The 72,089-nt window shown below is 38.3% G+C and overlaps 2 protein-coding genes across 3 annotated transcripts; both read right to left on the bottom strand.

Annotated features, from left to right (window-relative positions):
* Positions 1 to 29,095: 29,095 nt before the first annotated feature.
* On the bottom strand, positions 29,096 to 32,432 carry LOC110897734 (putative wall-associated receptor kinase-like 16). Its single transcript, XM_022144469.2, has 3 exons — positions 30,841 to 32,432; positions 30,592 to 30,753; positions 29,096 to 30,490 (listed from the first exon to the last, which is right to left on the bottom strand). The coding sequence occupies exons 1-3, from the start codon at positions 31,742 to 31,744 to the stop codon at positions 29,277 to 29,279; spliced, it is 2,280 nt and encodes a 759-aa protein (XP_022000161.1). The 5' UTR covers positions 31,745 to 32,432; the 3' UTR covers positions 29,096 to 29,276.
* A 3,847-nt stretch (positions 32,433 to 36,279) lies between these two features.
* Positions 36,280 to 38,992, bottom strand: LOC110897735 (wall-associated receptor kinase 2). 2 transcript variants are annotated; one of them, XM_022144470.2, is made up of 3 exons: positions 38,053 to 38,992; positions 37,800 to 37,967; positions 36,280 to 37,700 (listed from the first exon to the last, which is right to left on the bottom strand). In XM_022144470.2, the coding sequence occupies exons 1-3, from the start codon at positions 38,975 to 38,977 to the stop codon at positions 36,475 to 36,477; spliced, it is 2,319 nt and encodes a 772-aa protein (XP_022000162.2). In that variant the 5' UTR covers positions 38,978 to 38,992; the 3' UTR covers positions 36,280 to 36,474. The 2 variants fall into 2 exon arrangements, with proteins under 2 accessions (XP_022000162.2, XP_035837317.1); XM_035981424.1 differs by having other exon boundaries at positions 37,800 to 37,901.
* Positions 38,993 to 72,089: the final 33,097 nt, after the last annotated feature.

Below are 72,089 nucleotides of genomic sequence, written 5' to 3'. Positions count from 1 at the left end.
GTTAAAACACAACTGTATGAATCTGAATGCTAAAACACAACTGTATGAATCTGCTTGCTGTTAAAACACATCTGTATGAATCTGGATGCTAAAACACAACTGTATGAATCTGAATGCTAAAACACAACTGTATAATTTTGCTTGCTGTTAAAACACATCTGTATGAATCTGCTTGCTGTTAAAACACAACTGTATGAATCTGTTTGCTGTTAAAACACATCTATATGAATCTGAATGCTAAAACACAACTGTATGAATCTGCTTGCTGTTAAAACACATCTGTATGAATCTGAATGCTAAAACACAATTGTATGAATCTGCTTGATGTTAAAACACATCGGTATGAATCTGGATGCTAAACCACAAATTGTATGAATCTGAATGCTAAAACACAACTGTATGAATCTGCTTGCTGTTAAAACACATCTGTATGAATCTGAATGCTAAAACACAATTGTATGAATCTGCTTGATGTTAAAACACATCGGTATGAATCTGGATGCTAAACCACAAATGTATGAATCTGCTTGCTGCTAAAACACAACTGTATTAATTTGCTTGCTGTTAAAACACATCGTCAAGAAAACGGAGATGATAAGAACAATATTTGAATGGTGATGATGAACTCGGAGATGGAGAAGTGTTTTAATTTGATCCGGTTCTCTCCATCGTTTCTAAAGTTATCTTCTTCCATGATTGTAGTTATTTTTGGTAGGGATTGGGGTTTCCAAGATGGGTTTGGAGAGATAGAAAGGGAAAATCACTTGAAATTAGGAACTGGGCGGTTATCTAATTGATTTAAAACACGACCATTGACAAAATTGCCCCTACTCATTTAAAAAAAATCAATTAATTAAACTCAAATATTACAAGATTGCCATTGATTTAATCTCAACCCTTAAACACACCAATCGGATGGACCAGATCGCTTCCTAGACTTTCTAGGAAAAACACACTTTCCGTGCGAACCCTACTCCCTCTCTCTCCCTCTATATATATATATATATATATATTACACAACCAATGTTGTTTTGAACTAAAACATAAATAATTCAACTGCTTATTATTAGATGATACTAAATAGGTGAAATGTGTGGCACTAAATAGGCCTTTTTCTTTAAAAATCACCTTTAAAACTAAATTTAATAAAACTAACGATTGTGAATTATTTTGGAAAGAAAATGCAGAATTACAAACTTGTCCGGTGTGTAGCACTAGTCATTATGAAGAAAATAGTAAGGGGAGGAAGAAACCGGTAAAAGTCTTGCGTTATTTTCCCATCACAAGTAAACTTGAGCGTTTATATGCCTCGAGACACACTACTAAGGAAATGTTATGGCACGATCAATACAGAACCAAAGAGGATGGGGTTCTTAGGCATCCGAGAGATGGAAAGGCATGGAAACACTTTGATACAATGTTTCCTGATTTTGAAATGATCCTAGAAATGTTCGCCTAGGGCTTGCAAATGATTGTTTCAATCCTTCCGGTGCAAAGAGTCTTTCCTATAGTATGTGGCCTGTTGTGCTCATACCATACAATATGCCTCCTTGGAAGTCTATGGTCAATGCTTCATTTATGTTGGCATTGCTGATTCCTGGAAAAGATTCACTTGGAAAGGATATTGATGTATTTTTGCGTCCGCTTATAGATGAGTTGAAACTTCTATGGGACACGTGTGTTAAAACATATGATTGTGAATCAAAACAGACATTCAACATGCGAGCTGCACTTTTGTGGACAATTACTGATTTTCCTGCGTATAGTTACCTGTCTGGATGGAGCACGAATGGATACAAGGCATGTCCAATATGTAATGAAGATGCAAGTAGTATATATATATATATATATATATATATATATATATATATATATATATATATATATGAGATAAAATACAGGTGCCCAATATGCTCTGATACCACTTGTAGGATCGTTTGATGACCCGAACGAGTCGTTCAGAGGTGTTTTCGTCAAGTACAGGTGCGGAATAACAAGTAAATGACGTAGGAATAGCTTGTATAACACTTTAAACTCCTTTTCTATTTCTTTCACAACCTCACCAATCTTCTCAGCCACATTTTCAGCAATTTGAAAATCATCTTCAGATTCAGTTTGTTGTTCTTGAGCAGCTCGTTTTTCCTTCAGTTTCTCCATCCTTTCTGCAAAATATAAATGAAAACTATCAGGAGAAAGATGAGACTTATCAACATTCATATGTTTTTTCTCGTCATCACGACTGCTGTGATCAGGTGACTGATCAAACTGAACAGATTTTTCAGAATCACCATCAGAAACACCAGAATCAGATGGTGTTTTATCAAATACAACTAGTTTTTCTGAAACAATTTCATTCTGTACACTCTCATCAGAACCGTCTGAAATTTCTCCAGATCTTTCTGAAAGTTCATCGGTACTTTCTGAATTTTCATCAGATGACACCGATTTTTCATTCTCACTAGGCACATTCACACCAATCGATTTCATCCAAGTAGCAAACAAATCTGGCTCTCGGACAATCTTGGCAATGAAAGCTTTGTATTCTCCCTTCTCATCTACAAACATATCCCAACTGAAACCTTCTGGTAGTTTCTCGTCATCTTGATCGATAACTCGTGCTGCAGTGTCTTTGGATGATATATAATCACTCCAGCTGAAATCCACCAAGCATGCTCTTTTCGGATCTTCAATCCTTCTTCCGTGAGCTGTCTGAGGTTCCTGGGATTGACCAACTTGCTGATAAATAGCTTTGCGGTAGTAATCATCTTTCCCGAATGGATTTTGTGCTCCGCTAGCTTCACTTCCTTTGCACTCCCGTTTGAAATGGCCCTTCTCCCTGCATCGAAAACAAGTAACTTTAGATTTATCAAAACCTAAAGTAGAAACATGTGCATCAAGAAAGTCATTTCTCCCGGTAATGGTTTTGAATTTCTCAGCCCGACGAAGAACACTAGCAAGACACCATTTTATATCCATAAGTTCCATTTCCTCGGCATCTATTTGGTCGTAATCCTCTTTAGTGAGCATAGGATTTCCGATCCAACCAGCAACTAGACCTTCAAAAGATAACAGAACTGAACCCAGAAGTGCCATGTGGTCTTTAGCAGTGTCTTCAGAGAAGCTTTTACCTTCTGGAAGGTTGAGAGCTATGTTGCACTGAATTATGTATCCATTTCCGGTTTTTGTACTCTGAGACTGAAAGCTTGTGTTAGTCTCTTTTGGATTCACACTCGGAAACGATGAAAACCCGCTGCTAATCTTGTTTGAACTCTGATCAGCTTTTTCTGATGAATCTCCTGCACTAAAGGCGGTTTGAATCTTTGGACTTCTTTCAGCTTCAGAAACTGGAACACTACCTTTATAGTACATTTTAACATCCTGTTGACCACTAGGACTGTTCATTCTAGCGATCTTTTGCTGTTCAAGATTCCGAGCCTCTAATTTTTCAATAAATTGCCCAATTGTCAGTCCATCATAAACACCCGTGTTTTTCAATATCATCAAATACGTTCCCCACTCTTTCTGAGGTAACGCGTCAGCCAATTTATCCACATACTCTTCAGATTTTTTATCAACACCAATCATTGTTAATGATCTCACTAAGTGACAGTATCTCTCAATCAGCTTCTTAGTATCTTCTCCTGGTAGACTGCTAAAAAGATCAAACTCTTTATTAAGCAATGCCTTTTTGCTTTTAACCATACTCGTACTTCCCTCGAATTTGGTTTTAAGAGCTTCCCATATTGACTTAGCAGTTTTGTCGTGTTCCAACAGAATGAATATATCTTCTTTAATCGCTTGTTGCAATAAACTAATCATCATTTTCTCTGCTCTGTACATTGCACGTTCTTGATCTGTGAATTCAGATATCTCTTTGATAACATTCATCTCTGTTCTCGGTAACACATACTTCTTCAAGATACATTCCCATGATCTAAGATGATTTGCTTGAACCCAGTTTTCAAATCTATCCTGCCACCCGTAGTATTCTTCAATACTCATCAGTTTCGGGGGTTTCTGGGTGGTTCCCGTCTCATTTTCAAGATTCATGGCTTGAGCAATCGCGACTGGAGTACTTGGTGTAGCAAAGGCGTTGAAGAATTCAGAACTCATGTTGACTTAACACAAAATTCAATGCAGCTGACAGAAAAGCGGTTCAACAACAATCACAAAAGCGATCCAATCAAAAATCAACCTAATGAGCGGTTCAAACTAATGATGTTCGAGCGGTTCAAGTGTTGTTGTTCGAGCGGTTCACAAGTGTTGTTCGAGCGGTTCACAAGTGTTGTTCAAACGAAAGAGCGGTCCTAAACACGTACGAAAAAGCGGTTCAGGGTAGGTCCAATGAGCAATCCAGAGTTATTCCCGAAAAGCGATCCAACTTCGGACAAAGATTTGACCCACTAATTCTTTGAATTTCAACCCCAAACTTTCAAGGGTTTGTTTCTACACCATTGCGCACAATCTCTGAGATTTTGAGCAAGTTTCGACCGTGAAAAATATCTGAAACTGAAAAGAATGAGTAGAAAACAGAATTTTCGGCAATTTCCAGCTAATTCCTGTAGAACTCCTCCTCCTGAAGCTCTGATACCACTTGTAGGATCGTTTGATGACCCGAACGAGTCGTTCAGAGGTGTTTTCGTCAAGTACAGGTGCGGAATAACAAGTAAATGACGTAGGAATAGCTTGTATAACACTTTAAACTCCTTTTCTATTGATTTGACGATGAGTACAACCTGTTTTCGATCCGGCAGCACCTCGGTACGAAAATCATGAACCGTTACAAATGAGATCGCTCCTATGGTATTTATAGAGATCTGGAACCGCTTATTGGACAGGCCCAATAAGCGGTCCATACATATGTCACATTAGCGGCCCAACCGGTTGACACAAAAGCGATCCAACCAGTTGTCACATGAGCGGCCCACATACCTAATGGACTAATAAGCGGCCCAATAACTATAAACCTATACAATCTCACTATTTCTCGTATATTGTGCCCAGATCTAACATTTAAGACTAATGACTCGATACAGGACGTAATCAGCAGATGTAGTGCACCAACAGCATATGTAGGCCACATGCGATTTCTCCCACTTGATCACTCTTAGAGGAAAGCACGAGATTTCAATGGACAAAAAGAGACTAGGCTTGCACCTAAACGTGTTAACGGAGATGATTGCTTACGTCAGTTGGAACATCTCACTATACATCATCATGGAAAACAAAAGGCTCATGGAGATAAAAAAAAGAAAACGAAACCCACCCGATTTAAACTGGTCAAAGAAAAGCATCTTATTCGAACTCCCATATTGACCTAAGTTGTTGACTCGTCACAACATTGACGTGATGCATGTTGAAAAAAATGTGTGTGAGAACATGTTTGAAACCATGTTAAACATAGAAGGAAAGACCAAAGTCACTGACAAAGCTCGACTAGATTTGGAAGATATGAACATACGTAAAGAGCTTCACTTGGTGAGGAAGAATGATCATTGGGTTAAACTACATGCTTCGTACGTCTTAACTCGCGATGAGAGAAAACAATTTTGCAATTTACTTAGCTTGGTGCGTTTTCCAGATGGGTATGTTGGAAATTTAGCTAAAAATGTAAGTGTTGAGGAAGGTAAGGTATATAGGCTTAAATCACATGATTATCACGTCTTAATACAACACATAATTCCTATTGCAATCCGTCCCTTTATGACAAAACAAATCCGCGATGCATTAGTGGAGTTGTCTCATTTTTTCAAGAAACTTACTGGAGTCACATTACACATCACAGAGTTGGAAGCATTGCAAAAAGACATAGTCAGGATTCTGTGCAAGCTTGAACATATATTTCCCCTCTCATTTTTTACAGTTATGATGCAGTTGTGTATGCATCTTTCTCAAGAGGCAATTTTGGGAGTCCTGTGCAATCAAGGTGGACGTATCCAATCGAATGATACCTTGGCCATTTAAAGAAATATGTTTGAAACAAAGCTAAACCCGAAGGCTCACTAGCAGAAGGTGATGCTGTTGAAGAAGCTATAACATTTTGTTCACACTATTTACGAGGTGTTGAATCAAAGTTGGATAAACGTGATAGAAATGATGTCAAAACCTCTAGTGATGCTTGAAGCTTTGCGTTGGATATTTTTAGATTGAATAGCCGAGGTATTTGGAAGAAAGAAGCTCATATGCTTCCTACTAATGTTATGAAGAAAGCAATATAGTTTATCTTCAATAATTGTCAAGAGGTTCAACCGTACTTAGAGTAAGTTTTTCAATATTAGGTTGTAAATTAGTATTAAGTGTCACGTGTCAGTAAATTTATAGTTTATCTACACATGGCAGGGGACACTTACAATATTTACAAAATCAACATCCGGAATCATCAGATTTTTCCGAGATGCAACAGTCTACATTCTAAGATTGGTTTGCAAAACGGGTAACAATCACACTCTATTTTACTGACTTTACTTTGTGATATTGTACCGCACTCTAAGTGCATGATTACTATGTTGAAAATTGAGAACAGATTCGAGAGATGTATGTGCTAAACCCGTCTCAAATTAATGAGGAGTTATATGCACTATCTTGCCTTCCTGATAATTGAGTTTCATCACAAAGGGGATACATAGTGAATGGAGTAAAATTTTTAGTTAAGTCAAGGGATGACTTCAGACAAACACAAAATTATGGAGTTACGGTACTGGGCGTTCATAATGATATTGAAGACGATTACTATGGATACCTTGATGAAGTCATTGAACTGTGATTCATAAGAGGTTACCGTATTATTTTATTCAAATGCACATGGTTTGATATTGATCGTTGAAGAAAGCACGTGATATTTGAACCTCCTTTCATAAGCATAGACACGTCCCTGCATGCTTATAAGGATGATCCTTTCATTTTAACAAACCAGGCTAAACAAGTGTTTTATATAAATGATATACTTAAACTAATTCACAATGGAAAATCATTGACAGAATTACCCACAGGCACTTGTGGGATATTCCAGAAAACAAGAATGCAAAAGATATGTTAGAAGATGTCAACCTTCATCAAGAAGATGTAGAAGATGAAATTGTTGAAACTGTTGATGTTCAACATCATTCTGATGGCACCATAGATGGTTTGCTTAGTGATGAGATAGATGATTCTGATCATAGCATGGAAGATTTTGGTTCAGAGTCAAATTTGGATGAATCAGACGCTGATAAACCCAATAATGAAATTGAAAATGATAAGTCAGACAATAATGATTGATAACGTTCATTCTATAAATTTTGTAAGAGTTTTGATTATTTAAATTTCACTAAGTACTAGTCTTATTCTTACTAATATATATGTAATATTATAATTGTTTTACATTATCTAATCATTTACTATAAATATTATGTTTGTAGGTAAAAGTATAATTATTAAGGAAGGAATCATATGTAGTATTTAACAAAGTTTGGCAAAGTTGGCCATACAACATTCGATTTTGGTTTAGATTGGACTCAATGATGTGTTTTAGAGGGTTGTGTTACTTGGACATATGAAGGTTGTTAATGTGCTTCAATCGGTTGATTTGGATGGTAATCATTTTATTATGTATTTTCTTGAACTTTGCACTTATTTTATGTTCATTTAAACTAGATTTGGATATATAATGTATTATGTTAAACGTATAATGCAAATGCTTTTTTAAAATAGCGTTACGATTATCCATGATCTTATATCTACAAATAAGCTTTGTGCACTAACTAATTGTGTCCAATAGGGTTTTTACAAGTACTTTAGAGACTGATTTCCAGTCTTTAGTTCTTCATTTATAATAGTTGATCAAATTAACTGGGGTGTAAACAAGTCGAGCTGAGCCCAAACTTAACTGTGCTCGAGCTTGATAAGTGAAGCTCGGGTTAGGCTGGTTTATAAAAAAAATCTTCTTTTTCTTAAACTAAATACTAGTCCCCAATATGGTATGTTACAATAAATATGAGGACTAATTTTGAATCTTTAATTTCTTCTTTAAAATAAAATAATTTGTATTGATTATTAGAGACTAATTATCAGTTACTATTTCTTATGTCTGCATAAATCTTTGGAGACTGAATATGAGTTCCTAATAAGTTTTTGAAAAGATTTAATATATTTGGACATTGAAACATAGTCACCAATCATTTCCTATATAAAAATGTATTCAAAACTGGATATCAGTCCCTAATTATGGTTGTCTTGAAAATATTAATAAGTTATATTCAGTCCCTAATATGTTCCATCTATATTGGAGACAGAATATTAGTCACCAACACAGATGTGTCATTTTTCATTATAGAGGGAACACATTTGAGACTAAAATTTAGTAGCCAATAATCGTCCTTCTAAAATGCTATATGACGCAAACATATTTGTGACTGAAATTCAGTCTCAAAAAAGGTGTTAAGATATTAGAGACTGATTTCCAGTAACTAATATATGGTGCATAGAAACCAGTCCCTAATATTATTAGTGACTGATAAATCAGTCCCTAATATTATTAGTGACTGATAAATCAGTCCCTAATAATTTAGTATCTAATGGTCCTGGGGCGGATCTAGTGTATAACAAGGGGTAATGCCCGCTACCCCTTGGCGCTCCGGTGGTAGTGTAAAATTAGTGTAAATTTTGAAAAAAATTGTCGTTTTTTCTATTTCATTACCGCTTATTTATAAAACGTTACCGCTTGGCGCGAATCCTAGATCCGCCACTGTAATGGTCACTTTTCTTGTATATGAGCAATTTTTCTCTAACTGCATAATCAAAGTGAATGCATAGATCAAAATCACTAATGGCTTTCTGCCACTCTTAGTGATGTTGTCCATTGCCCTTCTAACAAATATGTTGTTTCATAAGTTTTCTCAGTTTTATCAGATCAGTTGGGTGAATCAGAGTAGCCAGATCAACATTAATGAAGACTTGTTCTTCACCTTGGTCTCTTATCACTGTATACCTGTCCTGGTCTTGAAATCCCAATATGCTATCAGGAGTTGAGTAAATGTCTACTTTTCTTACTTTTTTAATGGATTTATCAAAGGTTTGTGAAGACTGTATGTTCCTGTATCATTTCTTTCTATGAGGAGATTTCTTCTTATAGGACTCAGTGGTCTATCCAACTCATCATTTTCTACTCAGCAGAAATGTTTAAGGTGATATTATGGAAATAACATATCTTTTTTGCAACCTTTTATATTTATCTTGTGACATTCACTGGAAATCTATTTTAGGAACTATTTTTGGCCTTTTTGAACAAGTAGCCGATTCTTCCCACCTTCTGTTGGCACCTTGAACCAAAGACAAACTGAAAGTTGTATCACCAGAGGTTATTCTTTTGGGTAAAGCATTGCGTTATGGAGGATTTGTCTCAGGAAGAGAAATTAGTCATTCTCTAGACTAATACCCGGGATATTACTACTCCTGAAGTATATCTCATTATTATATTCAGTAACCTAATTTTGTACCCTATAAATACTTCTTATTCTTGTACCTGTACATTTTTGAGCACCTAATACAGAAGGAAGAACTAGTTGTGGAGTGGATGTAGGTCAGACTAGACCAAACCACTATAAATCTTGTGCTCTTGTTCTTAAGATTAGAGTGTGTGAGTGTGTGAGCTTGCTGCATATTGTTCTAGTGTTCGTGTGAATCGTGTTATGGACCTAACAACTGGTATCAAAGCTCAGGATCTTGATCGATTTACACAAACTAGTAGCAAAAGAGGTGAAGAAGAAGATACCTGTCGGGACTAGGGTTCCGATTGAAGACGTGTTCATCGTCGCTGTTGCAGATCGCAACTAGGGTTTCAAAAACCCAGTAGCCGCCGCCGCCGTTCATCTTCCCACTGCTAGCATATCCGTCGCCTAGGGTTTTAAATTAGAGACCATTGTTGCTGAATATTGCATCTAGGGTTCCAAAATCGAAGACCTAGGGTTTCAATTCTGCATTTGAGTTGCCTGAAATTTTTGTGAAGTTTGTGGGAGCAGGTCGCAGGCAGGAAGAAGAAGAGAACCAGGCGTTCTTCTTTTTTTGTCTTTTTTAAGGGAGTCAAGTTTCCCTTATTTGCAAGAAGACTCCTCAACCTTTGACAAGGATCCTATCAACCTACCGTTATTTGTTCATCGTCGTTTTAAAGCTTGAAACAAATAAGTGTTTGTTTCTGTTTATTGCTTCCGCTAGTATAATTATCATTTAGCAGTACAAATTTGTTTAGTTTGTAGCAAATTGATAATTGTTCGTTAAAAATGGCAGAAGATAGTAAAATCAAGATTAACAAGTTCGATGCCAGTGATTATGGATTTTGAAGAATGCAAATAGAAGATTTGTTGTATCAAAAGGGTTTGCATTTGCCTATGTTGGGACAACAACCGGATGACATGTATGATGGAAAATGGAAGTTGCTAGATAGACAAGCTTTGGGTGTGGTTAGGCTTTCTTTGGCAAAGAGTGTTGCGTATAACATTGTCAATGCAACTACTTACGGTGTATTGAAAGCTTTGTCCAACATGTATGAAAAACCATCTACTTCAAACCCTCATCTGACAATTGGTTAACACCAAGATGAAGGAAGGCATGTCGGTTACCTCTCACATAAACGCGTTTAACTCGATTATCTATCGTTTAGCCTCAGTTGAAATAAAGTTTTATGATGAAGTACGAGCGCTCCTCCTTCTATCATCTTTGCCCGACAGTTGCTCAGGTACAATCACAGTTGTTAGTAGTGCATCAGGCACTACCAAACTCACTTTTGAGAGTATTCGTGACTTGATTATAAATTAAGATATCAGACGGAGAAGCAATAATGAAACTTCCAGTTTAAGTTCTTTATTGCACACAGAAAGTAGAGGAAGAAGAAACGATAGAGGAACTAATTGAGGTAGGTCAAAGTCCAGAAAAAAAGGGCAGTCAAAGAACAGAAAATACATTGAATGTTAGAAGTGCAAAGAAAAAGGTCACTTTAGAAGCCAATATACAAAACTAGCTGCAAAGAAAGAAGTAAACAGTGTATCCTCTGAAGAATAAGGAGATGCTCTCATATGTTGTATTGAGAATTCAGTGGAATCCTGGATTATGGATTCATGTGCTTCTTTCCATGCTATCTCATGCCTAGATATGGTCAAGAATCTTCGAACAGGCAACTTTGGTAAAGTTCATTTAGCGGATGATCAAATGCTTGATATTACAGGTATTGGAGAGGTAGACTTGAAGACCTCATTGGGAACTATATGGACACTAAAAGATGTTAGGGTTATTCCTAATTTGAGGAGAAAGTTGATTTCAGTTGGTAAATTGGATGATGAAGGGTTTAATGTTCACTTTGGGGGTGGACAATGGAAAGTGATCAAAGGCAACTTAGTGATTGCCAAAGGAAAGAAGAAAGGCACTCTATACATGGCAGAGATTCATGCCGAAGGTGTTCATGCCATGACCACCAGTCCGAGTCCATCTAATTTATGGCATAACCGACTCGGACATATGAGCGAGAAGGGATTGAATGGCTCAGAAAGGGAAGTTTCCAGATTTGAAGAAAGTGGAAACTGAAATCCGTGAATCTTGTGTCTTTGGTAAACAAAAGAGAATCACTTTTGTGAAGACAGGGAGGACACCGAAATCTCAGAAGCTGGAGCTTGTTCACTCGGATGTATATGGACCAACATCAGTTTCATCTCTAGGAAGCTCAAGATACTTTGTTACTTTCATCGATGATTCAACACGCAAGTTATGGGTCTATTTTCTTAAACATAAATCTGATGTATTTGATGCTTTTAAGATATGGAAATCTGCTTTTGAAAATGAAACTAATTTGAAGGTAAAGTGCTTAAAGTTGGACAATGGTGGTGAATACATAAGCAAGAAGTTCATTAACTACTGTGCCAAGAAAGGGATAAAGATAATCAAGACGGTTCCAGGAACTCCTCAGCAGAATTGTGTAGCTGAGAGAATGAACAGAACACTGAATGAGAGGGCTAGAAGCATGAGATTGGATGCCGGGATGCCCAAAACATTCTGGGCAGATGCAGTTAACACTGCAGCCTACTTGATCAACCAATCACCATCAGTTCCCTTGGGTTTCAAATTGCCAGAAGATTATTGTAGTTTTTGGTTTTGACACAGGTAGTGGAGGACCCATTAGTTCTGTTCTTGGTGTGGTGGCTTGTGTTGCTGTTCTTTGTTATGTTGTTGGTGTTGCTGTCTTAGTTGCAGAAATTCCTTGTTCTGAAGTTTCTTCTGGTGTTGGTCTTATCAGATCATGTATGCTTATTTTTTGACACCAATGCAATGTTGAAGGATAGTCTCTTTAGTAGGGATTTCATATCATTGATTAAGACTTTGTTGTTCTTCTCCTCAACATGTATTCCACTGAGATTTGTTTGAAGATTCTCTTTGTGCTCACTCTTGTCTTTAATCAATCTGACAAGTGTATTCACCACTTTTTTGTTGCTCACCTTCAAGTCATTGATTTCCTCCTTGATTTCATCAGAAATTGTTGTACATTTTGACTTTACTACATCCTTCATCTGATTCTTTATCTCTTAAAGTTCTTGAGTTACCTTCTTGAAATCAGTTGTGAAGTTGTGGATGTTTTGAGAGCTAGTTGGGGTCTCCTGCATGCTTTGCAACTTTTCAGTGTTCTTTTCTGTATGCTTTCTGATGATTTCTACTGAATCTGATAGTTTTCTGATGTTAAATTTTTGGTTCTTCATTTCATCTAGCAGTTGGTCTAGCTTTGCTTCAACAGCAGACTTAGGTTGTTCTGCAAGCTGCTGCTTTTTTGATATTTTGCTTATCACCTCTTTTAATGCTACATCAAGTTCCTGTGTTATCATAGTTGGCGTTATTGTTGGGTGAGGTGGAACAACAGATCTTCCTGCTACCAAACCAGCAGAAGACACACTTCTTGCTGTTGTCAAAGGTACAAACCTGTCATAAGACTAATCCATAAATCCTTTACTAGATTCATGAAACAGATTCATATCTAGATTTTCCTCATTTCCTTGAATTGTCATTGTAGATGGTTCTCCATGAGTTTTTGGAAAAAACAGATTTTCCTGAACCAGGTTTCCTTGATCAAAAATTTGATCTCTACTTGTTGCCATCTTATCCTCTTCCTCTTTATTAGATTCAAAGTTGAGATCTATAGAACCAACAATTTTTTCTTCTATATTTACATTTGTTTTCCTAGCAGCAAATTCATAATTTACCTCAACAGAATCTGATTTTGTTGAGTTCTGCACAAAGTTAAAAGAAGGATTGGTTTGTACACCTGATCTGATGATGTTTTCCGTATCAGTCTCATGATGTTGTCCTCCTGCTAGCACTGTTTGTTCAACACTTGTCTCTATGTTTTCTCGTATGAAGTTGCTGTCAGATTGAGGCTTGTCACCTGCTGTTGATCTTTGAGTTGTATCTTCTAAATCTAGAATCTTTGAGGCTTGATCATCATCTGGTGAAGACCTACTATCAAATAGTTCTTCTTGGTTGAATAGTTGCTCATGCTTCACTCTGAATGGAGAATCTTGGGCTATCAGGCTCAACATACTTTCTGGCAAAAATGGTACATCATTTGCTGAGGTCCATGCTCTATCAGCACAACATGGAACCATCACTGGTGATTTCCATACTTCCTCAGACATTGGCATATCCATACTCATTTCTTCAAAAGTCTCAGCTATTACGATTGCCCAAAATTTGGGATATGGCAAGTGGGTGGTGATCATTCCATTCTTGATAAACATTGTTTTCTTCATTAAATGAAAGATTTCCGTTGCATAATCAATGTTGTACCCAGTATTGAGCCCATACATGATTGTCAGAATGGAAATGTTTATCTGATCAGCTCCACCAACTTTTGATGTTAGACATTTGTTCAATGTCTCCATGAGGACTTGCCAGAAGGCAGGCAATTCCTTTCTTTTAAAATCTCCAATCTTTTTGATGTTATGGTTACATATATATTTCCCCATAGATGAACATTCATCTCTCCCTTGCTTTTGTCTGTTGTGTTTTCAAGAGTATGAAAAGTTTTTTGCAGAATAATTACCGGTACTTCTGCAGTCGTTGTCATGGCTTGTTTCATGGGATAATTCATCAAGTATTCTACCGAAATTTGGCAACTTTGGTCGTATAGTTATGCTGAGTGTTCATCTGAAGGTTATGGTATTTTAAGGCCAGGAATCTGTTTCCGCTAACAAGTGGTACTTCATGTTCCACAGCAGGAATGTTAAGGCTGACAGAGGTTGAAACAGACATCGCGATTTGGTGAAGATTTTTTCTTTCAAAAACAAAATTCTAGGGCTTATTTGTGGGTTTCAGATTTTTGGGTGAATGAATGTTCTCTTGGTTTGAAGAAGGGTATTTATACTGTATCGGGTCATGGGTGGTTAGTATTTAAGTTGATTTATGATACGTTAATTGATAATTAACTTATCTCCAACCGTTTTAAACTTATATAATATATCTTTTGGATATTTTCAAAGAATTATTAAAAATTTCCAAAATTTGATTGGTGAATACTAACGGCCAAGATGTACATTTTTCTCTTGGCGGGTCCCCTTTTTAAAAGATGGTCCACTAACATTCATTTAAACTCTAAGAATCTTGAGAAAGTCTGCTTTTCTTCCCCCTTTTTTGAAAGATAAATTTCTATTTGCATATGTATACCAGGAGTGTAGTGGAAAATTTTCTGATGAGGGTGTGTGATTAGAAAAGAAATTTCTGGCTTTGTATGTGATCAATATTACCATATAATATCCTCCCTGTTAGCAATTGTAATTTCCAAATGTTTCTTTTGTAACACCGTCTGGTCATGTTTTTTAATGAAACAATCTGTTTTCTGATAAATTTGGTTACCCAAAAATTTGTCAAAAATATCCAACTGAATGTTTTTTGTTATTAGAAAATCATCAGAAATGACAATAGATCATCAGATAGATCAGGTGTGATTTTATATTTTTTTTAAGATGAGAGGGAATGAGATTTGGGCAGAGTTTCGAACTTACATAGTGTTTTCCTTGAATGCATGGTTATGTCAGATTTTTAGATGAGTTCTGATGTCATTATTAGATTCTGATAAATTTCTCATAGTTTTTGTTATCTCATTTGCTTTTGTAAATATTAGAAATCAACCGTCAAGTTACTTTTCTTTTGTGTGTACAAAATCTGAGAATGTTTTGCAAAAATAGGAGAAAGAGAAATAACATTGTTTTCAATATATCTTTTTAAGTATAACTATTATTAAAATAATTCCTTGATTAATTACTTTATCAGAATTTCACTATGTGAATTAAATGATTTTCTATTTGACATCTACAAAACTTTTCTGTTGACCATCTCGTTTGACTTTCAATTAGATTTTATCATAAATTCACTGTGTGAATTAAATTATTTTCTATCTGATAAAAGAATATAGTTTGGTCATTTTACTTTACTTTTCATCTGAAATCTTGTCTGGATACACTTTTTTTTGGTCAAATTTTTATTTAAATATTATGTTCCCCTTTGAACGTTAAGGCTTTGTCTCTCAACATTTCTTTCCCCCTTTCCCTTCCTTTTTTTGACTAATGGAATAATAATAAACGCAAAGATAAAAAACACAATACATACATACATACATACATACATACATACATACATACATGTATATATATATGTATATATAGGACAAAGATCCGTTAGGAACCACCCTTTATTGCGAGAACCGCGAGAACCAATGCGAACACAACCAAAAATGCCTAAAAATAGCTAAAAAACACACAATTTTTTTTTAATATTTTTTATATAAAAATCGCTACTTTTAGTAGCAAAAAAAAATTTAAAATTTTTTTTTAAAAAAAAAAAAATTTTTTTTTGGCTAGTAAAAGTAACGATTTTAACATAAAAAATATTAAAAAAAATTTTTAGATTTTTTTTTGATTTTCTTAGATTTTTTAAAGGTTTTTTTTTGGGGGTTTAGTTTTTAGCATTTTAGCTTTGGGGGGGGGGGGTAGGTTTTTTTTAGGTTTTTTTGGGGGTTTTAGTTTTTAGCATTTAGCTTGGGGTGGGGGGGGGTTTAGGTTTTTTTTTTGGGGGGGGGGGTGGGGGTTAGGTTTTTTTTAGCTATTTTAGGTTGTGTTCACATTGGTTCTCGCGGTTCTCGCAATAAAGGTGGTTCTCGCATGAACCTTACCATATATATATATATATATATAACAAAAAAAAATATTATTCAACATCATAGATCATGGCAACGAAAGCCCAGAGGTTTGTCTCCACTCCTGTGTTATTGTCTGTGGGTACAAGTTAGCCTTCAATGGTAATTTGGGTGTCCTTAGTGTTGATTGCACCACTGAAGTTATTGTACAAGACAAGTTGGCATTCAGTGGGGATTAGGCTCAATATATAGAAACTATATGAATATCGATAAACACTAACAATAAAAGGCAACAGACTTATATCTACTGTAACAAACTTATCTCTAATATGCCATCACAAGTTGAACGGTGATAAGGGATGTATAGCTTGGATATGAGGTGGGCTAATATGTAGTAGACAACCTTTCGGTGAGGATATGTGGTAGCAATATAACGAACCATAAAATATGGAGCCAAAACTATATTAAAAAGATTTTATAGCGATCTCAAGATATTTGTGTGCTGATGAAAGAGATAATTATCCACCAAATAAGTAGCATCATTATTCTCACACCAAAGCATAAGTGCATAACTCAAATATAACAAAATCTCATACATCAAGAACATTATCAACCAATGATGCAGGCCCAAGTGTAGAAGATCAAGCCATAGCATTTCTGGAGGCCCATGATCACGCTACCAGGGTGATTTACGAAAACGACAATAACTTTGGCTACGGGTCTCCGTTTTAGGCATTTTGTGACACCCGGCTATTTTGAGTCCGTACCGTACTAGTGTAACACATGTTATGAATAAATAAAGGCAGTAGTTTAGTAAATAAAGTGTAATTATGTGATATCTAATGTGTTAGTAAATCCGAACATTGTTAAAAATTATGTTGGCAATAACAAGATAAACGCTTATTGCGTAACGAACAAAATGCGAAACGAACATCAGTGACAACCTGCTTGGATAATGTTAAAATCCTAAAAATATTCTGTTATGATTAAAATTATATTTTTAATCATATTCGTGAAGAAAAATTAGTTAAAACGCTTAAAAACGCTATTTTTCGAGTTTAAGTGCATACTGCGCAACACCGCGCGTATACTATAAAATACAGACAACGCAACCAGTCTAGGCAAATAAAATATTATTCAATTATATTATGGCGAGTTTATTTTATAGAGCGATAAAAATAAATTTAAACGTCTTAAAACACGATTTAAACGCGAGATAAAATACCCGGTAATCAGTTAAATACATGTATTTAACTCTATGTGTTATATATATGTGTATATGTATGCATGTGCATGTGAGTGTGATGTAAAGGTGTCGACCAACAAGGAATCTTTCCTTGCCACCTTTTCTAGTTTCATGACAAGTGTTGATGGTAGAATGTTGGTCCAATCACAACACACCCATCACATGCATAAACAAAGTCCAAGACGTCAAAAACTTCATTATTCTTCCATTCTCACACATTATAACCATATATACACACACCTACAACACCATTTTCAATTTTAAACCTTGTTCTTGAAGATCAAGTTCATTCCAAGTAATTTCCAAATTGGTGTGGAGAATCAAAAGGTGTTTTCAAATGATTTCAAAGAAGAACAAGCTCCATATCATCAAAAATCTCATCAAAACACACTAAATTTCTTAAAGCTATAAATTTATTTTTAAAATTATATTATTGAATTTTGATGATGATGATGATGATGGAAAGTTTCTCAAATACTTGAATTTCTTCACAAACTTGAATATACTAAACAAGAAAATGGTTTTAATCAAACAAAAAATGGTGATATGTGTGGTATGTATACTTGGCCGAATGTATGTATGTGTGTATAGTGTTTGTATTTTAATTTTTGTTTGCAATAATACTTGTAAGATGTTTGTTTGAATGAACAAGATTATGTGCAAATGTGTTAGAGGTATAAAGGAATGAATGAATCTTGATTTATGATTTGAAATAATGTTAGTATATGTTCATGTACATGGCCGAAAATATACTAGTCATGTTGGTAAAGTTTTAAGTTGTTGCATGTTTTTGAATGATAGTTAAGATACATGTGTTTAATGATTTGTGTATGATGATTTAATGATTGAACAAGAAATGAGATAAAAATGTGTCGTTTGTTATATTAAATGAAAGAATAAGATTTGTTAATCTTGTGTAATGATTATGAAGCAAATGTGCATAAAGTGCTTATACATAGACTTGTAGGATGATTTAATGATCATTATAAAATGAAATTGTTGTGATATGATAATTATTCCTTCAAATCAGTAGATAAACATGTAAAATAAAGCTACATAATGTATCTTGAAGTTATAAAAAATATGTCATAACTTGGTAGCTTTGCATGTTGTACTTATGGCTTGAAAAGTAGTAAATCAAATGATGTTTGCATGATTTTTGTGCTATTCATGAGACCTGCATATACATGAGTAAAATTATCGTTTTGATCAGTAGATAACATGTGTTATGTTAAAATATCAAGTCGTGATGATTTGGGATGGCTACAATAAAGTTCAGTACGAAACTATGCGTTAAAAATGGTAAAAATCGGCTTTTTAAGTGTTTTTTTATAAAACTGTTGTAAATCTGATTATAAACTGACGATAAATATAAGTATTTTAACTTATATTAAATATTTTTGTTGTTTGGTTGGTCATACGTGACTTCCGATGCCCAAAAACGCTACCGAAACGGTAAAATACGCGCATTTCAATGTACGCAAAAAACGGGATTTTCAAGAGTGAACTTTGTGTGTTATTGTTTGATATGCGAATATGAGTATGTGTAATGTGATTTGCTAAGTGATTTCATGATAATATGAAATGATGCAATGTTTAAACGTTTGTGCGGTAGAAATGGTAAACTAGATCAGGAATCGCATTATGTGTGAAAATTTGTGATAAACATGAGAAATATGTTAGAAGTAACTTGATGAGTTATTTGATATATGTTAAGTGTTTAAGTATGATATATATGTGTGAAATAACGTAATACGTGAATCACGATATATATATATATATATATATATATATATATACCGAATATGTCCATACTTATGCATGTATATTACGAAGCGTAACTCGTAGATATATATTGTGAATAAGTAGACATAATAAAGAGTCGCCAACAAAATCGTTCAAATCGCGAAAATCTTAATATGTATATGTATATGAATACACACACACACACACACACACACACATATATATATATATATATATATATATATATATATATATATATATATAAATGCCAACATAATCAAAACAAAGACTTTTCGAGAAAATCTCGAAGTTATGTGAAAATTCTAAGTATCGGAGAAATTTAATTGTTTGTAGAATAATTGGTTATTAAATCGTTCTTACTTAATTTAGCACGAATAAACCAATTTGAGGGATTGCAATAATATAAAACGCACCCAAAGGTGAGTGTCACGAATACCCCTCTTTTTATTGTTTTATAAACTGTTTTCAGGGTGAAGAACACGTCTTTAAAACGAATGAATATATGTTTTCATATAAAACACGATTTAAATTAAATGTAATTTAGTGAGAATTCATTAAAACGTCATTTTTACTATCTTATGTAATGTTTTTAGAGAAAAACATGTCATTAAAAGCAAAGTATATGTTTTCATATAAATATGCTTTCAAATTATATAAAAATGTATTTTCATTGAAAGTTCGATTTTTAGAGTATCATAATATGTTTTATGAACTCAAGAAGATGTATAACTTAAACTTTTTTCAAGAAAAACGAGTTTAAAAAGTATCATATGGGTTTCAGGGAGAAACTGGGTAAATTGACGACGTTATGGGTATAACGATCGTAAAGATTTAAAACAGATTTTTAAATCTAAGTTGGGACAAATCAGTCAAAATCTCAAGTGTGTAAGTGCGAAAATGGCTTGCATAGCGTGGGGGATGCTGGGGATTTGTACAACGCCCAATATTAAATTGTTATTCAGTAGGTTATATATATTGTTGTATTGGGGCAAGCACATGGTTTTCCTAAATGCGGGAAAGCTGGGCGTCGGTTTTAGAATTTAATCATTAAGTAATGCACACGTGGAATCGTTAATAGATCTATTGGGTTGACACCCCGTCGTGATCGGTCGCTCCGATCTACATAGCGATGAATTTGAATTCTTGAACTGTCTAGTATTGACTAAAACCTCAATCTTATTATATAGCTCGTAATGCCTAGCTAACTTACGAAACCGAAGTTATAACGAAAAATTTAATATTTAAAACTAAGTCATGGGTATAAGTTTCCATACGAATGCGGTACAATACGGTGCATGCCGATTTCAAATCATATTACAAAGATATTATTTTTGTTAAAATGAATGTCTTATTTTTAAACATATGTACATGTTTTTAAACATGTAATTGTTTCAGACCATTAAGAGTCAAATAAGGAAGTTTTCCTTAAACAAAATCGTTATGAAAATTATACGTGAACTCACCTTCCATTGTGTTGACACTTGAATTTTATGTGTTCTTCAGGTACATGAGTTCGACTTTGAGGATTTTGGCTTATGTTGTCATGTGGTTGTTGATGCTTGTTGTAGTTAAATAATTACGTTGGACACTTTTAAAACTATCATGGGACTGTGTGTACTAAGACCTCTAAAGGTCACTTAACTATGCTATGGTTGTGAAGTATGTTTACAACTTTAAAACTTAACATTTTTAAATAATAAATTGTCCAATATAAACAATGCATCGACCACTAAGACGTTAAATGGGTACCAACCTCCGTCACCACCACGTTTGTATTTCCGCTGCGACGTTTTTGGGGTGTGACACATTCGACGAGTTATATCAAAGCTTGAAACGAGGATCACGTCGTGGCAAAGTCCTAGAGGGGCCTTGTCCAAGTTTCGGTACAAAAAACACATTCTAGTGGGAGTTATGGGCATTTCTACGTTTTTTTTCGTGTTTTATGCATTTTTTTGGGCTTGTGTTTTGCCCATGGCCTTTTTGTGGCCCATTTCAAATTTCTATCTTTATTTATATCCTTCTCATGTAATTTGAATAGCCAGTTATCAACTTTGACAATAATCATTTTTCACTTCGAATTCTCTGCCTTTTAGGTTGAATTTGGGGGTTTGGGGAAGATCATCATGGGTATTCACAGGATCAACGTGATCAGTTCTTCATTATCGTATCATGCGCTACATCAACCAAAGCGAAGATCATCATGGGTATTCGCAGGATCAACATGATCAGTTCTTCATTATCGTATCACGCGCTACATCAACCAAAGCTTAGAAATATCATATGCAAGAGTTTGGTATTTTTCTTATGTACTAAACCGACATACCAATGTGGTGCTTATTTGAACACGGTTGGGTTCAAGAAAAACACAATGGAGCGTGGATGGGCGATTATCCAGGTAGCCGACCATTCTGCATCTACATAAGCAGATATAACAAGACTATAGACCTGCAAATAGTCAACCCGTGATTAATATTACCCTTCAGGTATGGAAAAATATACATCATTGGGATCTAGTGATAGTTAGTAGGTTTATGAAGAAAATGGGAATTCTAATTATCACATTACGATGACAAATCAAGATACTGTAATGCACCAACAATGCACTAACATAGAAAATTATCATCCATAGGTACACTGTAGGAGATCACGTTAATGGTTTCGCTAAGAAAGATGAAGGATACATGTCTGTTGAAACCTTTCAGTGCAAGCTGCACTTTATCTATATTCATCAATTCATTGGGGTGTCTCTTAATCCTATATACCCGATTACAACCAACAATATTGGCCTGAGAGGGAGCTAGTACCAATACCAAAGTTATGTTATAAGTGTAAAATGGCCAATTTTTATGCTCATGAAATATCCCATGATACCGACCATTTCTAAGCTTGGACAAATGGATGTAGTAGGCTTAGAAGTTGGAGAAAAGAGGCGAGAAGAAGAATACAACTAATGTTTAGGTTGATGAGTGTTGTCAAAAGAATGAGTTTTGTGAAAAATAGATAATCTTTATTGAAAGTACAGCCAGAATCACAACTGTGGTGAACTAACCACCGATTACAAACAATCAAATGAGTAACAGGTCTTCAACCGAAGAGTCTGTACCAATAAACTTGAACAGCAGCACCACTTGATGAACTCGAACAGTGAGAGAAAGCAACCGCTTATATGAGTGTTCTAGAGAGCATCAATATAACTGCTACACTTTCTTTCTCTTTGTGAATGAATAACCAGCAGGGAGACAAGGATAGATAAAGGCGAGGAATCCCTAGGACGAGCCCACAAAGCCAAAGCCCAAGAAGGAGAAGCCCAAAACACCTCACAAACGGTAACAAACACAAAAAAGGAAAACATATAAGAGATTGAATTGACACCAAAAATATATAGGATTAATATATTTTAACACCCCCCCTCAATTCAATTCTTGAAACAATCAAACATGTTAAGAAGAGCACATACCTTGTCATGCGGACCTGCAGATAGGCCCTTTGTGAGGATATCAGCAGCTTGATCTTCAGTTTTGATTCCCACCGTTTGAATAATACCTTTGGATATTTTTTCCCTTAAAAAATAAAGATCTATTTCGAAGTGCTTTGTGCGTTCATGAAATACAGGATTGGCTGCTATGGATATAGCAGCTGTGTTATCACAAAAGAGTTGAGTGGGAAGTTTAACGTCAACCTTTAATTCTTTTAATAAGTTGGATATCCACATAACTTCGCATGTTGCAGCACACATAGAACGATATTCTGCTTCAGCAGAAGATCGTGAAACAGTGGACTGCTTTTTACTTTTCCATGAAACAAGGTTATTCCCTAAGAAGACACAGAAACCGGTAATGGACCTTCGGGTTCCCAAACATTTAGCCCAATCTGAGTCAGAAAAGGCTTTCATTTCCAAGGAGTTCCCTTTTGCAAAGATAATTCCTTTTCCAGGGGCACCTTTTAGATACCTTAATAATCTCATAGCAATTTTAAAGTGAGCTTGAGTGGGGGAATGCATAAATTGACTGAGATAGTGAACCGGATATGCAATATCCGGTCTAGTATGAGAAAGATAAATTAGTTTTCCAACTAGTTTTTGATAAACAGTTATATTGGTTAAAGGTTGGTTTTCCTTTTCACATAAGTTGCTTAAAACATGATTGGGTTCCATGGGGTAACTTACTGGCTTACAGCCGGTCATACCAAATTCAGCAAGTAGATCAAGACAGTATTTTCTTTGGGTTAAGCAAACGCCAGCAGTATTTTTAATAACTTCAAGACCCAGAAAATATTGTAAGTTACCCAGGTCTTTTATAGAAAATTTGGATTTTAGTAACAACTTGATGTCACTAACATGCTTAGGGCAGCTACCAGTAATAATAATATCATCAACGTAGACAAGAAGAATAATAAAACTAGAGTCTTTTGTCATAGTAAACATGGAATGATCACACTTACTTTGTTCAAACCCTAGATTATGTAGAACTGAAACGAGTTTTTCGTTCCACATCCTAGGTGCTTGTTTTAGGCCATAGAGAGATCTTTTTAATCTACAAACCTTTGAACCGTTAGTTTGATCATAGCCATCAGGTAAGCACATAAAGACTTCTTCATTTAGCTCTCCATAGAGGAAAGCGTTATTAACATCAAGTTGAAAGATTTCCCAGTTAAAGTGGTCAGCTAAGGACAGAACACACCTAATAGTGACCATCTTTACAACTGGTGAGAAGGTGTCAAAGAAGTCAATGCCTTCTCTTTGGTTAAAACCCTTAGCAACGAGTCTCGCTTTATATCTTTCTATTTCACCATTAGATTTGTATTTTATTTTATATACCCACTTACATCCAATAGCTTTCCTATTAGGGGGTAAGTCTACTATTTCCCATGTGTCATTTTTATGTAAGGCTTCGATTTCTAAGTTCATAGCGTCAACCCAGTTGCTATCAGTTTTAGCTTCAAAATAATTTTTTGGTTCACAGCTTTTATTAAGCATAGTAGCAAAACACTTCCCTTCGGGAGATAAGTTAGCATAATTAAGGACCCTTTCTAGACCATATTTAACTTTCCCATCTATCACAAAATCATCAAGTTTAGAAGGAAATTTGGTATTTCTAGAAGATTTCCTAAGATTAATGCTTGGTTGATCCTGAATTCCTCCCTCAGAATTGTTGTTGTCCTCAAATTCAGTGTCATGCTCAGCCCTGTCTGGTCCTGATTCTTCACTACTGGGTTGCTGATTGTCAGCCATCCCAAAGATAGTACTTGAATCAGTCGACTGCTCAGACCCATGTCCTGATGAGGTGCTTGTTTGAACGTTCTCATCATAGGGAGTTTGGTCAACATTAGGGCTTTGGGTGTAGTTTAAATCAGATAAGTCAAAAAAGTTTAGAGTGTTGACTTCAGATAAGGTCTCAGGATCAACGGACATTTTCTTTTCTTTAAAAGGACAAATGGTTTCATAGAACCTAACATCCCTAGAATAAAACATCACCTTTTGATCAAGACTCCAAAGTTTATAACCCTTTTTCTCATTTGAATATCCAATCAAGACACATTTTTCAGCATGTATGTTAAATTTATCAGAGTTATTTAACACAGTGCTAAAACAAAGACACCCTACCACCCTAAGTTGACTTGAGACAGGGGCAAAACCAAACACTAGATCATACGGAGACTTCCCATTTAAGACAGATGAAGGGGTCCTGTTAATCAGATAAGCAGCAGTAAGAACACATTCAGACCAAAATTTGAGAGGAAAACCTCCTTGAAAGAGTAATGTTCTAGCAACATTTAGTAAATGTCTATGTTTTCTTTCAACGACTCCATTTTGCTGTGGGGTATGGACACACGAAGTCTGATGGAGGATACCATTTTCATAACAAAGATTGTTCATTTGTTTGTTAATAAACTCCGTTCCGTTATCACTTCTGATAACTTTAATAGTTTTACCAAACTGAGTTTTTAGCATATTGAAAAATCCTTTAATATGGTAAAAAACTTCATCCTTTGACTTCATGAGGTATACCCATACGGTTCTAGTGAAGTCATCAACAATGGTAAGAAAATATCTAAAGCCATCCCTACTTGGAATTTTATAGGGACCCCACACGTCTAGGTGAACAAGATCACCTAATGATTTAGATTTGTGTTCACTTAAGGGAAATGGTTCTCTATGCTGTTTAGCTCTATGACATATTTCACAAGGTGTTAATTTAGAGTTAACTTTAATGTTTAATTGATTCTTTAAAACATGCAGAACAGGTTGAGCAGGATGCCCTAACCTAGCATGCCATAGATTAACATCACAATTAGCACTACACACCTTATTGGAAACAGAGGAGCTACCACAGAAGTAAAGACCATCAAACTGATTACCAGTCACCAGGACTTTCTTTAGATGAGAATCCTGTATGTAACAGTTATGTTCATCAAAGGAAACAATAAGCTTACAATCTCTAGCAAGTTTATGAACAGAGATTAAATTAACACAATAGTTTGGAACAACAAATACATCATAAAGAATGACCTTGTCACTTAATTTTATGTCACCAATTTTGGTTACTAAAGCACTAGTGCCATTAGGATGCTTAACTTTGATGTTGAATTCAGTTACATCCTTTTGATTTATAAGACAGTCATCAGTCATAACCATATGCTGATTTGCACCAGAATCGATTATCCACCCAACCTTTTTCCCATTGTTAATAAAGTTTGAAAAACAATAGATAGGTTTGGAGTCACATGTAGGTTTTGTAGTAACAAAGCTATTTAGACAAACAAAAATTGCACACATACCAGCAAAGTTACTATTCTGAGAGTCACCCGTAGGTTTATCATTCAAGAGACTAAGCAATTGAGCAACCTGATCATTGGTTAAAGAGCTCATAACAGAAGATGAATCAGTAGAATCAGTAGTAACATTATTACTTACCCTGCTACCCTTGTTCCCTCCTGTTTTATTTTTCATCCAAGAAGGATATCTAACAAGTTCAAAACATTTTTCTATTGTATGACCAGTTTTGTTACAGTGAGAACATTTGAGATTAGGATTAAGAGTTTTTACCCCTTTTTTCTTTAAATCAACACTTTGATTTGCTCTGGCAGCAAAGCCAACAACACTATTAGGGTTTTTATCAGAAAATTTTTTTGAGTGTAAATGAGACTCTTCTCTGGAGATGATAGCAAAGGCATCTTTCACAGTGGGAAGGGTTTCACGAGTCAATAAATTAGTTCTAACAGACTGATATGAACTATCGAGACCCACCAAGAATTGCATTAGTTTTATAAGATGATTAAAGTCATTAAACTGTTTAGATGCATCACAAGAGCAGGCAGGTAAGGCAAGAAGTTGATCTAACTATTTCCACATGCAGTTTAACTTATGATAATATTCAGATACAGGCATACCATTTTGACTAAATGAGTTAATTTTTTGATATAGATTGAACACAACAGAACCATCTATCTTATCATAAGTTTCTTTTAGATCTTTCCATACTTCAGAGGCAATTTTTGAATAAACCAATCCAAGATATAACTCCTCAGATACAGAATTAAGAATCCATGTAAGCACAATAGAGTTGCATCTATCCCATTGCCTACCCAAGACCTCATCAGTTTTAGATCTAATACAGGAACCATCAACAAAACCTATCTTGTTTTTTACTTGTAAAGCAAGATACATAGCATTGGACCAGATCTTATAATTTTCTGCCCCTTTGAGTTTAATACTCACTATAGATAAATTAGCAGAGTCACTAGGGTGTAGAAACAAAGGATCACCAGCATCAATTTTGCTAACTAGGGTAGTGCTAGGGGATGTAATAGCAGAATCATCACCAGGCATAATGTAAACACACAAAAACCAGTAACAGAGATCTAAGAGAAATGACAGCCAAGCACGAAACAGACAAAGCAAAAACAGGAACCAAAACAATGCAGAAAATAAGACTCGATAAAGGCCGGCCCGACTAGTCCGGTAAATAGGGATGCCTGGACTCACTGACTCAGTGATGCAGGACAAAAAAGGAAATAAATACAGAGAAAGAACGGCCTCACAGTGGGTGCGAAAAGCTCTGGGTAATCACACTTGTAACCTTCACTTAGGGTTACAAGTTTGATTATAGATAGAGAAGACTAATGAAGACCCTGTTGGTTTGCTCTGTAATAGAGACCAACGAGAGTCCCTTCAGAAAACGAAACCCTAGGAGAGATTTCAGCCCTTTGACAACCACAGGAGAAGAACCGACAACCAGAAGAATCAGCAGCAACTGTACCCACACCCTAGAATTAGGGTTCCAATCTTCAATCGACAATGACCTTTAGATAGAGGAACAGGGATCGGTGGATAGACAGGTACCGCCAAGATCCCCTTTTGACTTTAATCCAAACCCTAGATCCGAACGGATCTGATTGAGCACGTAACGGCAGCAGAGAGAGCGAGTATCAGAGAGCCGAACGTGGCTCTGATACCATGTGAAAAATAGATAATCTTTATTGTTGGGTCTAAAATTGAGACTGAAGCTTGCCAAATTGAAGATTACAACATGCATGAAGTTGACGGTTCTAAAGATGACGCAAGAGTTTGATAACATTAGTCTAAGGGGGAGATTGTTGGGTCTAAAACGTGTAGTCTAATGTTATCAACAAATCAAGTCAACAAAGTCAACGCCATTAAGTCAAAGTCAACGCGCAAGTCCACACGGGAAGATCGAAGAAAGATATGGCGTGTGGAAGTTCGAGATTCGATAGTTATAATGCTTTGGATAATTAAATATATTTTGAGTAGTCAAAATATATTTATGTCTTGTTTAATGAGTTTTCATGTTTAGTGCTATTTTTAGTAACTTATTATCTCTAGGGTCCTAAATGTAATTAGCCAAAAGTTGTTTTGGCTATAAATGGAAAGTGATGATTAGGGTTTTAGACAAGACACTTTACTAGAGATTTGGGGGCTAATTGTATCATCATTTGTGCAAATCAATCTAGTGGGTTTTTCAAGTTCATTTTGTGTGTGTTCATCTTCCTTTCTTTATCGAAATCAGATTTTTGGCTCGATTTGGACCTATATTTATTGAAAGTACAACAAGAATCACAACTGTGGTGAACTAACCACCGATTACAAACAATCAAATGAGTAACAGGTCTTCAACCGAAGAGTCTGTACCAATAAACTTGAACAGCAGCACCACTTGATGAACTCGAACAGTGAGAGAAAGCAACCGCTTATGTGAGTGTTCTAGAGAGCATCAATATAACTGCTACACTTTCTTTCTCTTTGTGAATGAATAACCAGCAGGGAGACAAGGATAGATAAAGGCGAGGAATCCCTAGGACGAGCCCACAAAGCCAAAGCCCAAGAAGGAGAAGCCCAAAACACCTCACAAACGGTAACAAACACAAAAAAGGAAAACATATAAGAGATTGAATTGACACCAAAAATATATAGGATTAATATATTTTAACAAGTTTTGAAGTGATAAAACTGGATGACATATATGGTGAAATAATCGATAATGAAGGTGTGGAAGTAAAGGAGCTTCGGAACCAAGAGCTGATAAAGGATAAGATAGTTTATCTCATGAAAGGTAATACGACAAGAAGTGTAGGTATGTAGAGTGTAAAACCCTAACATAAACGTCCTCGATTACTAGGGTATATTGGAGAAAATAACACATGAAGATTTAAATATGGATTCGGCTACCCGTGTATGGAAAGAGAAGAAATCAGCGGTTAAGTCCCCAAAAAGAATTTTGGGATATACAGTTTTTGGGGCCCAACATCCCAGACAAGTCCACTTCAAAACCAGCGAATGTTAAAAATAGTTCTATCACTGGAATAGCTTCAACGTTGTTGCTCATTGAAATGAGTTCTACGGATTTTTAAGCAGGAACCTACTACAACAATCTATTAGCTTGGATCTCCGCTATGTTGCTAGAGATTAAAAGAATTGAAATAAGATGTATTGTTGATGAATTTCTTGAGTGCGTACTAAACAATGAGATCTTAGGCTCAATATATACAAACAACATAACTACCTAACAAACTCTAACAACAAGATGCATCAACTAAACTTATCTTTATCATACCTCACCCTATACAAGAGTGAGTTTGTTCCAAATTGGTAGATAGAAGTCCCAACCTTCACCTGCCACTAGCAATCCCTAACATAGTATGCTTGCTCATGCTATCGAAGGTGCTTGAGCTTACATTGCCACCATTTGTACATTCATAGTCGTTGGTTAGTTCTTTCAGCAAATAATCACCTTCATCTTCATTTGAACTACTTTGCACCCATGGATGGTTTTGTATCATTGAAGCCGATATTCCTTGGAGCTCGATTGCTACTTCCTTCATGGTAGGCCTTTCATCGCCTTTAACACGTAAGCATCTTTGGGCTAGTCTTGATACTTGGTTAATTTCACTAGGAACATCATTTAGCTGCAAGCATTCATCAAGAACCTGAAAAAGTCTCCCCTCTTTTAAAGAATATAGAAAATACATAGCTAAGTTTCTCTCTGCCTCTGGCCTATCAAAGCTAAGAGCCTTTTTTCCGGTTAAAAGTTCCACTAGTACTACTCCAAAGCTATAAACATCACTCTTATCTGTAAGTTGATTTGTCTGCAAATATTCAGGATCTAAGTAGCCAAGTGTTCCCTGCACTATAGTGGCCAACTCAATCTGATCAATAGGAATTAGCTTAGAAGCTCCAAAATCAGCCACTTTTGCTACATAGTTCTCATCCAAAAGAATATTCATTGGCTTGACATCACGATGGATGATTGGAACAGATGCTGCAGAATGTAAGTATGAAAGTGCTTCAGCTGTCTCCGTTGCTATTCTGAGACGGATGTCCCATGTAATAGACAACGACTTGACTTTATTGTGGATGTGATCAGAGAGTGTTCCATTTGGAATGAACTCATAAACCAATAACGGGATTTCTGTTTCCAGGCAACACCCAATCAGCTTCACCACGTTCCTATGATTTATTTGGGACAAGATAACCACTTCATTGATAAATTGCTCTATCTGAGCCTGTGTTTGATCTCCTAATTTAGACTTCTTTATTGCAACTACTCTGTTATCAGAAAGAACCCCTTTGTAAACCGTACCATAGCCACCCTTACCGATAATCCTGCTCTCATCATAGTTATTGGTTGCCCTCTTTAGCTCCTCTATCGTGAATACTCTTGCTTGATCATGAGAACCCCCATCTCCAGAAATTCGTTGCTGTAACATTATTCCACCATTTTGTTCAAAGAATTTTTCTCTCAGCATCATGAGCTTTCGCCTTTTGAGCACCAAGTACAACCAGGTGACAGTTATAAGGAGAAAAACAGCAGAAGCTAAGGTGCCTGCAACAACATAAACTAACTTTTAGCACGGATGCATGCTGATTTGATTTCTAAAAGTAGGTTTAGATATAAGCGGAAAAAAATATTGCATGATTACTTACTTACAACTATCTTTATAATGGCGGATTGATCAGCAGTACAACCTGATCCATTTTTCCTACCATCTCCAGAGTAACCTTTTGGACAGGTACATGTATAATTTCCTGCTGTATCAGCGCATTCATGTTCGCAATCATCACTTCCTCGTTCACACTCATTAATATCTATTGAACAAGGTAGTGTCGATCATTTGTTTGAGGTGAAAGCAAATTAGGAAAACAAAAACAAGAGAATGTGAAATGAAAGCTTACTCTTGCAGCCATCTGCAACATAAGGGTTGCCTTCATAACCTTCAAGGCAACGGCAACGATATCCCGGACCTCCATAATCCTGATCACATTTGCTGGTTCCCTTGCATAAGAAGTTATTTGTGTCCTTTGCTTTGTCACAAGTCAAGTTCCCAATTCCCCAATCAAGTAACATTGGCATCTCCCTTACACTTCCAAAATCAACCAGGTTAGTTGTAGAAAAGTTGAACTTCCCCTCTTCAACAAAAAATGCATAGCTACAAGGGTTGAAGTCCGTTATATTCTCATGGTTATTAAAGCTACCAAGAATCGTACTACTCCTATCATAAGATTTCATTCCTTCTGGAACTGCTACTTCGCAGCATCCAACTCCCGAGCAAGATCCGTTTATAAAAGGGCTGTTTCTATCACATGTAGAAATACAACCGGTACCGTGAGAATCATTCCCACTTCTTACTCTTAATTGTGCATATGTATCACACCCGATTGCTACAAGTTTGTTCCTGGCGGATATTTGGAAATTTCCAGACCTTAAAGATGGTCGGTTTCTACTGACTCGGCCAGAACTATTGTAGCAATCACGCGCTACAGACAGCATAATCTCCACCTCACCCTTTTCTATGGACATATCTGAAATAACGACATTTCCTGTGTTTCTTCGTTGTCCAAAGATAAGCGTTGGTTCCCTAGACGATCGGTCACAAGTTACGAGGAAACTGCGACTGTAGTAGCATCCATTTCCTGAACCAAATGGGAAAGCAATAGACACATTGCCACATGAACTTTCACAAGCTGGTTCCTCTTGAGCACTTGCTGCCACCAAAGCTGCAATAGCTACTGCTAGTAGCATCTTTAAATGCATAGTTGCTTTCTTTGTGTTTTTGTGTTTATAATTGTTTTTGGGCATTGGATTAGAGATGATGTGTGATTATAGACTTATATATACCCACATATATACATAACAACTTGATCATTTTATCGAGAGATGCTATTAGGAAGCAGGTTCCTAATTGCAATTAATATATACCCACTAGTACTTAATAGTTGAAAGGTCTTTAAACACTTTATTTTGGACAAAGGCATGTATAAAATAATGAAAATCCTGTGGGCGATAGTTTTCACATTCATTCCTTATCATTCAAATTTTATCATACATACGTTCAACCTTGACACATGGCTTGCTAAAAACTCATATTCAGACGTAAGATAGTGACGGGTGTTGTCATTTATAGAAGTCCGTAATTAAAATATTTCATTACTCGTAGGTAATGGTCTACAAGTTATAATCAATGGCCATTCAGAAAGAAAAGCAACTTTAGAGCTCCAAAGTTGACGGAAATCCTCTTTGAAATAGCGTGTGCGTCCAAGATTAATGACCAAGCCTTCAATATTTTCTTGGTTGCTTCCATTTTTGTTATGTTTAATATGGACTTTTGTCATGTTTAAGATTAATGACCACACCTACAACATTTTCTTGGTTGCTTCCATTTTCGTTATGCTCAATACGATTTTTTTTTTCATGTTTAATTAGGTGGTTTCAAAGAATGAAAGTGTTTGTGGGTGGTCAATTAGATTCTAAGCGTATCTAGGTAGTCCGCTTGTCGGGGAAGCGGACTTGCCAAAGTCAGTTTGTGTCAGTCGTGAACTTTTAAATTTTTTATTTGAATATTTTTATTCAATAACTTATTTACTAATAACTTATTTTTTTCTCTAGTAACTTGAAATATGTAACATTTTCTAAAATCAAAATACATAGCTAGTTTGTTTAATTTTTGATCCTTTTCTATTCAATAATTTATATACCAATAATTTGTTTTTTCTCTAATAAATTGTAATATCTAACATTTTCTAAAAATCTAAATATATAGCTAGTTTGTTTAGTTTTTGGCCCTTTCTCTAATGAAAAGCGAGTTATTTCAAAAAGTCTTTGATCATTATCTCTAATACTAACTTAGATCATTATCTCTAATAATTAAAACCTAGTAGATAACTCAAAAGTTTCAAATAATTAATTAAATACTAATTAATTAAACTTGCCACTTTGACCCCTTCAACTTTCTTTCAACTTCGTTTAGGATTAAAACCTTCAATCTCGCCCTTAATCCTAAAATCCTACCATGCTTCTCTTGCTCGTTAGCCTGATCAAAAACAACACGGGGTTTGTTCGTTCTTGGTTCTTGATCGTTCATCATACTTTCATGCTTTCGCACTTTCTTTTCTTCTTTCTTTCTATCTTCAAGACTGCCTTCTTCCTTTTGACTGCCTTCTTTCTTAAAGATCTAGCTCTTGATTGCCTTTCGTTTTCTTTTAACAAGCAAATTCTTGATTACCTAATATATTACCTTCTTTCAAGAAACGAACTTGGCAACCTTCTTTCCAATAAACATTTTTGTTTACCTTCTTTACCTACTTAACGTTCTTTAGTTCATCATAAAAACATTCTTGATAACATACTCAGCTAACACCACACAAAAATCACATTTTTTCACAGATCGCCTGAGACCACCTACTGCCTCGATTTTTCTTTCAGCTGACTCTTACCACTTTCAGCGTTGTGATCGCAATACCTTCTTAAATCGAAACTACCTGCCTTAGTTTCTTTCTCGGTCAAACCACTGCTGCATTTTTTTACTTCTCGATCGCTGTACACTAAATGGAAAATACCTATTACGATAAATAGACTTGCTTTTCCGCTGCAGCTTAATAACTGAACCTGACTTGTGATGTAGCGTGTGTTACGATAACGAAGAGCAAAACACGTTGATTCTGCAAATACCCGTGTTGATCTTCCCCAACCCCCAAAATTCAACGCAAAGGGCACAGAATTTGAAGTGGTATTTGAGTAAATTCGAAATTCAAGTCTGATCTTTCAACTTACAAGAGAAACATATAAATAAGGACAGAAATTCAAAATGGGCCACAAAAAGGCCATGGGCCAAACACAAGCCCAAAAACAAAATGCCCAAAACACTTCAAAAAACATAAAAACGTAAATAAATAATAGAAATAAGCGTTTTTTTGGTTCGGACGATGACCCAAACCGTCGTAGGCGTTTGCAGCAAGATGGAGCTCGTTCTCACGATCGTTTTGCCTGGTCGCACGCCCAAAACGGACCCTCGTAACCCAAGTTAGAGCCATTTTAGGGGCTGTTTGGTAGCCTCGTAATGACCATTCAGATGCTACCTCTTAAGGGTTTAAAACCTGTGAATGAATAAGAGGTAACCTCAAGTCTGAATGGTTAAGAGGTAACCTCTGAATGGTAAATCATCACATGTCACATTCTTCTACCTTCTCATTGGTAAAATTCTTAATGGTTCCATTAAGAGGTAGCCTCTTAATGACTATTCAGAGGCTACCAAACAGCCCCTTAGTGAAGCCCCTTTTGTTACACGGTCTTGGGCCTCCAAATACAAGATGGCCCACTCCTCCACACTTGGACCCGCATCAACTTGCTTATCCGCTGCAACTTAATAACCAAGCCTCCTGCCTTCTAATAACCTTCTACCTGCTTCTGTGCTTGTTCAAATTAATCAAGCTTCCTAGGTGGTTGCTAGCTTTACCACTCTACCTGCATGGTTTTTTTTCTTTGTTGTTGATGGTGAGAGAATTCACCTAGTAACCTTTCTATGTCGAAGCCAGGGGCAGACCCACTCCCAGAGCCGGGGTGGCGGGTGCACACCTTGAAACTTTTTTAGTGTACTAATTACATAATGATGCTACTAGTTTTGGATAACAACGTGGATACTTGTGTTGTGTGATTATTGAAGCGATTTTATGAATTTGAGTAGTTGACTAATAAATAGTCAACTTTTACCCAGTTCCGAAAAATGGAATTGAAGTGAAGCCGCAAAGGAATGCTTTAAGTGTTCTTCAACAAACTGGTCATGAAAATGATGATGAGTATGAATATGATATTTCAAGCACTGGCTCTAGACTTTTACCTAATTTTAATGTGTTGAGTCCTAATTGAAAAAAAGATGGGGCTGGGAAGTCACAGAATATTATATTTTGTTAGGTCTGAAAAAGGTTTATATGTAGAAGTTACTAATTTATAGAATATAGAATAGAGAAGGTTATTGTAAAAAAGACAAAAAGTGTGAGAAAAGTAAGAAAGAATCTCAGTCATTAGATCTAAATTAATTGAAAAGTGTAAACAAGTAATTTCATCATTAAATGAATTAAAAACTTTCCATAACCGCCATCTTAATTATAGGAAGTATATAACACCATTCAGCAAGTATATAACACCATTCAGCAAGTATATATAACACCATTCAGCATTTAGCAAGTATATAACATCATTCAGTAAGTATATAACACCATTCAACAAGTATATAACACCATTCAGTAAGTATATAAACCATTCAGCAAGTATATAACACCATTCAGCAAGTATATAACACCATTCATTGACTAAACATCTTATCGAAACATATTTTTTTCTCTATATAAGTATAGCAATATGGTACTCATATTAAAGATAAAAAAACGCTCGTTATGTTATTATGGTGTAATTTTTTTTAAAACAAAAGTTATGTATAAAAAGTTATTGACATTTAAAAAAGACGGGGGGAGTTACATGTGCATTACCTAATTTCTAGTGGGTTTAAAAGACTATATTGCCCCTAGATATTTCAAATCAGTCCAAATTAATTAATGAAAATATTTTACAATTTGGTACCTATTGATCTCAACCATTAGATCAAAAGATCTAATGGCTGAGATTCTTTCTTACCTTTCTCACACTTTAGGCCTTTTTTTACAGGATCCTCTACCATAAAATAGAATAGATATCAATAGCTCTAAAATGAGTATATGCAAAACTGCAACTTATTTGTTATTTAAGACATATAGGGTTATTTTGATCCTCTATTATTACAAGTTTGATATCGACAACACTCAAATTTGGATGGCTTTGTGTGAGCACTAGTCTTTAGGCCCAAACATGCTTATAGATAGTAACATTACCGAATTTGGTCATTTTTTTCAGCTGTTCTTTCTTCTCTTTTGAAAATCGGGCTTTTGTTAATTGTTTGAAAATCGGGCTTTTGTTAATTGTACTTAAATGCATTAATGTGAAAAAGATAATTTTTTGCTTACATGTTGTGGCTAAAAAAAAAGTTACGGAAAAATCGGTGTTTCTTTTTGAGTGGGGGCAACTATGGATATATAAGGTCAATTAATATCGACATGAGGGGTTAGATTGTAAGCTAATCACTCTGGCTACTTGTAATGAAAAGTTGTTTCTCTGATCTATCTGTACGTTTCTGGCTGCTTGCTTCTGCTATAGTCAACTCACAGCTGACGCTGCTAGCGTTGAGATTTCAGTTTGGGATCTTTTGATATGCATAGTTCTATGGAGAGGAGATACAGAGAGAGCACAACCACTATTAAGTCACAAATTACTCACTTGATTATCAGAATGAAAGGAAGCATTAAAAGTATAAGAACAATGGAAGCAAACGAATGAATTAAACCCCTTATGGGCATCAAGAATAGCAAAGAAAAGGGATGAAATGCAACACCATAAAATGAACGCTTTACACTCAATGTCGTTTTTACCTTAAAACTTAAAGACTAAATTTTGTTAAAGCTCGCCCTAAAGGGCTACATGTCCCCCTGTATAAGTCTCTACCTTCATCTGCCACTAGCAATGGGTAATATAGTATGCTTGCTCATACTATCGAAGGTGCTTGAGCTTACAATGCTTATACTGCCACCATTTGTATATTCATCGTCGTTTGTTAGTCCTTTTAACAAATACTCACCTTCATTTTCGTTTGGACTACTTTCCACCCATGGATGTTTTTGAATCATTGAAGCCAATATTCCTTGGAGCTCGATTGCTACTTCCTTCATGGTAGGCCTTTCGTCGCCTTTAACGCGTAAGCATCTTTCAGCCAGTCTTGAGACTTGGATAATCTCGCTAGGAATATCGTTTAGCTGCAAGTGTTCATCAAGAACCTGGAGGAGTCTCCCCTCTTTTAAAGAATATAGAAAATATATAGCTAGGTTCCTCTCTGCCTCTGGCCTATCAAAGCTAAGAGCCTTTTTTCCAGTTAAAAGCTCCACTAGTACCACCCCAAAACTATAAACATCGCTTTTATCTGTGAGTTGGTTTGTCTGCAAATACTCTGGATCTAAGTAGCCTAGTGTTCCTTGCACTATAGTGGCCAATTCAATCTGGTCAATAGGAATTAGCTTAGATGCTCCAAAATCAGCCACTTTTGCTACATAGTTCTCATCCAAAAGTATATTCATTGGCTTGACATCTCGATGGATGATTGGAACAGATGCTGAGGAGTGCAAGTATGAAAGTGCTTCGGCTGTCTCCGTTGCTATTCTGAGTCGGATGTCCCATGTAAAAGCTGACGACTTACCTTTGACGTTGTGGATGTGATCAGAGAGTGTGCCATTCGGAATGAACTCGTACACCAATAAAGGGACTTCTGTTTCCAGGAAACATCCAATCAGCTTCACCACATTTCTATGATTAATTTGGGAAAGGATAAGAACTTCATTGATAAATTGTTCTATCTGGGTTTCAGTTTGATCTGGTAGCATGGACTTCTTTATGGCAACAATTCTGTTATCGGAAAGAACTCCTTTATAAACAGTGCCATAGCCTCCCTTACCGATAATCCTGGTATCATCAAAGTTATTGGTTGCTTTCTTTAGTTCATCAATCGTGAAGACTCTTGCTTGATCACGAGAACCCCTATCTCCAGAAATTCGCTGCTGCAACATTATTCCACCATTTTGTTTAAAAAATTTCTCTCTCAGCATCATCAGCTTTCGCTTCTGGAGTATCAAGTACAACCAGGTGACAAAAATAAGGAGAATTATAGCAGAAACTGAGATACCTGCAACAACACAAACTAACTTATAACACCATTTCATGCTGATTTGATTTCTCGGGCAGTGTAAGATATGAACTAAAAAGATATTGGGTTGTTACGTACCTAGACCTATCTTTATAACGGTGGATTCATCAGCAGTGCAACCTGTTCCAGCCTTCCTACCATCGCCAGAGTAACCTTCTCGACAAGTACACGTGTAATTTCCTGGTATATTAACGCAATGAGCATCATGTTCGCAATCATGATTTCTAAGATCACACTCATCAATATCTGTGTAATAACCAATGGTCAATCAGTTCATTGGGGTGAATGTAAATGGGGAAAAAAAGCATGCGGATGTGAAATGCGAACTTACCCTTGCAACCGGCTGCGTCTACAACATAAGGGTTTCCTTCATAACCTTCACGGCAACGGCAACGATATCCAGGACCTCCATAATCTTGATCACATGTGCTGTTTCCCCTGCATAAGAAGTTACCCATCCCCTTTGCTTGGTTACAAGTCAGGTTTCCAATTGCCCAATCAAGTAGCATCGGCATCCTTTCACTTTCAAAATGAGCTATATCGGTCATAGAAAAGTTAAACTTCCCTTCTTCAACAAAAAAGGCATAGCTACAAGGGTTGAAGTCCGTTATATTCTCATGGTTGTTAAAGCTACCAAGAGATATATCATAAACATTCATTCCTTCTGGCACTGCTACTTCACAACACCCAACTCCCGAGCACGATCCGTTTGTAATAGTGCTATTTCTACCACATGAAGAAATGCATCCGGTAAATATATCAGAATCATTCCCTCTTCTTCCTCTAAAACGTGCATTCGTATCACACCCGATGGCTACAAATTTGTTTTTGGAGGAGATACGGAAATCCCTCAAGGTCAAAATTCGCTGATCACTTTCGACACGGCCAGATTCATTGTAGCAGTCATGAGATACAATGGGACTAATCTGCATCTCACTCTTGCTTGTCGACATATTTGAAATAACAATATTGCTTTCTCTAAAGTATGGTATTGGTTCCCCGGATGATTTGTTACATGTCACCAGGAAATCGGAACTGTGGTAGCATCCCTTACCTGAACCAAACGGGAAAGTAATGTTCACATTGCCACATGAACTTCTACAATTCGGGTAGTCTTGAGCATTTGCTGACCCCAAAACTGCAATAGTTGCAATTGCAATTAGTATTTTTAAATGCATAGTTGTGATTTTGGCTGTTTTTGCTTGGGGAAGGGTGATCAGTGCTCTTATATCAACATGCCAAGAAGACTTGGTCATTTTATTCTGAAAATTATTATCCTTTATTTCGTTCAATCCTTTTCTTTCTTTACTCTTGGACAGTGCATAAGAAAGCGATTTGTGTTACTATTCATAGCAAGAAGACTTGGTCTTTTTATTCTGAAAATCTTTAGAGAACTTTACGAAAATGGCCAAGAATAAGTTTGACTTAATAAAATGGTCACCTCATGCGTCGGTGGAGCAGGACATCACCAATTACGAGACACCTTTTGCGTCCTTAAATATAGAAGTGACACGTGTCTCAATGGGATGCATGAGATGAGTCACGGACGCATGAGATGATGGGATGAGTCAGGGACGCATGGGATGCCTCAAATCTCGCTAAAAGTAAATTTTATGAGTCACGGACGCATGAGATGATGAGATGAGTCACGGACGCATGAGATGATGGGATGAGTTAGGGACGCATGGGATGCCTCAAATCTCGCTAAAAGTAAATTTTATGAGTCACGGACGCATGATATGAGTCACGGACGCATGGAATGAGTCATTGAGACACGGACGCATGGAATGAGTCATTAACCCTGCAGACGCAAAAGGTGTCTCGTAATCAGTGATGCCCTGCTCCACCGACGCATGAGGTGACCATTTTGGTAAGTCAAACTTATTCTTGGCCATTTTCGTAAATTTATCCTCTATTTTTGGTTCAATCCTTTTCTCTTCTAACTCTTGGACGGAGCATAAGACAGAGATGGGTGGTATCATTCATGGAAGTTCATAATAACAAATAATCAAATTTATCAGAAAATAATTAATTTTATCCTTCTTATTAACTCAGATTTTTATAATGAATACTTAATATTAGTTTCTAAACGTGTAATTCAAAAAAAATAAAATAAAATAAATAAATAAATAAATAAATAATAAATAAATAATCGTACTTGATGTTATTCAAAAGAGTAGATGTTATCTATAAGAGTAAAAGAATGTAACTTTGCTTAAATGAGTGGTTCATGCATTTCAATTATTCAATATTCATCATTTAATTTCATTTCTAGAAAAATTTGCTTAAATGAGTGGTTCATGCATTTCAATTATTCAATATTCATCATTTAATTTCATTTCTAGATCGTATTGAATAGTCAACAAATTATACTGACCATTTATAAAGCATCTTAATTGTTCAATATTCATCATGTGTTTTTCATTTCTAGCTCGTATTGAATAGTCTACAAATTATATTGACCATTTATAAGGCATCTTTACCACCTACCAAAGCTTACGTATACTCGTCTTTGGAACTGTTGAATCACTAGATCTATAACAAATATCAACATTGCATTTGATAAATGACGTGAATAAATATCAACAACAAACAAGATAGAAAGATGTAAAAGATGAAACCCTTTATTATCGAACCAGTCATCACATATTACATAAAACGAAAGAGTATACATCATCTACAAGCTGGTTTAGATCACAATGATCTAAAACTAGCTTTCTCTCACTAACACATAGTCACTCTCTCTTTAGAATGTGCACACACTGTTGAGAAATTTATAGGGTTTTGTGAGAGTTGCACAAAGCTTTTCACAGAGATTTGCCTTATACATAGATACCCTCATTCTAACCTATACACCTATATATATATATATATATATATATATATATATATATATATATATATATATAGGCTAGGGCATAAGTCCTCATACAAACAAACCCTAGTCCGAATATACTCCTAAATTCGGAAAACTCACATAACCAACTTGTTAGTACTTAACATGATAAGTACTAACAATAGACAAGCACAAATACGGACAACAAATACATAAGTACTGACAAAATCAAATCCACAAATTCGGACAAACCAATACTTGACAAGTTCAGACCCTTTAACACATAATCTTGTCCGAATTTGTTAGTTATTTGTTGGATCTTGACTTCTCTTGACATTGGACTTTGACCAGCACTGATAAAGCACAGTTACTTGGCAAGAGCTGCACTTATAGACTCCCCCTTAACTGTTGCTATCAATTTTGTCTGGCATTGATAATCTTCAGTCACCGGACACTACGCTTACAGATTCCCCATTGACTAATGATGTCATGCCTGCTTTCTACTTTGGCTGAGACTTGAGCTTTCCTGCAGAGCACAACGATCTTACACCCTTCTAATTAAAGACATGCTGACGATCACTTAAATGGCTGCTTTGTGAAACCTAAAGAATCCAACATCAAACATTGTAAATCCTACCCCTCAAACTACTCCCGAATCAAGTTAACGCGAACCAACCTACAACCAAATGTAAGAATATCGCTCGAAACCTTAATCTTCAAACCTAACTGGCAGCAGAAAGAAACATTGGATTTCCAATCCCCAACCTTGAACAATTCAAACTTTACAAAGACATGAAGTTCAGTTCGATAAGTTAATAACAAACTGAACTTTGTAAAAGTGTGAAAGCATTGGATCGATGACGAACATCAACATTGCACTTGATTCAAGACATGAAGAACAATCAAAACCATAAAAGATAGAAAGATGTAGAAGATGAAACACTTTGTTATTGAATCAGTCATCACAGATTACAAACCGAAAGAGTATACATCATCTACAAGTTGGTTTAAATCACAAAGATCTAAACCGAGCTTTCTCTCACTAACACATAGTTACACACTCTCTCTAGAAATGTGCACACACTGTTGAGGAATAGCTAGGGTTTGTGAGAGGTTGCACGAAGCTGATCACCCAGATCCATTTTCACTGAGATGAATGAATATGATCGACTGATTTCCAGTTCTAACCTATACACCCATATATATAGGCTAGGGCAGATACACTAAGTTCTGACAAAAACCCAACTCACAAATCCGGACCCTTTAACATATAACTTTCCGAATTTGTTAGTGCATAACAACATGTACGTCCGAACTTGTTGGATCTTGACTTTTCTTGACATTGGACTTTGACCAGAACTGATAAAGCACAGTTACTCGACGAGAGCTGCACTTATAAAAATTACATCTACCATCTTGATCATGATCTGCAACCCTTCATGTATAATCTCATCTCATCACGAATCTTCATGAATCAATCTCCTATCTTCACGAATCCACTGAATCCCCAATGGCTTTCTTCTCCAATCTTCCCCTTATCAAGAAGTACCACATTATTTCGTGAACCGACTAGCAACCGTCTTGGAAGAGGGACCAAGAAACCAATCATCTCTACTCTAAACAACAACCAATAAGACTGAATCTTTAACTAGCCGTTAATCGAGAATCCATCTTCATCACGTCCACACTTGATTAAAAACACAAACACACGTGACAAAACTCCATCACACACGAGTCTTTTCCTATACAAACTTTAGATTTACGAAGAAAATATGAATTTTTGCTCCCCCTATTACTTTGTAAACTGTCAAAGTCCAACCAAGTCATGATTATCTTCACCTTTGATGCATGATAATAGTCCAAAATTGTCCTAAAACTCTAGTAAGGACCAAATCCGAACTCCGAGAATCTTGAAAAGAACACTGTGGACAACCATTACCGCGTCTCATCCCCTTACATAATCCAGACAACATAAGTACCCTGGAACTTTTCAGTAACTGAAACTGGCTTCAAATTTCTGAATTACACAAATTTCTGACTCTTAGCTAATTATCCGGTACCCCAGGTAACCCGGCATAACTAGAAAACCCCAAAACATGCAAAACTCAGAACCTCCGAACTACACAAACTTCTAAACTTAACTAAAAATCCGGTACTCCGAGTAACCCAGAATTCTATAAAATTCAGAAGTCGTAAAATTCGGAAGCTTTTGAAACCTCAGATCAGATCATTTGAAAAGTAGTTCAGAATACAAAGAAATTCGGAGTAAGCAAAGAAAATTCCGAATATAACTCATAAATTCGGACTTCAAAGGAATGAAGAGATCAAAGAGAATGAACAAATCCTTACAAGGAGAATGAACAAATCATTACAAAGAGAATAAGCATATCCTTGACAAACCCACAAATTCTGACAAACTCACTCAACAAAACCGGACTATAGAAGAATAAGTTTGAACAAGAATTAATTAAGTACTGACCATCCAAATTCAACAAATAAATTCGGACACAAGAATAAGTTCTGATACTCTTTAAACTCGGAAAGAAAGTATAAGTTCTGATCAAATACTTCACTTAAATTCAGACAAAAGTGTTAAGTATTGACAACACTTTAAATTGGACAAAAGTGTTAAGTACTGACAACACTTTAAATTCGGATAGATGAATAAGTTTTGATAATCTAAGTTCGGACAACAATCTCCAAGTACGAACAAGAAGGAATATATTAAATGTAACACTTAAGTTCGGACATATTAAAAGAAGTTATATGTGGACAAAAACTTAAAACTTAAGTGCGGACAGAAACACATTCTCTAAATGCCCTAAGTAAGGACAACAACTTCTAAGTGCTGACAACTCAAGCAAATATGTGCGGACACAAATTCAACTGATGTGTGTTGATAAACGCGGACACATTTTAAGCCTTAAGTGCGGACTGTCAAAACAGATAAGTGCGGACGACAAAACCACAAAACCACAAAACCTATGTCCTTTTTAAATGCAGATGAATGATGTTAAACAAACTCGGACGGTCAGAGTAAATACGGACATTACTGTTTTTTTGATACTCATTAAGCCCGGAAAGTTAAGTTCGGACAGATCAAAGATTAACATCGGACAGACAAATTCTCAATTAGTACGGACAACCATTTATATTCGGACATACATAATCTGTTAATACGGACAACAGTAATTTTTGATGATCAGAACTTTTATGCTCGGACAAAAGAACAAATATTGTAAATACTTACAGTCTCAGAACTTGTAAATACAGACAAAGAATAAATCCTGACAGTTTCAACATTGTAAATATAGACACAGTTAGATGCAAAAGGTAAATCCGGACACAATAAGTAGGTTCAAACAAATCCAGACAAAATATAGGTGAAAACCAAATCCGGACACAATTCTAAGTTCGGATGAACACTAAGTTCGGACAATAAACTGGTTATGTACTGACATATCCTAAGTTCGGACAAATGAATTTAAGTACTGACAATTAGTGTGACTATACAATAAGTCATCAATAAGTTCAGAAGTAACAAATATAGACAGAAAAACTTCTAACACAAACTTAAATTCGGACAGTACCTTTTTCAGATCAAACCACAGATCTGAAACAACTTGGAAAACAAGAAAAGATCTCAGTCGACGAACAATTTCAATTTCTTCAAGTTTTCTACAGAATCTTCACGTCTCCATGATGTTTGGCGGAAACAAACATCAAATCAAGAGCAATGGTGATTCGGAAGGCGGGTAGACCATTGCAAATCGGTAACCATGCTCTGATACACCGTTGAAGCACCGGATCGATAACGAATATCAACATTGCACTTGATTCATGACGTGAACAAACATCAACAACAAACAAGATAGAAAGATGTAGAAGATGAAACCCTTTATTATCGAATCAATCATCACAGATTACATAAACCGAATAGTATACATCATCTACAAGATGGTTTAGATCATAAAGATCTAAAGCTAGATTTCTCTCACTAACACATAGTCACTCTTTCTCTAGAATGTGCACACACTGTTGAGGAATTTCTAGGGTTTTGTGAGAGTTGCACAAAGCTTTTCACAGAGATTTGCTTTATACAGAGATACCCTCATTCTAACTTATACACTCATATATATATATATATATATATATATATATATATATATATATATATATATAGGCTAGGGCATAAGTCCTCACACAAATAAACCCTAGTCCAAATATACCCCTAAATTCTGACAACTCACATAGCCAACTTGTCAGTACTAAACATGATTAGTACTGACAATACACAAGCACAAATACGGACAACAAATACATAAGTACTGACAAAATCAAATCCACAATTCGGACAAACCAATACCTGACAAGTTCGGACCCTTTAACACTAATCTTGTCCGAATTTGTTAGTTATTTGTTGGATCTTGACTTTTCTTGACATTGGACTTGGACCAGAACTGATAAAGCACAGTTACTTGGCAAGAGCTGGACTTACAGGAACTTTTGCTTCCAAGAACTTGCTTGCGTTGCAGCGCAGGTGCATTTTAAATGTGGATTAGTCCAAGCATAATGTGATGCGTTAACCATATAAAAACGTGTGTTTTCAACGTATTCGATGAACTCAATGTAACCTATAAAAGCATTTTGATTGGATCAAAACATAAAGTAAATCAAATTTATATCGTACAATCATAGCTTATTATATGTGGCTGACTAACTCAAATTTATACTGTCAAGTCAAAACGTATTATATGTGACCCGATTCATACGTAGGAAACGTACAAAAAAAAGCACAAAAGGGTACACAAAATTTACATCGAAACGTAGACAAACTCGAATTTATACGAAAAAGTATACCAAATTTATGTCGACATGTGGATAGACTCGAATATTGTACCGACTTTGCGGCATGATTATGTATAAATTATAATCGGCCTTTTACGTTATAACGTAGACCAACTCGAATATTTTGACCTGACTCGTTTTCAAACAAAATTTTACGTCGTAACGTGCTTAAAAAGAAAGCATGAAATAGCATTATAAATGAAAACAAAATTTACGCCGAAGCGTGCATAAAAGTAAGCATGAAAACGTATTATATTTGACCGAACTCGTTTCCAAATAAATTTACATCGAAACGTAGACCAACTTGAATTTATACCTTCAAATTAAGACGTATAATATTTGACTTGAATCGTTTCTGAATAAAAATGACATATAAACATACATAAAAGGTAAGTACGAAAACGTATTATATTTGACCCTACTCGTTTCCAAACCAAATTTTCTTGAAACATAGACCAACTCGAATTTATACCAATAGGTACATCAAAATAAGCACACAACAAATTAGCTTTTTCAAAGTTAACAAACAAAGATATTAAGGAAAAACCTCACTATATATACTCTCGAGGGGGTTAAAATGACATTTTCCAATTTTCATAAAAAGTTAAGGGGTTGAAAATTAAATTTCCTAAACTTAAAGGGCTACGAAGGGTGAAAATGAAATTTAACAAAGTTGGGGTGAAGAAAGAAACTACCATCATCCATGAGGGCCAAAAAGGAAACTACCTAAGTACGGGGTCAAAATGGAAACTACCATCGACTTTTCTAAATAAGATTATACTAGTAATTAGACACACGTGCGTTGCGGTGGCTACATCAAACGAATTAGTCCAAGCATTATGTGATGTGCATACCATATGAAAATATGCATTGATTTACATGCTTATAGTGATGCTGACTAGGCTGGATGTCCCCATGATCGACGTTCCACCACAAGTTATTGTGTTTGTGTAGGGCCTAACCTCATCGGTTAGAATTCCAAGAAACAACATATGGTTGCTAGGTTGAGTACTGAGGGTGAGTACCGTGCTCTTGCTCATACAGCTGCACAGCTAAGTTGGATTACATCTATATTGCAGGAGTTACATATTATGATGACATGTCCACCAACTCTTTGGTGTGACAATATTGGGGCTACATATCTTGTAGTCAACCCAGTGTTTCATCAGCGCACCAAACACGTGGAGATTGACTTGCATTTTATTTGTGACATTGTTTTGGCAAGTATTCTACATGTTCGGTATGTTTTTACTACACCTCAGATTGCAAATATTTTGACCAAAGGATTATCTTGTGTTTGTTTTGATAGTTGCGGTCCAAACTTCATGTGTATGCAGTTTTTAGTTATGCTAGATGGCATTAGATGTTAGTAAGTTGTATTGTAGTATATATATAGATGTATGATTCCTAATAACACAAAAAAGATAATGAAATGAGAGAGACAACTGAGTATGATGATAAGATTTTTACTTGTTCACAATACAAGCACACAGTCAAAGTTAATTCTAATTTATTTGTATGCGAAACACACCAATGACTACGGGTTTGGTGGATATCTCACCACCATGAACGACATAGGTTTGACCACCGTGGGTTGCCGCCTATGGTCGCGCGGGTCTTGCCAGAGAAACCTACTGAATCCTCTCTCACATCCCTCTATTTCTCTCTCTCTCTTCAGACCTGAACCATTCGTGTTGCCGTCACCAATGATTTGCCACCCATATTTCTATTTGCCAAAAATAACTATCCCGAATCACGTTAAAAGGGGAGTCATGGTTCAAAGTTTTATATTTATGTGTGTTGGTAGACAGATGGAAAAACAGAGGAGTGTGGATAACCACAAATTTAATGGCAAAATGATATGTATATTAAATTTGTTCTTTATATAACCATAAAACGTGACCTTACTTATACATTGTAATTACAAATTAAAATAAGGGTACACATATTCACACACCCAGCTGCCTATTTGCACACCTTTGTATACGCCTCGTACATGCCTGTACGAGGCGTATAGGCTCATGTCTCCCGCCCAAGTTGTGACACCTGTGCCTCCACAGCCATCAAACGAATACCAAATCAATGAAATATTGTGTTTCATACTTGGGATTTGTATAAATATGTGTATCATTTGCACATATCAATTCTCGTTCGATTTTGAGCTCTAAATCGCTTTCTGGAAAGTTATACGCAAACTGATGCGTAAACGTAATCAGTTTAACGCGAAAAACACTCCGGAACAATGACATGGGCTTAACATACCTTAAATAACCTTTACATAACTTAGAAATAAGTTTTGGAAGGTTTGGTGTGTCGAAATCAAGTTTATTCGCTTACATGGACTAATTTCGACAAACTACAAAAGTATGCCGATTCGTACTGTAACGGACATTCTGGAACTTGATTATAAGTTAAAAATACCCTAAATATCCTTTACATAGCTTAGAAATAGGCTTTGAGGGGTTCGGTATGCTAAAATAAACTTTTTGGTCATTCAGGGACTAAAAGCGTAAAAAAGTGCATAAGTTTGCATTTTCGCGCATATCTTACGTTCCAGCTATTCCCCATGTTTGCATATGGTATTTTCAAGTCAATGGGCTTGTTTTTAGGTGCCCGTGGTATTCTAAATCAGGGGGTGCACATGTACGGCTCAGATCGAAGCTCGGTTTTCGATGAACGATCTTAACGGTTACCCGAAAACTATAAATACCCCCCATGATTTCATTTGCAACCCACACATTTGATCTGATTTCTCTAAATTGGAGCTCTAAACCTTCATACCTGAGAAATCTTGGATCAAATCCTCATTTGCTTGGACCTTTTGTAAGTATTCTTTCGTGCGTTTATGCGTTTTTAGCACGAAAGTCAAACAGTGTTTGGCTTTCAGCTTTGACCAGTTTATGGTCAACACGAAGTTCATTTGAACTTCGCAACATGAGCGTAATCACGATGGTCATAGTCCTTTGTGACTATACCTACTGTGTTATTTAGGCGTAGTGACGAGTCATAGTTTCGGCCAAAATACGCGTTTATACATATTTTGCAACCAAACTATTTTTGGGTATCAAGACCCTTTGTTTTGATATCAAACTTGTTTTCTAACTTTGTTAAACATGTTTTAACATGTTTAACTCGTCACTTGTAGGTTTAGTGCTTATATAGGGTCGTAAGGTAAGCGGTCTAAACAACCGCTTAGACTTTCGAACCCGACCCGTTTGGTCGATCAATAGGATCCGACCAAACACATTTTGTGACCATAGTTGTATAGGGAATAACCTTCCGAGGTTATACCTTATGGTCACTATGTTTAGTTAGTTGTATGATAGGTAGTTTATATGCCTTAGGAAAATTACCAAAATGCCCTTTTTACGCACAAATTCATTTTAAGAATATGTAACCTAAATTTTGACATCTAAACTGATTAGGCAACATTATTAGACATGTTAAGACATATATTACTTGTCATAGGACTAGTTAGACGGTTGGTACGTGCGTGAGTACACATATTTTTACAGTGAAATTACACACGAATTGGTTTTAAATTTATAAAAGTGATTATTACTTTTACATCAAAACACACACGAAAGAGGCAAGTGTACCCTGTCATATATGTAGTAAAGTATCGGTAAGAACCAAGTATCGATCCACGGAAATGGGCGGAGAAATAATACTAGACCTTTGCTTCTAAATTACCGGTAAAAACATAAATGGTATTGGTTTTAACTACACTAAAGTAAGCATAACAAATACTTAAAAAACATAGTAAATTATATATAAATAGCCTTGCTTAATACACAACCAAAGCATGTCAACTAAGTCAGTTTTAACACTAGAAGCATTCAGTCAATTTTCCATTTTAAGACAATTAGTATCCCTTTCGGGAATCCTAACATGACAATCATTCGGAAAGTTAAAACGATAAACACACTTTAACCACCTAAAATTGTTCTTTAACGTACGATTGATTAATGTCTACAAAAATCTCCTAAAAATAAGTTAGTCATCCGTTAGGAGTTTTCTAACTTCACTTAATCAAGGAAAGCAACACCGATAAACACAATGCAACCACCGAGACAAGCATAAACTAGATTAAATCACAACCGAGTTCATTTTACAAATCTTACGCATAAATTCACCAAGATAGCAATTTTGGCCGAAACTACTAACTAAGCTAACAAATCATGGCAAGAATTCATAACAACACCATCTAACCCGTTAGAGTCCTTCCGTGAGGGCAAGCTTTCTTGATTAACAATAATTACATTTTATTAAACCACTAACCCGTTAGAGTATCATGGTGCCCACATTTTAACCAAGTTAAACTAGTTAACCAAATTAAAAGTTTACTAATACATGATTAAATAAGCTTCATTTTGCAACTATCTTACCTAACCAAGCACCAATCATCCAACACAATTACTTATAATCAAGAAATCAATATCAATAACAAGGTTGCAAACTAATCATCAAAGATAATCATAGAAAATACTTCAAAGTGTCATTACAAACAAAGATTAACATACTAATGGTTATAATCAAGCAAGGGATTGTTGTGTTTTTGCCCAAAGGCTACAATAATACATAAATATTAATCTAAATGCTTGAAACATTAACAAAATTCTGGAAAGATTAGAAATCCAAACCATAAACAAGCACAAGATTAAGAATCCGGATAGTAAATGAGCAAAACCGGGCAATGTGGCTTGAATCCGAGTGAAAGCAGAAGCCTTCGGAGCCTCAAAATCGCCTGCAAAGCTCTCCAAAATTCCAGAGTTACGAATAGAATAGTTCTGTTCTGTTTTTATGCTTTTTCGATATGGCACGGTCGTTCTTCCGATCGCACGACCGTGCACTTTAAGCAATTATTGGTGGTGGTCCACCATACTGCATGACGTCACAGATCGTTGACTGGTCTTCGGACACGCACGGGCGTTCTTCAGTTGGCACGGTCGTTCCTCACCGAAGTCCAGTTGCACGCCTCGTCTTCTGGTCGTTCAGTTCCGAGGTCCTGTTTGATCGTCGGATATGCACGCCCGTTCCGCATACGGCACGACTGTGCTTTTTCGGGTTGGCCCTCAATGCCTTGCACGCATAGTTGCACGCCTCGTTCACTGCCGGGTCATTCAGGATCATCGGTAACGCACGGTCGTGCATGAGGTCGCACAACCGTTCCAGACGCCCAGGTCAGTTTTCTTCACAGAATCTTCGCAGCTTCGTCGTTTTGTCCGGAAAGTCCTCGTTTTTGCTATCATCTTGTCTGGTATGCTGTTTTAGGCCTGTAAACAAAAATGTAGATAATTAAGTATCCGAATGATGGTTTTACGGCCGAAAACGCATAAAATAGGGGTAAAACGGGGGACTAAAATATGTGTAAATTAGCGAATATCAAATCTCCCCACACTTGAACCTTGCTTGTCCTCAAGCAAGCTGAACTAAAAAGCAATAAAAGACGGAAGCAAACAAGAACGATAATTTACACACTATTTTATTGAAAACTATTATAAACGGTTAGCCGGTTTGTCGAAAGACAATATCAAAAGACTCAAACCCAACAAGCATATGCAATTATAAAGCGACAACCAAAAAGCCGTGACTTCACATTTAATCGAAACATGTTAATCTTCACGCGACTCACAATGTTCACACACACTCGGTTTTATTTATGAAACATACATATAATGTGTATGTGCAAACACTCAATGCCTCGTCAATGAAACATGCAATATCATAAGCTTGTCATAAGATCTCGTCTCCACCAACTAACATGCAAATAAGTGTAAATCAAGAGGTCTTTACGGGTTGTAACGTTAGGCTTGGGCGAAGGGTATGGAAGTAGACATATAAAGTGGCGAAAATGGTTAAAACTCGGTAGTAGCGTTTAACTAGCAACAACGTATACAACTATACATACAAATGCCTTAAAAAGGCGACTATTGCGCAATCGAGCTTATCAACGAAATTTTAACATTTAAGTGTTCAAAATTGCTCGATTTTATCAACTTCACCCTACTTTAGGGTGTTTTATTTTCTGTGGTTTTTTTTTAGAAAATACTTTACAATAAACTGAAACAAACGCTAGTTAAACGATTATTTTGTCCGAGTTTCAACACTAAAAAGGGTTTAAAACATACAAAGGCTAAATTTGGCTAAGTGGGCGATAATATGGGTAAACAAAGGTAAACGGGAAGGCTCGACATGGTTAATCCTAAAGGGTAATATAAGGTGAACGGGGAGCACAACACAAAGAACAAGGTTTACAACAAAGGGGTAATCTAAGTGCCTCTATCACTTTTACACAAATCCACAAGTTCATGGTTTTAACAAGCATACTAGTGACAAGTTCTAAATTACACATAACATCCGGCTCACTCCTATATCCGAAATGAACAAAGATATAACAATATCAAGGCTCAAATATGCTCACATAGCGGAAGGAATGGGTAAAAGTGTGAAAACTATCATGTAAGTCTTTCTTTGTTTGTCACGCTTTCCGGTTTCCTTTTTCAAAAATATTTTGCTTGTCGAGTTTTTATCAAGTCCGAAGCTTTCTAAAACACAACCAACCGGTTTATTTACTAAAATATATACAAAATACAGGTATTTTTGAATGATTTTTTTTATATATATATGAGGACAAACAAAGTTAACAAAGTTAACCCCCTCCCCACACTTGAACTTCGCATTGTCCCCAATGCGAAACCCGAAATATAGAGAAAAAGGATAATAGTACTCCCCTTAAGATGATATCTGATGAATCGAGACTTCCAAAGCTGTGTCTGTCATATGCTCCGGTCAAAGACTTGATAGCCAAAATCTGCAAGTATGTCATATGGCACAGCAAAACAGAACAGTAACAGAATAAACACAAATAAACCATAATGTACATAAATACTACCAATCCAAATAACGACATAACAGAAAGTAAAGTGTTTGAAAATACAATACAATCCGAGGGTGTTTGACATACTAAGCAAAAAGAACACCCAAAATGACAAGTACTAAAATAATAATAAAAACCACCAACGAACATCACCACCAACTCCTACTCGTCGTCATCGTCATCGTCTCTCGTGAAGGATGGGCCCGCACCACCATAACCAGGTGGGTTCCACGGTGGGAACTGTGGAGGGTGCTGAAAGTAGTCGGGATATCATGGTGCATCTCCCCGAATAGGTACGAAAATCCGGCACTCACCCCCTGGTATAAGCTCTCCTGGCTATGCCTCAGCTGATCCTGCATGGCCCTGAGCTGATCCTGACTAGCCCGAATCTGGTCCTGGCTGGTCCTAATCTGGTCGATGTACGTACCATGCTGTTCCTGCGTAACACGTATCTGCTGGAACTGCTGATAAAACTCAGGCCAATCCTGATGCTGGTAGTACTCATGGTGCTGCGGCTGGTGTGGCGGTGTGTGGTGCGGTGGTGTGTGTGGTCCGTGCTGCTCCTGCATCTCTACATCCTCTTCCTCTTTTGGGAGTGGGGGCAACGGGTCCCAGACCTCGTTGTTGAGCCCCCTCAACCTATCCCCGTGATCAGTCTCAACAATTACCCCCATCGCCTTCAGTGACCTGATGTCAACATGAACCCCCTCGGTTATCAGAGTGAGACCCTGAAGTACCTCCTCAGTTATAAGGTGTTTGTTGTACGCAATTTCGGTCACATACTGACCGCCATGTATCTGACTGTTAGAAGTCCTCCCTGAGCACTTCACAAAGTATTCAGCCATTCGCGCCGCTAAGTTGATGGGTGCCTTCTCCACCAATGCGTATAGAAAAATCAAATCTGGTGTTGGACAGTTACCAAGACTGTCCATGCGACCGCATATAGTGTGGCTAAACACATGGTGCATCACTCGCACCAGAGGGTCTCTAAGTCGTGAGGCCTTTGACATCCTCGGGTTGTATGGGTCCCCAACGGCATTTGCAGCGCAAAACGCATCCCGTGCTGCATCAGAAGGGAAGGTGAACTGCTCTGTGAAGACATCAGGATCATCCATGTCTTCTCTAGTGTAAATCCCGAGCCTCCTACCCAAACGACCGACCGACCACCTATGCCATCGACCACATAATCTAAAAGCTACCCGCTCCTTGTGGCGGAATTTGGGTCGTCGAGCAGCAGCTGACTTTTCGTAGGCATATGATGCAAAGAACTCTATGGTCGGCTCCCTGTAAACGGGTCGGTTGCAACCGACCAGATTTGTAAGTGGACGACTCATCATGTTTTCTAAACGGTCATACTGATTGAGTTCTTGCATTACTTCCCAATCCAGCCATCTAGGGACTCCGAACTGCCCCCTCCGGGCCCATAATGCGTCTCTTTTTGGAATGCATAAAGCTTCACGCTCGTCGTTGGGATCAAACTGTAGGAAGGGATGATTCATCTGTAATGGGGAACATTGTTAGAAAGACAGAAACAGGAGAAAATTGAATTAAAAACAGCCGAGCAGCAAATTATGAAGCTTCTGTCCAACTGAACTGGGCAAATGGCACGGTCGTTCTTCAAGACGCACGGTCGTGCGAATCCGAGAACTAACAGACCAAGCCCATAGATTGTCGGAACTACACGGCGTGCGATCTGTGGCACCACCGTGCAACACCGAACAACAGCAGATATCATGAACAAGCCGGAATTGCACGATCGTTCCATCTAAGGAACGTCCGTGCGATACAGTGTCTGCAGATTTCGACCTCTGTACTTAGAACAACCTGATTTTAGCCAAAGTTTAACAAGTATTGGGTCAACAGGGGTCTGAAAGTCAACCGGGTGTTCACGATACTTCGATTCAACAAGGGTTAGGGTTTCGATTTGTTTATGAAGAGAACCCTAAAAATTTCCTTGAAGAATCGGAAGAAATCTAACCTAGCAAGTAAGAAAACAAGAAATCTAACACTAGAGACGTACCGTGCGAAGTTGGGTGCGAGATCGTGCGAAAAACCGTGCGATTTGGTGTAAAAACCGCTCTGGAACGGCTGCAGTTGCTAGGGTTCGCGAATGAGGGATTTTGCAGCAGATGAGGGTATATATAATGTGCAAAATGACAAAAATGCCCTCAGCCTGACGCACGGTCGTTCGCCGTTTGGCACGGTCGTGCGAATCCGACGACTTTCATTTTTCTCGGTGATGCACCGAGGGTGCGATCCATCGTGCCAGCATCTCGGAAATGCACGGTCGTGCGAATCCTGGCACGGTCGTGCATCAGCTGCAGATCAGAATTTTTCTGCAGAATCCATTTCCAGCAACTGTTTTGGCCGTTTTTCGCCATTTTTTCAACACGCCTACTGTTCTAACAATATTGCAACATAGAACCTTCGCTCGGCACGAATAGAAACTGTACAAACTAACGGAAACTACCTAACTAACCTAAATTACGCTAAAGCTATAAAAACATAAAAACGGACAATTTTGCCCCTATAGCGCCAAAGACGCTCTTGCTACATTTTTGTCGGCGAGTCAGTAGCGTAGACTCATGCTAAATTTTTGTCGACGAGTCGATAGCAAGACTCCAAGCCAAAACTAGAAAAAATAAATCCTAAATGACGATACTACCCCTAAAGTGCAAAATACGCTCTTGCTGCATTTTTGATCCACGAGTCAGCAGCGTAGACTCTCTCCTCCCCACACTTATGATGTGTGCGGGGTTTGGAGTTCAATGACCTCCATCACCGACTCTGTCGGCCCGACAACGTATAACTTCAAGCGATGCCCATTTACTTTGAAAATAACGCCGTCCGCGTTCTCTATTGCAACAGTCCCATAAGGAAATACCTCTTTAACTGTGTATGGGCCTGTCCAACGTGAATGAAGCTTTCCGGGAAATAAGCGCAACCGCGAGTTGTAAAGAAGAACAAGATCGCCCGCTTGGAATTCTTTGTGGTCCTTCAAGCGTTTATCGTGCAATCTCTTCGTGCGCTCTTTGTACAACACCGAGCTCTCATAAGCGCGTTGTCGCAATTCTTCCAACTCATGAATCTGGAGAAACCGGGCTTCACCTCCGGCTTTTAGGACAAGATTTGCGGTTTTTAGCGCCCACATCGCTTTATGCTCCAACTCAACCGGTAAATGGCATGCCTTTCCGTACACAAGCCTAAAGGGAGTAGTCCCAATAGGCGTCTTGTAAGCCGTACAGAAAGCCCACAACGCTTCATCAAGCTTATCCGACCAATCCTTGCGGTTTGCACCTACCGACCGCTCAAGGATTCTTTTCAGCCCCCGGTTCGTGACTTCCACCTGCCCGCTTGTCTGTGGATGATAGGGCGTGGACAGATGGTGATGCACACCGTAACGGGACAAAGCTCTCTCGAGCTGAGTATTGCAAAAATGCGTCCCTCTGTCACTGATAAGCGCTTTCGGAGCGCCGAACTGGGCAAATAAGCTTTTCAAAAATCTCACGACCACCCTGGCATCATTGGTGGGTAAGGCCTGTGCCTCCGCCCACTTCGATACATAGTCAACCGCGACCAGGATGTACTTATTACCTCGTGAGGGGGGAAATGGTCCCATGAAGTCTATCCCCCAGATATCAAAGACTTCACAAACCTGAATCCAGTTCTGAGGCATTTCATCACGTGCCGATATATTTGTCGCCCTCTGGCAAGCATCGCACGCTCTAACCCAACTCTGCGCATCACAAAATATAGTCGGCCAATAAAACCCGGAATCCAACACTTTCTTGGCGGTAAAGTTGGCTCCATGGTGGCCTCCGGTAGGTCCCTCGTGACAGTGGCGCAGAATATCGGTCGCCTCCTTCCCTGAAACACATCTCCTGATCACCTGATTGGCACCAATCCGAAACAAGTAAGGGTCATCCCAAATGTAGTGCTTGACATCCGAAAAGAATTTCCTCTTTTGCTGGTGAGTCAACCCTTTAATCAGAATCCCGCAAGCAAGGTAGTTCGCAAGGTCGGCGAACCATGGCGACTCATCGCATATCTCAACACTCATCAAAGACTCGTGTGGGAAGTTGTCATTTATGGAATCCCAACGCGCGTCCACGATGTCTCCATGCTCTAACCGAGATAGATGGTCAGCCACTACATTCAACGCACCCTTTTTATCTTGAATTTCGATATCGAACTCTTGCAGCAACAAGATCCACCTGATCAGACGTGGCTTAGCGTCCTGTTTGCTGAAGAGATATCGGATGGCAGTGTGATCAGTATATACAACGGTTTTCGAAAGCACCAAATACGATCTAAATTTGTCAAATGCGAAAACGACTGCCAAGAGCTCTTTTTCTGTCGTGGTATAATGCTCCTGAGCGTCGTGAAGAGTTTTGCTCGCATAATAGATCGGGTGAAAGTGTTTTTCTCTCTTTTGGCCAAGAACGGCCCCTATAGCGTAATCACTCGCGTCGCACATAATCTCAAACGGCAGACTCCAGTCCGGTGCAACTAAAATAGGGGCCTCAATCAACTTTTGCTTGAGAAGGTCAAAGGCTCTCAAGCAATCATCTCCGAATATGAACGGAGCGTCTTTCTCCAATAAACGGGTCATGGGTCTGGCGATTTTTGAAAAATCTTTAATGAATCGCCGATAGAACCCGGCATGACCGAGAAAGCTCCGTATCGCTCTAACAGAGGTGGGAGGCGGAAGTCGTGAAATGATATCCACTTTGGCTGGATCGACCTCCATACCAGCATGCGAAATCTTATGTCCCAGAACTATGCCCTCCTTCACCATGAAGTGGCATTTCTCCTAGTTCAGGACCAGATTCGTCTCCTCACACCTCTTCAACATTTTTCTCAAATTTTCCAAGCAATGATCGAAGGAATCCCCAAATACCGAAAAATCATCCATGAAAACCTCCATGGAATCCTCGATCATGTCATGGAAAATTGCAACCATGCATCTCTGGAAGGTCGCTGGTGCATTACACAACCCAAAAGGCATCCGCCGGTAGGCGAATGTGCCGAAGGGGCATGTAAAGGTAGTCTTCTCCTGATCCTCAGGAGCGATAGGAATCTGAAAGTACCCAGAGAATCCGTCTAGGAAACAGTAATACAACTTCCCCGACAGACGTTCCAACATCTGGTCGATGAATGGAAGCGGGAAGTGATCCTTGCGAGTAGCATCATTGAGCTTGCGGTAGTCAATGCAAACTCGCCACCCAGTGACGGTACGGGTAGGAATTAGCTCATTCCTATCATTTAAGACTACAGTCATACCACCTTTCTTAGGTACAACCTGCACCGGACTCACCCGCACAGAGTCAGAAATAGGATAAATCATGCCGGCATCCAACAATTTAATCACCTCCTTCTTCACCACGTCCTGCATATTTGGATTTAAACGCCTCTGATGCTGCGCACACGGCTTGTACTCGTGTTCCATCAGAATCTTGTGAGTACAAAAAGAAGGATTGATGCCCTTGATATCCATGATTTTCCATGCAATGGCTCTCTTATGAAGTCTCAGAACCTCGAGAAGCTGATTTTTCTCATCCTTTTCCAATGATGCCGAAATTATGACCGGTAGGCGACGCTCCTCGTCCAGAAATGCATACTCGAGATGTGGTGGGAGTTCTTTTAACTCCAAAGGCGTCGGATCTTCAACCGAAGGCTCTGCTTCCTCCTTTTTCACATGGTCAATTTCAAGAAATCTCTCCGGACTCTGGGAACCATCGTCACCAATCTGATAGACTGGCTGCTCGAAATCGTGGCCCTCTTGCGTAATGCTAATTAGGTCCCCACACGACAGACGTGTGTCCGAATCAATCTCGTCAATAGTACCTTGAAAATGAGAGCACACACATGCATCGACAATGTCGACATAGTAAAGCATGTCATCGTGACTTTGCGGATGCTGCATCGATCTTTTGATATCGAATGTCACGTGCTCATCATTCACTCGGAGCGTGATTTGGCCAACTGCCACATCAACAATCGTCCTCGCTGTATTGAGGAAAGGACGTCCAAGTATCAAAGGTACCCTTGAATCTTCGTCCATGTCAAGGATAACAAAGTCCACGGGGAAAACAAATTTATCGATTTTTACAAGCATGTTTTCCACAAATCCGCGTCGATACTTTATTGAGCGATCTGCCAACCGAATGCTCATCCTAGTGGGTGACGGCTCACCCAGATCCAGTTTAGTAAAAACCTTATACGGCATAAGGTTAATACTCGCTCCCAAATCAGCCAATGCATGGCTAACAGACATGTTTCCAATCAAACACGGGAGCGTGAAACTACTAGGATCTCCCATTTTCGTGGGCAGACGGTTTTGCAGAACGGCGGAACAAGTCTCATTCATCACCACACATGATATATCCTCGAGCTTCTGTTTATTTGAGAGGATATCCTTAAGGAATTTTGCATACTTTGGCATCTGGGCCAAGGCTTCAACAAACGGTATATTGATGTGTAGTTGCTTAAACAACTCAAGGAACTTACCGTATTGTTCTTCATTCTTCTGCTTCTTCAGCCTGCCTGGATAAGGTACTGGAGGAGTGTAATCTTTGACCGGCTCCTGGACTTGTGCTGTACTTGCTGGGCGCAGCCTGGCTTGCACCTCGTCCGGTGTGTCAGTCGGGACCGCTTCAGTGATCGGTGCTGAGTCCGATATGACGGGTCCGGTAGTTTTTCCACTCCTGGTCATGACAGCATTCACATCCCTGTGTCCGCCCGGGTTTGGTTCTGTATTACCCGGAAGACCGCCTGGGGGTCTTTTGGACATCATCTGTGCCAGCTGACCAACCTGATTCTCGATATTCTGAATCGAGGCCTTCTGACTCCTCATTTCTCCCTCGTTAGCTAGAAAACGATCTTCGCTTTGTTGGTATCGTTTTTCAGAGCTAGAGAGAAGCTGAGCCATCATATCCTCCAGCTTGGAACTAGACTGAGGGGCCTGCTGCTGGGAGCTACTCCCAGTGCCCTGATTCTGGTACGAATATGGACGCTGCTGGTAGGGTTGGTTGTACTGCTGGTACTGCTGACCCTGCTGAGGCGCTGGAGCACGCTGAGTGAACCCCAATGGGTTCTGATTTCCTGCGTTCGCTCGCCACCCAAAATTTGGGTGATTTCTCCAACCGGGATTATAGGTGTTGTTGTACGGGTTGTTCTGCGGCCTTACCTGATTACTCACGAAATCTACTTCTTCGTGGCCCTCATATACGACTCCCTGAAAACATGCCCCAGGCTCGTGTGACACTCCGCACTGGTCACATCCCGAGCCAGCATGCGCAATCATCTGGGACCTGTCGAATCTTGATGCAAGAGCCGAGATTTGTGCAGTAATGTCCGTGTAGTCGTCTACAGCATGAACTCCTGAACGAGATGATGATGATGATGCCCGACCTCTATCTCCGTCCCGACGCGATCTGGATTTCAATGCAGCTTTTTCTATAATATCATACGCTTCAGTCGGCGTCTTAGTTCCAAGATCGCCTCCCGCGTTCACGTCTAATCGCTCTTGCGTATTATAGCTGAGCCCCTGATAGAACATCAAAACCAGTTGTCGCTTGGAGAAGCCATGATGTGGCACATCAATCAACAAATCCTTGAATCTCTCCCAAGCCGCATGCAACGACTCGCCCTCGTCCTGGCGAAAGGAAACAATCCGGTTCCGTAGCTTGTTCGTTTTCTCAGGTGGAAAATATTTCTGCATAAACTGCTCCGCCAACTGATTCCAGGTCCTGATGGACCCGGCAGGAAGTGACATAAGCCAAGCTCTAGCTTTGTCACGTAACGAAAACGGAAACAACCTCAACCGAATCGCATCCTCCGAAGCACCTGTAATCCTAAATGTCGAACAGATAGCGAGAAAAGCAGCGATATGTCTCCCAGGATCCTCATGCTCACGTCCGTCAAACTGTACAGAATTTTGTACCATATTAATAATACTAGGTCTAATTTCAAAAGTAGGAGTATCTATACTAGGCTGAAGGATACTCGGCTTCAGGCCTGCCCTTCCGGGCTGATTTGTTTCATTCAGCGGTCGGTCGTCGTCCGCCATGACGACTCTCTCCTCGTCCCCTGAGCTTTTGTCTTCAGAGATAATCACCGGCTCGTCGATTACATTTGCTATTCGTTGTGCAATGACAAGTGACCTTTTGCGCAGCCTCCTACTTCTTCTAAGATTATGCGCTGGTTCGTCAGTCGGCTTAGCAATAGCGGGCGCGGGAGTTGAGGACATCAACCTTCAAACGAAAAACTGACACAATGAATAGTTTATTAATATAATAATGTTTTTTTTTTTTTTGCTGAATAGAAGCAGAAATTGTACAAATATGGGCTGTAAAATTTATAAAAATCCGAAAATGGGCCGAAATTTTTATAAAAATTAAAGCAACGAAAATAATCGAATCGGCTAGTATGAAAATGATTTTTTAAGAGCCGAAAACTCAAAGAATAAATGAATAAATAAATCCGGATTTGAACAAATAAATAGAATAAAAATTTACACGTGTACAAAAGAATCATGAAAACGAATAAATTGAATTAAAAGCTAGAAATATTAACAAATAAATCAACAAATAAATAATCATGAAGATATACACAAATATTAACAAGTATATACACCGATAACACAATGACTCGGGTCGTTCTAAATGAAGATATATACACCGATACACAAATAAATACACCGATGATCCTGAATGACCCAGCAGTGAACGAGGCGTGCAACTATGCGTGACAATAAAAGATGCAAGACTAGTTAATTTTGTTATGTTTCTTTGTTTCTTAAGACATTGTAACTTCTCATACTCAATAAAACAAAATTCAAATTTCCATGTGTTATGAAACAATGATTCTATTACAACACTCCCCGACGATTCCGCCGCGATTTGTTGTTTTACGCGATCGGGGTGTGACAGAAGAGTTGGTATCAGAGCTCATGGTTTTAGGGAATTAGGTTATTAGTAATGCTTTGACCTAGTCTATAACCTTCCCAGGACCTTAACACAAGATCCTTGTGTTTAGATCTTAAAACAATACCGTCGCTTATCCTTAGGTGACAACCGCAACAAGAACACAAATTTCGAATCCGCTTCGAAAACCAATCATCTGTTCTAGGATGATTGATTACTAGGTTTTGAACCCTCTAAGTTTTCAAAATCTCGTCAAAGTTGAGTCTTATAATGTGAACACGTGCAATCTGGAAGGGTGGATGCCTGTACTCTGAGTTTTCTGTCTAAGGTTAGAGTGTTCGTATAAATCCACATAATCGGACCAGTCACACTTACATGAGAACTCTTGGGGTGAATGTCCACTTATAGGCTAAAGCATGTCTTCGCGATACATTAATATGACCCGATTACTTTGATTAGTCACTATCTCATTTGTTTGCCTTAGGTAACAAACAAATGATCGCAATTTTTACGTGTTTTCATTCTGTTTTAATTATCCTTAAACATTTCACTTGTTTCCTCCTATATCTTCCATTTCCTCTAGAATGTCTCTTCATCGCAACGGCGCTCAAATGTCCGAGCAGGCTGCCAAATTTGCTCAGCGAATAGGCGAAGTAATCCTGAAAACTGTTGAATTAGTTGCTGCCATGTCTCGTCTCACGGATGAAGCCACTCAAGAGACACCGAAGGAAACAGAAGTCAAGCCTTCACCAAAAAAATCAAAGAAGCGTAAGGCTTCAAAGAATCCCGCAACGGTTACACCAAATCAAGCAGAACTTAGCCAGGCAGCAGCACCACCAGCCAAGAAGTTGTACAAGGGAACTGCTCTATGGTGTAAGCGATGCAACCGTCATCATCCAAATCACATACCCTGTTTCAAATGTACCTGCTGTGGACGATGGGGACATTTGATTGACATATGCCGCTTTGCTATCCAAAACAAAGCTGTCGCAAACTTTGCTACTGATCAACCTCTTGCCAGGAAACCTTATGCCGGTACTGCACCGATGTGCAACAAGTGTAATGCACCTCACCGAGCTTACCAGCAATGTCGTCTGTGTACCTCAAGTGGACGACTCTATCACCTGGCAAATGCTCGTCAATTCAACCCAATCCAAGGTGGTCCAAACGAACCCCAAGTCTACCCTGCTCAAGTTCGTTTACCATCTGGTACTTGGTACAACTATGGTGAGACGGGTTATTTCAAGAACCAATGCCCAAAGGTTATCAATGCAAATCTGACCCACGGATGAGCATTTGGCTGATTTGAAGATACTGCGGTTTTGGATAATTTGTATCTGTTGCTTTTTGTTTCTTTTTCTTGAACTCTGGAACAATGTGTTTAGTTTATAAATAAATCATTGTTCACAATTCTGATGTACAAGTGTAGTTACATATGTGTATGGCATTTCCCTATAATACCTACATCAAGGAACTGTGTTCTTTACAAACTACTCTTGTGGTTCTCCCATTCAAGTGATCGCTCATAATTTCCTCTAAAATTCTAAAGTACTCATTTCATTCTAAGAAACGAAGTACAGGAAATAAAGTGACATTATGGGTAATCGTGTTTTTTGCACATCTATATCTTTAAATCCTTGGTTAGATAACTAAAGGTAATTTTTCGATATCATACCCATTACATTCTGGTTTTCATAACAACATACATAGTATAAGTTTTCAAAACAACCTTCATGATTTCAAAATATTCTATGTAGTTTGAAAACATTTTTAACACAGTATATTTACTTAATATATCAAGTGCATGATTTCAAAAGCAATATCCATGTTTTCAAAAATCTTTACATAATTTCAAAATTCATCTCGCATGATTTTAAAACATTTTATAAATATACTTATCTAATACACCTACTTTATGATTTCAAAAGTATTATGTAAGGTTTCAAAAACATTAAACACATTTCTAAAAAAAAAAAAAAACCATGCATAGTTTTCAAAAACATTTTGCTCATACATTGACTTAACCTTCAAATTCTGCTTCATATGTCGCCTTGGCATATCTAGCGCCTCAACTTCATGAGCATTTTACCTCATGTTTTGACTTAAGCACGTCTAGTGCAAGGGTTCGAAGCGTGTCCCGCTATTAAAATTCTAAAAATCCATGTCGGATCTTCTTACCTTCACAATTAGATCCTTGTGGATGATTGTCATTCAAATCGGAGTCCTTAATTGGATTCCTTGTGTACCTTAATTCGAATGTTACGATTCCTTGTAATTGAAATCGAATTTTCTTTTTAAGATCTTCCTATCTTCATAGTTAGATTCTTGAAATGTTTAAAGTGCCAAATGAAATCCACGGATTGGATTCCTGGTGTGCTTTAAATACATGTGCACAGTTAACAAACAAATTAACAAAATGATAACAAATTGAAGATCAAGTTAAACAATTTTGTGGTTGTGTGATTATGTGTTATGTGTTTTCTTTTATGTTTTCTTTTGTGTTTTTATTTTCGTTATCCAAATCCTCGTAGAATCTTCCATATCTTCATATGAAGGATTCACAGTAGGATATCCAAAGGTACTACCTTAAATCCATAATGGGCTTCTATGTAATAGTTAAGACCCTTGGATTATATAGTACCATTCCATAATTCCAAGAGACCCCTTGAGTGGTCTAGTGAAAAAGATTAGTTCAGAATCTGGTTAAGAATGGCATGTGATGATATAGCTGAACAGACTCCTTGGTAGTCTATTTAAAAAGCTCATTTATTGATTTAATTAAAAAGGACCCTATGGTGGTCTAGTCACAATCAACACAGGTTCGTTCATTGTTTTCTTCCCCTACACATTATAAGATACACTGTGTGGACTATGCAAGGAATTATGTAATTATGGATGCATACATAGTTATGAAATTCAGTGCACGGAAACCACAGTAAGATTTATCATGTGTAAGAACCTACAAGGGCAAAAATAACGAAATATAAACAATGTAATGGAGGTACGGTGGACGCACCAATGGCGCTTCATATACTTGTATATAAGTGTCCCTCTTACATTGCAAGCATGATGTTATTTAAAGTTACTAGAAGTTCAGAACCCTAACCAGTGTTGTTTTATCTTTTCGACTTCATGTTATAAGCTCTCACAAGTTTCCTCTAAATAAAATTTCGGGACGAAATTTCCTAAAGTAGGGGAAACTGTGACACCTGTGCCTCCACAGCCATCAAACGAATACCAAATCAATGAAATATTGTGTTTCATATTTGGGATTTGTATAAATATGTGTATCATTTGCACATATCAATTCTCGTTCGATTTCGAGCTCTAAATCGCTTTCTGGAAAGTTATACGCAAACTAATGCGTAAAGGTAATCAGTTTAACGTGAAAAACACTCTGGAACAGTGACATGGGCTTAACATACCTTAAATAACCATTAAATAACTTAGAAATAAGTTTTGGAAGGTTTGGTGTGTCGAAATCAAGTTTATTCGCTTACAGGGACTAATTTCGACAAACTGCGAAAGTATGCCGATTCGTACTGTAACGGACATTCCGGAACTTGATCATAAGTTAAACATACCCTAAATATCCTTTACATAGCTTAGAAATAGGTTTTGAGGGGTTCGGTATGCTAAAATAAACTTTTTGGTCATTCAGGGACTAAAAGCGTCAAAAAGTGCATAAGTTTGCATTTTCGCGCATATCTTACGTTCTGAATATATCCGAACATCCAAAAATTTATGTAATCATTAAAACATTTTATTTTAGTGATTGGCATGATGAAATTCCATTCGTCGCGTAATTTGGATCGTTTTTCACATCCGTTCGTGTTTCGTCGTAATTAACCGAATAACGTGATCGTACAACCAAACGAACCGACATCCGACATATTTTCAAGCATGTTTCATGTCCCTTATGCTTAGGCATCATTTTTTAGCCTTGAAATTGGCTTAACGGGCCCTAAACATGCTGAAAATGGCCTTAATCACTTGTAGGGACCAAAACTGCAATTTCTGGAAACTCAGCCCTCGCGGGCCGCGTAAGATGGTGTCTCATCTTACGGGAGGCGTGTAAGCTGCTCAGATCAGCAAAAATCTATTCAAGCTTGTTCCAGCTATTCCCCATGTTTGCATATGGTGTTCTCAAGTCAATGGGCTTGTTTTTAGGTGCCCATGGTATTCTAAATCAGGGGGTGCACATGTACGGCTCATATCGAAGCTCGGTATTCGATGAACGATCTTAACAGTTACCCAAAAACTATAAATACCCCCCATGATTTTTGTGACACCCCAGGAAAACCAGGAAAACCATACAACTTAACTAGCTTCCTCAGTGAGTGCCATCAAATTTCGGGACGAAATTTCCTTCAACTTGGGGATGATGTGACAACTCGAAATTTAGGACCTTTCGTTGTGTCTCGATGTAACATGCTTGTACGTTATGTGATTAATTAATTGTTGGCTTAATGAACAATATGTGAACACCCTATGTGATTATATATTATGCTTATGTGTATGCTTGTATGTATGCGACCCGAGACAACAAGGACCCGACTCGAGACCATGTGGTCTCGAGTGAACAGTAACCATTAGGCCGGGTTGGGCCTTTGGCCGGTTGGGCCATTTGGGCCGTAAACCCTCATCCGAAACCCATTAGGGTGCACCACTTGAACTAGTATATATATCACACCCTAGCTAACCTTGTCATTTTTGAACAACACACATACCCACACTCTCACTTTTTCCCTCTCACTAAAACCCTAGAAACACAAACACACCTCCAAGTTCTCGGATCCAATCGGTTGGCACAAGAACTCTCGGATTCACTTGTGTTCTTCACTCGGAAACTTTCGGACAACAAACCAACCTTCCTTCACACACACCTCACCAACCGGTTAGTATCTATGATGTTTTTGATTAATGTTTGTTGTTGTTAGATGATAGTTTGAATGATAAGGATGTTTGCTTGAAAGAAAATAGTTACTTGTTGACAAAGGATGATGACATTATATGCATGATTGTGATAAATCGGTTAACATGTCTTGATTTCGAATATATTATATGGTGAGTTATGGTATTTTGTGTTTAAATGAAGTTTGAACCACTAGTAATCGATGTTCATAAAACCGGTTAGCACTTGGCATGTAATCGGATTAGTATAAAAACCGAGCTTGTGGTGTTATGCTAAATGTTTTGATGCTTGTTCATAATTTTGGTAGAATAAGGGTTGAATGTGTTATGAATATGTTTTGAATATATGAAGAACTTGATGAATGTGTTTGAATACATGAAGAACAACTTGAATATGCTAAGAAGGTGTTTTGAATACTTGAAATCTGCATTGTTTGATCCATTTTTGGTAAATATTAGACAACAAAACATGTTTTAGTGGATTGTACCTTATAGTGTTGCATGACATTTGAATTTCATTGGATAGTACAATTGTGCAGAATCAGCAACTGTTGGGGAGTCGAGACCCCTGGTTGCGACTCGAAACCTCCACGTTGCGACACCAGTTGCGAGTCGAGAACACCTGGTTACGACTCGCAACCATAACATGACAAGCCGAAACCATAGTTGCGACATAGGTTGCGACTCGCAACCGCCTAATGAACATCAGCATGACTCGAGACCTTGGTTGCGAGTCCGGTTACGACTCGCGACCAAAAGCAGCATAACCCGAGACCGGGGTTGCGAGTCTTGTTGCGACTCGAGACCACACTTGTTGGGCTTGCTTGGTTATGGGCCTAAGTTAGTGGGCTGGACTTATGGACTTCTGTGTTACTGTTGACGCGTTGTTTTGGGCCTGTTATTACGAGCCCAACTGTTAGGGCCTCACACTTAGACTTTGGGTTGTATTTGATTGTTAACTGTGAAACTTGTTGTGAACTATCGATGAACTGCCATACTAGAACTTGTATGCCATGACTACTACTTGTACGTGCACTGCTTGGTTTGAATCTGATTATAAGTGGTATCTATGTTAGGACGTAATTGACTACTTGCGACTTGATTGACCTTTCTGTGTTACTACCAAGCAAACCAAGGTGAGTTCACACCCTCCACAAAGCATGGGATTCCCTGGGTTGGGAATGGGGTTAAGGAACGTGGGTTCCTCGTCCTCCTTGGGTAGGACAGCAACGGTTCAGGAATGTGATTCCTCGTCCGGATGGACGGATAACTCGTACTAGACCAAAACTCTATCACGAAGTCCCTCCTTTTTATATCGACTTAATCGCCGGGCCAATGGCGAGCGGGTCATTAGTTAGATAGCGCTATTTAGGTCTGACAAACCTCACACCGTGCCGCAGAGGACGGGCGTGAACTAATGGATCTGGGGCACGTCAATGATGATAGACATTGATGGTTTTCAGGGCACATAAACATGACTACAGTCAGCAGTCGATATGGTAACGAGTCTAGTGTACGCATGGGGTAGCCCCCACGGCCGAAATGCCAGATAACTAACATGGGGAAGCCCCCACGGCCGGAGTGCCAGTATAACCGGGAACTAATAAGTCACGTTTTCAACTATGGGGTAACCCCCACGGCAGGATGCCAGATAAAGGAAACTGTTTTCGAAACAACTTAAAACGAACACCCAACTGTGAACTCACTCAACTAGTTGTTGACTCGTTACTACATGCTTTGCAGGACCATAGGTACACAGCTGGAGCTTGCATGGAGGAGAGTCGTTGTGGGGCACGGATTGCTGCGTACTATGTTAAACTTGAAACCATATGAACTTATGTTTTAACTTTAAGACTTATGCTTCCGCTTACAATTTAAACTTTGCTTTGTTTGAACACCAATCGTATTGGCTAGACTTTTATAACTACTTATATGCTCGTTCAGTATGATTGGTGGCTGGATCCTGGTCAGTCACGCCTCCAAGCGGTAGTACTCCGCAGGTGGATTTTGGGGGTGTGACAGATTGGTATCAGAGCCATTGGTTATAGTGAACTAGGTTTTAATAAAGGAGAAATGTTTTTGTTAAAACCAGACTATAACCGGTATAGTGCTCAACGGTCCACAACGACACTCCACTCCGCATGCAAGGCTCGACATTCTAGGTAATATGATATGCGTATATTGCCTACTTGCTAGATACATAGTACATTGCCCATGGTATGCTTGATTAGTGTAACTACTGTTGCTTAAACACATGTGTGCTTGCTCTATCCTACTATCGTACTTTCGCGAACCTCTCTCACTCGTGTTACTCTTGATATGAAGAATCATGTCTGGACGCGTTAACATGACACAAGCCCAGTTGACGGCTTTGATCAACGAATGAGTTGCCGCAGCACTCGCAGCTGCATACGCAGGAGGTATATCCTGCAGTCCGAACTTATCCTAGGATCTTTAGGATCCTACTCTCGTGAACCAACCTTTGTGTTAAACTCTGTCTTTCTTTCACCTACCTTAGGTCAACATGCTCAGGCACCGGTGTGCACTTTTAAGACCTTTATGGACTGCCGACCCACTACTTTTAGCGGAACTGAAGGAGCAGTAGGTCTCCTACACTGGTTTGAGAAACTAGAGTCTGTGTTCGAAATGTGTGAATGCCCTGAAGCACGCAGGGTGAAGTATGCTACTGGTACTCTCGAGGGTTTGGCCCTCACATGGTGGAATGCTCAAGTGCAAATGCTGGGGTTGGTTGCTGCCAACGCCACCCCATGGCAAACTTTCAAGGAAATGATCAAGGAGGAATACTGCAGTCGTGACGACATTCATAAGCTGGAAGATGAGTTCTACAACCTCAAGATGACGGGGTCAGAGATTGAGGCGTATACTAAGAGATCGCATGAGCTTGCCCTATTGTGTCCTACTATGGTGGACCCTCCGTATAAGCGAATTGAACTCTATCTCAAGGGCTTGGTGCCAGAGATCCAAAGTCATGTGACTTCAGCAAACTTGGCCACTATTCAGCAAGTTGTTCAGTTGGCTCACCGTCTTACTGACCAAGCGGTGGAGCAGAACAAGTTACCAAAGCGCATAGGTGCTGCAACTACTTCTAGTACCTCTAGTGAGAACAAACGGAAATGGGATGGAACTTCAAGTAAGGGTTCAACTTCTGTGCAATCTCAGTCTCAGCAAAGGAAGACTGACGACCACAAGAGCCCCAGTCAGCAATCGTCTGGTGGTCAAAGTCATGGTGGGTACAAGGGGAATCGCCCCAAATGCAATCGCTGCAACCTACACCACAGTGGGCCATGCACCAGGGGCAACTGTCATCGGTGCAACAAGCCTGGTCATGTTGCAAAGGATTGCAGGAGCGCATACCCCGCCAACCAGAATCGTCAGCAACCTCAACAGAATCAGCGGCAACAACAGGGTAACAACAAAGGATGCTTTCAGTGTGGAGCTTAAGGCCACTTCAAGAAAGATTGTCCCCAACTGAACCAGAACAACAACAACAACAATCAGGGGAATGGTAACAATGGGAACCACAACAACAACAATGGTGCCAGGGGGCGAGTGTTCGTGATTGGTCAAGGTGAAGCAAGGAATGATCCCAACGTGGTGACGGGTAAGTTCCTTCTCGACGACTTTTATGTTACAGTCTTATTTGATTCGGGTGCCAATACTAGCTATGTGTCACTAGAAGTTAGTAAAATGCTTAAGCGTATTCCAACACCCCTGAACACCAAGCACACTGTAGAGCTAGCTAATGGTAAGAGTTTGGAGGCCTCGCACGTAGTCAAAGGTTGCCAACTTATTCTCGCTAACCAGACCTTCTCTATTGACCTCATTCCTATCGTCTTGGGTAGTTTCGACGTTGTCATTGGGATGGATTGTTATCCCAACACCGAGCAGAGATTCTTTGCAACGAGAAGATCGTTCGTATTCCTGGTTTAGGTAGTGAACCTCTCATGATTCGTGGCGACAAGAGAAGTGCTGTTGAGAACATCATCTCTCTTCTTAAGGCCCAGAAGTGCTTACGAAAGGGCCACACTGCAGTTTTGGCTCTAGTTACTGACACCTCAGAGAAAGAGAAGAAGCTAGAAGATTTTCCGGTTGTACGTGACTATCCTGAGGTATTCCCTGAGGAATTACCTGGTCTTCCACCCCATCGCCAAGTCGAGTTTCAGATTGAACTAGCTCCTGGAGCTGCGCCTATAGCCCGTGCACCTTATCGTTTAGCTCCATCAGAGTTGGAAGAACTCTCCACGCAACTACAAGAACTCTTGGATAAGGGTTTCATTCGTCCTAGCTCATCGCCTTGGGGAGCTCCAGTACTATTTGTGAAAAAGAAGGACGGTACCTTCAGAATGTGTATCGACTATCGTGAACTCAACAAGGTGACTGTGAAGAACCGTTATCCTCTACCGCGCATTGACGACTTGTTCGACCAGTTGCAGGGGTCGAGCTACTATTCAAAGATCGATCTGAGATCGGGATATCACCAGCTGAGAGTTCGAGAAGAGGATGTCTCCAAGACAGCCTTTAGAACCCGTTATGGGCACTATGAGTTTTTGGTCATGCCGTTTGGGCTGACGAACGCACCCGCAGTATTTATGGACTTGATGAATCGAGTGTGCAAGCCCTATCTGGACAAGTTCGTTATAGTCTTCATCGACGACATCCTGATCTATTCTAAGAGTCAGGAGGAGCACGAACAGCATCTACGGCTTATTTTGGAACTCCTTCGAACAGAACAGCTTTACGCAAAGTTCTCGAAATGCGACTTCTGGCTTCGTGAAGTCCATTTCCTAGGGCATGTGGTGAACAAGGATGGGATTCACGTTGATCCATCCAAAGTGGACTCTATTAAGAACTGGCCAGCGCCTCGCACACCAAAGGAAATTCGCCAATTCTTGGGATTGGCAGGTTACTACAGGAGATTCATTAAGGATTTTTCTAAGATTGCGCAGCCTCTCACCTCGCTAACGCAGAAAGGCGTTGTTTATCATTGGGGAAATGCACAAGAATTAGCCTTTCAACATTTAAAGGATAGACTTTGTAGTGCACCTATCCTTTCACTGCCAGAGGGCACAGACGATTTCGTGGTTTACTGTGATGCATCAATTCAAGGTCTTGGTTGTGTATTAATGCAACGAGATAAAGTCATAGCCTACGCCTCACGCCAACTCAAGGTTCATGAAAAGAACTACACTACGCATGATCTAGAGCTGGGAGCTGTCGTTTTCGCACTGAAGCTATGGCGACATTACCTGTACGGAACCAAGTGCGCCATCTACACCGACCACAGGAGCTTAGAGCACATATTCAAGCAGAAGGAACTGAATATGCGACAACGACGATGGGTCGAGCTGCTGAATGACTATGAGTGCTCCATCAGGTATCACCCGGGCAAGGCGAATGTTGTGGCCGACGCCCTCAGTCGAAAGGACACTGCGCCTAAGCGCGTAAGAGCTTTACAACTCACGATCCATTCTAGTCTACCTTCGCAAATACGAGCTGCTCAGATAGAAGCACTGAAACCAGAAAACGTAAGGGCCGAAGCCTTACGCGGGTCAAGACAACGCTTAGAGCAGAAGGAAGACGGTGCTTACTACGTAACAGGACGCATTTGGGTCCCACTCTATGGCGACTTACGAGAACTTGTGATGGATGAAGCACACAAATCTCGCTACTCGGTACACCCTGGTTCGGATAAGATGTACCACGATATTAAAACTACGTATTGGTGGCCTAGCATGAAGGCCCACATAGCAACTTACGTCAGCAAGTGTTTGACTTGTGCGCGAGTCAAGACAGAATACCAGAAACCCTCAGGCCTACTCCAGCAACCAGAGATACCACAATGGAAATGGGAGCAAATTTCCATGGATTTCGTTACTGGCCTACCTAGATCCCAGCGCGGAAACGATACGATTTGGGTGATCGTGGATCGACTCACGAAATCC

Source organism: Helianthus annuus, chromosome 13 (assembly GCF_002127325.2).
Source record: "Helianthus annuus cultivar XRQ/B chromosome 13, HanXRQr2.0-SUNRISE, whole genome shotgun sequence".
Taxonomy (NCBI): domain Eukaryota; kingdom Viridiplantae; phylum Streptophyta; class Magnoliopsida; order Asterales; family Asteraceae; genus Helianthus; species Helianthus annuus.
Note: the sequence above shows the minus strand (reverse complement) of the source record. Positions and strands in the feature narration are given on the sequence as shown.

Coding starts and splice junctions, on each gene's coding strand:
- LOC110897734 (XM_022144469.2), bottom strand. CDS start 31,744: ATGCCCAAAAACAATTATAAACACAAAAACACAAAGAAAGCAACTATG. Junction 30,754..30,840: donor TGTTGCAGATGGCTGCAAGA/GTAAGCTTTCAT, acceptor CTTGTTCAATAG/ATATTAATGAGTGTGAACGA. Junction 30,491..30,591: donor CATTATAAAGATAGTTGTAA/GTAAGTAATCAT, acceptor ATGTTGTTGCAG/GCACCTTAGCTTCTGCTGTT.
- LOC110897735 (XM_022144470.2), bottom strand. CDS start 38,977: ATGACCAAGTCTTCTTGGCATGTTGATATAAGAGCACTGATCACCCTT. Junction 37,968..38,052: donor AGACGCAGCCGGTTGCAAGG/GTAAGTTCGCAT, acceptor GTTATTACACAG/ATATTGATGAGTGTGATCTT. Junction 37,701..37,799: donor CGTTATAAAGATAGGTCTAG/GTACGTAACAAC, acceptor GTGTTGTTGCAG/GTATCTCAGTTTCTGCTATA.